This window comes from Triticum urartu, chromosome 7A, assembly GCF_056163025.1.
Source record: "Triticum urartu cultivar PI428250 chromosome 7A, HENAU_Tu73, whole genome shotgun sequence".
In the NCBI taxonomy this organism is placed as follows: Eukaryota; Viridiplantae; Streptophyta; class Magnoliopsida; order Poales; family Poaceae; genus Triticum; species Triticum urartu.
Window position 1 is genome coordinate 752,538,527 of NC_141879.1, and position 71,558 is coordinate 752,610,084.

Consider the following 71,558-nt stretch of genomic DNA (forward strand, 5'->3'; position numbering starts at 1 on the left):
GGTCCGGGGCCATGGTAAGGCGACACCCGTGGGACACCGTGCGTGAGGCCGCAAAGTGATATGAGGTGTTACCGGCTAGATCGATGTGACTTAGGATCGGGGTCCTGACAGCGTTGGCATCAGAGCCGGACTGCCTGTAGGTTCGTTGAGCCAAACTGGTCGATGTCGAGTCTAGAAATGCTTTAGTTATATGTAGGGGAATTGATTGTGGGAGGGAACGTAAGGTTCTTTTACTCCTTTACCTATGCCTCTGATCTGAGTCATTCTCTCCTCATTCAACGTGGGTTAAGGACTAGGCTCTCTTCCTCTATCAGGTTCACGTGTTACTAATCCGTAGTAGCTTATAGGATTGTTGTTACAAGTCCCAGTTCAGTCTCTACTATTCTTAGTATGTTGCTAATTGAATCAGAACCTTGATATGATGTTGTTGAGTGGTATTGTGAACTATTGTGGATGTCTCAAATCTTTTTCTGAACATTTACAGCCGTTATGCTGTCCAATTTTCCCTAGAAATTCTAATGCCTTTGCATTGTGGTTGTGCTGTCAGATGGCCAACCATGTTCAAAACCAAGTGGTTCGCCTGACCCGGTGCCTCGACGTGCCCGGTCATACTGCTATGCTAGTCCGGGTAATGATCGAGACGGGCTACCGTTGGTATCCCGAATACACCGTCGAAGAGCAGTTCTGCGACTTTAATCAAAGCCAATATCTCTGCACCGTCAGGATATTTCCTTCTTATCCTGGATCTACCGAGCCCCTTCACTGTTCCTATGGACTCGGGGTTACTATTGAGATGGCTGTGCAGGATGCTGCCTATTCCATGATGACCATCTTGCGAGTCCGGACTGGCCTGCTTCGGAACACCGACTTCCGTTACATGCCAGCTTCGGAACACCGTCCCAGGCCATGGTAAGGCGACACCCTTGGGACACCGTGCGTGAGGCCGCAAAGTGATATGAGGTGTTACCGGCTAGATCGATGTGACTTAGGATCGGGGTCCTGACACCGGATAAACCTATGGAGCAGAAGAATCTCCACGAGAGGCTCGTTGCAACTGCACGCAGCCTAAAAAAGCAGAAGCGGAAGCTAAAAACAGCGGAGGATGCACTCCGGATTAGATGGATCAAAGTAATCAATACCGCAGATAAATACGGCAATAGTCGCCGCACTAAAAGCTATCCGAAAAGAAAGCTGCTGCCTGAATTTGATGAAGAGGCCCTAGAGCCCTCGCATTCAAAAAATGAGAAAGCCGCACGGTCGGATGGACGACCCCATAAAGCGGCAAGCGGCGCCGCACCTAAATCAGCATGCAACCCACTTAAAGATTCACATCATGGCCCAGTCAGGTCAATTTATGGGCCAAGAAAGCAAGCTCTCGTAAGCAACGCTATGAAGCCATCATCAGAATCCGGCACACCCAAATACAGGGGCGCCGCACGCCCCCTATGTTTCACCGATGAGGTCCTGGACTATGAATTCCCAGAGGGATTCAAACCCGTAAACATAGAGGCATATGATGGAACAACAGACCCTGGAGTATGGATCGAGGATTATATCCTCCACATACACATGGCTAGAGGAGATGATCTCCACGCCATAAAATATCTACCCCTTAAGCTTAAAGGGCCAGCCCGGCATTGGCTTAAAAGCCTTCCCGGAAACACAATTGGAAGCTGGGAAGAGCTCGAGGATGCAGACGATCTTAGTCACATAACTCAACAACCCGGAGAATCAGCTCGGCAGTTCTGGAATAGATTCCTCACTAAAAAGAATCAGATAGTCGACTGTCCGGACGCCGAAACCTTAGCAGCTTTCAGGCATAATGTCCGAGACGAATGGCTCACCAGACACCTCGGCCAAGAAAAGCCAAGAACAATGGCCGCACTAACAATCCTCATGACCCGCTTTTGTGCAGGGGAGGACAGCTGGTTGGCAAGGTGCAGCCCCAGCGACCCAAGTACATCCGAAACTAGGGATGGAAACAGAAAACTGCGACGCAACAAGGACCGTCACTGGACTAAGGACAAAAGTTCGAAGAGCACGGCAGTCAATGCCGGATTCAAAGGCTCATGACAAAATCAGGAAAAATCGCCCCCCCAGGATAACAGGGACGATCCATCCAACCTAAATAAAATCCTGGACAGGATATGTCAGATACACAGTACTCCGGGGAAGCCTGCTAACCATACCCACAGAGACTGTTGGGTTTTCAAACAATCCGGCAGACTCAATGCCGAACACAAGGGGCTCGACACACCAAGCGAAGACGAGGACGAACCCCAAAAGCAGAGCACCAGGAAACAAAAGAACTTCCCACAAGAAGTAAAAAACAGTGAACTCACTTCACATAACAAAATGTGCGGCGCCCGTAAAGGTACGCACCACACGGCCCATCCCCAAAGGGTCCTGCCACTGGTTGGCAAAACCGATCATCTTCGATCAGCTAGATTATTCTAGGAATATCAAGAGTGTAGGCTGGACTGCCTTGATACTCGATCCAATAATTGGCGGACTCCAGTTTTCAAATGTCCTTATGGACGGCGGCAGTGGACTAAACCTGATATATCAGGATACAATCCAGCACATGGGGATAAACCCAGCAAGAATCTGCCGCAGCAAAACCTCCTTTCAAGGGGTAATACCTGGTCCGGACACCCATTGTATGGGTTTTCTCTGGCTCGAAGTCATATTCGGCTCTGCCGATAACCTCCACCGCGAAAAGCTGACCTTCCATATTGTCCCGTTCTCAAGTCGCTATCAAGCACTACTGGGACGCGAAGCTTTCGCTTGCTTTAACGCAATACCGCATTATGCATCTCTTACGCTTAAGATGCCCGGTCCACGAGGCATCATCTCTTTGAAGGGGAAGCACTAAAGTGCGCCTCCCCAAGCGGAGGACTGTGCGGCCACTTTGACAGCCCCATAGCAAAATGGCCTCACCGGCCAAAAAAACTTCGAAATAGGTCATTCAAGACCACGAACGCGGATAGACGAGTTCGGTGCAAAATCATCATTGATGCAGGCCTAGAAGCCATATACCCCCGCACTAGGGGCTCCACGCATATACAGTAAGAGACAATAAAGCTCAATCTTATATATTTCACTTTATACTTTGTTTATTTTAAACTTTTTCGGCATGACCCGTTTTCAACTCAGTTCCTCTCTTTTACAGATGAACGTCGTGTGGCGCCCGTCCAGAATACGGCACAACGGAGACACAGGCGCAGACGTGCAGTAGGGACCCGTCCTAAAGGATTCTTTTTTTCTGATATAACCAAGGAGGAGGCTGGCATCTTGGCATGTGGCCACGTCAGAATTTTTGCACATACCTGGACACTAGGGGCTTTCTTTTTTAATAAAGAGTGTTGTTTCGCCCGCACTCATAAAGACCGAACACCTTAGGGAGTGTTCGGCGTCGCGAGTTTTGGCATTATATGCATCAGCTCCGATTCATGTCTTTGGTCAAATGTTGGGTTGCCCGGCTCCTGAGTTCGGCTACCTTACGTTCCGCTCTATCGGCTAAGGTAGCACCAGGAGAACTACTGCGATTGTGCCCCGGTTCGGCCGGGCGAGCACCTCAGTAGAGGAAGCCGAAAACTAACTGTCATGATGTAGCGTGAGACTGGTCAGCCACTCGATGACCTATCGGGATCTATCGGATTCCTCCGTTTTAACGAAGGGCCGCTTCCCGGTCAGGCACATACGCGCCCCGAACTCGGACGAGCGTAGTTGCCACCAAGGGGCTACCTAAATAGTCTCACTGTCAAACTCCTATGGCTAAGTGAAAGTGTTAAAGCATTATAGTCCGGTTGCCTGGCCCGCTGCGCTATCACCTCCTTTGTAGGACCAAGACGTTGGGTTAAGTGTGAAAATGCGTCTTCTGCGAGCACCCCTGCACTATGTGCGTGGGGGCTGAAGCCAACGACTGCCATCTTTCAGATTTTGTATATATATATATATATATATATATATCTTAAAACGGCCGCACAGGAGGTGTTCCCAATACTTGGAGGCACAAGTATAAAAAAGGCCACTATAGTTTATCAAAATATTACTTTATAATTACATATGCTATCATAACATAGCATTTCGGGCACTGCGTCTCTATTACACGAGCACCTTCAAGAACTTCCTGAAAATAGTGCTCGGAGGGTACTCGGCTTTTGTCCGAATCTCGGGACGCAACAACGGTGGTCTCCATCTCTGCCCAGTATGTCTTAACATGGGCAAGAGCCATCCTAGCGCCCTCTATGCATGCTGACCTCTTCATTGCATTTATACGCGGCACCACATCAAGGAATTGCTGCACTAAGCTGAAATAACTCTTCGGCTCCGATCTCCCCGGCCACAGGTGACCCATGACGTACTTCATGGCGAGTCCAGACAACCTATTTAGTTCGGCCCATTGAGCCAAACGATCATCTACTGCCAGTGGACGCTCTGGATTGTGAAACTGCGACCAGAAAAGCTTTTCCACTTCGCGATCTTTCTGATCTCAAAAGTGTTCGGTCGCATCAGCAGCACTCGCTGCCAAGTCCAGATAGGTATCCTCCACACTCCACATCCGGTCCAACGGAGCAAACTTCGGATCGCAAAATTTCCTTTGCAGCATAAAGGGCTTTCCAGCCGCAATCTGTTCGGCCTGACGCAGCTCCTCCTTCACAGCTCTCATCGCAGAGCGCGAGTCCTTGGCATTGGCAACGGCCTTCTCTAAGTCCGTCTGTTTCACCTGGTCTTCTTTTTCAAGAAGTCTGCAACGGTCTGTCGCGCTTTTTAACTTTTCGGCCATCTCGGCCATCTCTTCCTTGCTTCGGCAATGAGCAGCCTGTTCGGCTCTCAACTCTTCAAGGGCTTTTCTGGTGGCCGCATCACTTTCGCTGGCTTGTTCTTTAGCTCGGGCAAGTTCTGCCCTAAGACTCTCCACGGCGGCCGCACCATCTACGTCAAGCACACACATCGTAAGACACAGGCATAAAACTTTTCTTACCTGATGCCGCCCGAGGAATTACATACCTTGAACCTCATCAAGCTGCTTATTGACAAGCGTGATGTCGGCATCTGCCACGTCTAGTTGCCGCTTTAGTTCGGCAAAATCGTCAGTACGGCTCGATTCCGGACACCTTGCCGCCTACATACAAAGGCGGCATCTTAGACCTGGGATTATGATCCTCCGCGTGCCGTCATTTCCTGACGACGCGCAGAGTCTCAGGGGCTACTATCTACACAGGGCGCATCTTATTCATGCGCAACTGACAAAAGTATACATTATCTAATGTACCTCGAAACCCGTCAGTAAACTTTTGACGGCCTCATACAATCCGCTCTCTGCGGATGAAATCCTTTCAATCACTGTGCCCATCAATGCGCGGTGCTCCTCTGAGATAGAAGCTCGCCCCAGCAGAATCTTTAGCTCCTCCGGCCGAGCACCAGACGGTGCCGGGCTCGTCCCATGACCTCTTTCGAAGGCCGGACACGGAGAACCTCGGGGGGCCGCATAGCTACCTTCCGCCCCTGCCGGATTCGGAGAAACCCTCCTTGACGACACCTCAGGGTCGCCCGCCTCGCTAGGCAGCACGGCAGGGGGAGGCGTCCCGCTCTCCATCATCTCCGGAAGGAGATCCCCTGAAGACGAGCTCTGCTGAGAAGGGCTGAGGTCCGAGCTACAAGGTAAAGGTTTGGTTAATCTTCTCAGATATAAATCAAGGATTTCCCTCATCCCTCAAAAGGAAAATCTTTTCTCCACTTACGGCTCGCTGGAGGGCTGATCCCCTTGAGGGCGTAGTCCGGCCAAGGAACTCCCCGGCGTCGGACCCTCTGACGAGGATTTTCTCCCCCGCTTCGAGGCCATGGTTTCCGGGTCGTCAGAGGCGGCTCTCTTCTTCCCCTTAGGAGAGGAATTGTCGGTTCCTCCCTTCGGAGCAGCCTCCTTCGAGGAGGCCATAGCTTCCTTGTCCTCCCCCTCCAAAGGCATTATCTCCAGCATCCTGACCAGCACGGGATCCGGCCTGGTTTCAGGAAGGGGAGCCGGACACCTGATCAGCTTTGCCTTCGCTATCCACTCCTGTTTAAAAGGACGGCTCTTTTAGGGGCAAGTTTATGGCAGTTATACGGATAGAAGGTCCGGGCACAAGGTTGCTTACTTGAGTATCCGGGCGATTGCAGCTTAGGCCTGCGTCCTCGGTTAAATCCGGACACATCTCTTGTGATCCGAAGAACAGTCTATACATCTCCGCGGGCGTTGCGCCCATAAAGTTCTGGAGAGCTCGCGGTCCCTCTGGATTAAACTCCCACAGGCAAAGGGGGCGACGTTTGCCGGGCAATATTCGACGAATCAGCATGACATGCGTCACCTTGACCAAGCTAAGGTCTCCTTCCAAGAGATCCTTAATTCGGCCCTGTAACAAGGGCACGTCTTTGGGCAAACCCCAATCTAACCCTCTGTTAACCCATGACGCTAGCCGTGGTGGAGGACCCGAGCGAAAGGCAGGAAGCGCCACCCACTGGGCGCTCCGGGGAGCGGTGATATAAAACCACTCTCGTTGCCACAAGCCCAGCTCCTCTTGAAAAGAGCCCTCGGGACATGGAGCATCAACATTTTTGCTTATAACAGCGCCTCCGCACTCTGCGTGCCGTCCCTTGATCATCTTTGGCTCCACTTTGAAAGTCTTGAGCCATAATCCGAAGTGAGGGGTAACTCGGAGGAACGCTTCACATACAACGATAAACGAGGAGATATGGAGGATGGACTCCGGAGCTAAGTCGTGGAATTCCAGCCCGTAATAAAATAGCAGTCCCCTCACAAAGGGATCCATCGGGAAGCCTAACCCCCGAAGGAACTGAGACACGAACACTACGCTCTCACCGGACTGGGGACTGGGGATAGCCTGCCTTTGAGCAGGCAACCTGTGCGGAATTTCGGCGGTCAGGAACTTAGCCTTTCTCAACTTTAGCACGTCCTCCTACGTGACGGAGGAGGGCATCCATCGGCCTTGAAGGTCGGAACCGGACATTGTCGAAGGTCTGAGGTGCCCGGAATCTGGAGCCTAGGGTGTTGGAACTCGAGGCTATGGGCGAACTTGTTTTGGGATTGGAGAAAAGGAGTAAGGCCCTGGTCTCTTTATAAGAGGTTGAATACCAGGAGCCCTCCTCGTAACCGTTTGGGACTCGCCTTTAATCGAAAACATGCTAACGGGCACGATTGGGTTACCCACGTCCGTATTGATGAGAATCCCGTAAAAGGGGGGCACACGATCTCTGCTTTGACAAGACGTGCCAAGGAAACTGCCTCGCAAAACATGCTGAGGTGGAAAAGTGAAAACGATTCGAGTGAAGGACTTGGCTGTAGTGTGATGACGCACTGCGGAATACATCAGCAGATTTGATTTGTGTTAGTATTATTCTCTCTATGGCAATATGTGGAAGCTTATTTTGCAGAGCCGGACACTACTCTTGGTGTTTACAATATTCTATGAAGGACTTGGAGGAGGAACCCGCCTTGCAATGCCGAAGACAATTTGCGCGCCGGACTCGTCGTCATTGAAGCCTGGTTCAGGGGCTACTGAGGGAGTCCTGGATTAGGGGGTGTTCGGGTAGCCAGACTATACCTTCAGCCAGACTCCTGGACTATGAAGATACAAGATTGAAGACTTCTTCCCGTGTCCGGATGGGACTTTCCTTAGCGTGGAAGGCAAGCTTGGCGATGCGGATATTCAAGATCTCCTACCATTGTAACTGACTCTGTGTAACCCTAACCCTATCCGGTGTCTATATAAACCGGAGGGTTGTAGTCCATTGGCAATCAACTCCATATACAACAATCATACCGTAGGCTAGCTTCTAGGGTTTAGCCTCCTTGATCTCGTGGTAGATCTACTCTTGTACTACCCATATCATCAATATTAATCAACCAGGACGTAGGGTTTTACCTCCATCAAGAGGGCCCGAACCTGGGTAAAACATCGTGTTCCCTGCCTCCTGTTACCATCCGGCCTAGACGCACAGTTCGGGACCCCCTACCCGAGATCCGCCGGTTTTGACACCGACAGCAGCCGTACCCTAGCCCCTGGCGCCTCCCTCTCCCTCCCGTGACACCTCTCCCTCTCGCTGAGCTTGGCGAAGCCTTGCCGAGATCGCCGTTGCTTCCACCACCACGCCGTCGTGCTGCTGGATCTCCATCAGCCTCTCCTTCCCCCTTGCTGGATCAAGAAGGAGGAGACGTCTTCCCAACCGTACGTGTGTTGAACGCGGAGGTGTCGTCTGTTCGGCGCTAGGTCATCGGTGATTTGGATCACGACGAGTACGACTCCATCAACCCCGTTCTCTTGGACGCTTCCGCTCGTGATCTACAAGGGTATGTAGATGCACTCCTTTCCTCTCGTTGCTAGAAGACTCCATAGATTGATCTTGGTGATGCGTAGAAAATTTTAAAATTCTGCTACATTCCCCAACAGTGGCATCATGAGCTAGGTCTATGCGTAGTTTCTATGCACGAGTAGAACACAAAGCAGTTGTGGGCATCGATATTGTCAATTTACTTGTCGTTACTAGTCTTATCTTGATTCGGCGGCATCGTGGGATGAAGCGGCCCAGACCGACCTTATACGTATGCTTACGTGAGACTGGTTCCACCGACTGACATGCACTAGTTGCATAAGGTGGCTAGCGGGTGTCTGTCTCTCCCACTTTAGTCGGATCGGATTCAATGAAAAGGGTCCTTATGAAGGGTAAATAGAAATTGGCATATCACGTTGTGGTTTTGGCGTAGGTAAGAAACGTTCTTGCTAGAAACCTATAGCAGCCACGTAAAAACTTGCAACAACAATTAGAGGACGTCTAACTTGTTTTTGCAGCATGTGCCGTGTGATGTGATATGGCCAAAAGGATGTGATGAATGATATATGTGATGTATGAGATTGATCATGTTCTTGTAATAGGAATCACGACTTGCATGTCGATGAGTATGACAACCGGCAGGAGCCATAGGAGTTGTCTTAATTTATTTATGACCTGCGTGTCAACATAAACGTCATGTAATTACTTTACTTTATTGCTAAAGTGTTAGCCATAGTAGTAGAAGTAATAGATGATGAGACAACTTCAAGAAGACACGATGATGGAGATCATGATGATGGAGATCATGGTGTCATGCCGGTGACAACGATGATCATGGAGCCCCGAAGATGGAGATCAAAAGGAGCAAATGATATTGGCCATATCATGTCACTATTTGATTGCATGTGATGTTTATCATGTTTTACATCTTATTTGCTTAGAACGACGGTAGCTTAAATAAGATGATCCCTCGTAATAATTTCAAGAAAGTGTTCCCCCTAACTGTGCACCGTTGTGAAGGTTCGTTGTTTCGAAGCACCACGTGATGATCGGGTGTGATAGATTCTAACGTTCGAATACAACGGGTGTAAGCCAGATTTACACACGCAATACACTTAGGTTGACTTGACGAGCCTAGCATGTACAGACATGGCCTCGGAACACGGAAGACCGAAAAGTCGAGCATGAGTCGTATAGAAGATACGATCAACATGAAGATGTTCACCGATGTTGACTAGTCCGTCTCACGTGATGATCGGACACGGCCTAGTTGACTCGGATCATGTTTCACTTAGATGACTAGAGGGATGTCTATCTGAGTGGGAGTTCATTGAATAATTTGATTAGATGAACTTAATTATCATGAACTTAGTCTAAAATCTTTACATTATGTCTTGTAGATCAAATGGCCCACGCTAATGTTGCCCTCAACTTCAATGCGTTCCTAGAGAAAACCAAGCTAAAAGATGATGGCAGCAACTATACGGACTAGGTCCGGAACCTGAGGATCATCCTCATAGCTGCCAAGAAAGATTATGTCCTAGAAGTACCGCTAGGTGACGCATCCATCCCAGAGAACCAAGACGTTATGAACGCTTGGCAGTCACGTGCTGATGATTACTCCCTCGTTCAGCGCGGCATGCTTTACAGCTTAGAACCGGGGCTCCAAAAGCGTTTTGAGCAAAACGGAGCATATGAGATGTTCGAAGAGCTGAAAATGGTTTTCCAAGCTCATGCCCGGGTCGAGAGATATGAAGTCTCCGACAAGTTCTTCAGTTGTAAGATGGAGAAAAATAGTTCTGTCAGTGAGCACATACTTAAAATGTCTGGGTTGCATAACCGCTTGACTCAGCTGGGAGTTAATCTCCCGGATGACGCGGTCATTGACAGAATCCTTCAGTCGCTTCCACCGAGTTACAAGAGCTTTGTGATGAACTTCAATATGCAGGGGATGGAAAAGACCATTCCTGAAGTATATTCAATGCTGAAATCAACGGAGGTGGAGATCAAAAAGGAACATCAAGTGTTGATGGTTAATAAAACCACTAAGTTTAAGAAAGGCAAGGGTAAGAAGAACTTCAGGAAGGACGGCAAGGGGGTTGCCGCGCCCGGTAAGCAAGCTGCCGGGAAGAAGCCAAAGAATGGACCCAAGCCCGAGACTGAGTGTTTTTATTGCAAGGGAAGTGGTCACTGGAAGCGGAACTGCCCCAAATACTTAGCGGACAAGAAGGCCGGCAACACTAAAGGTATATGTGATATACATGTAATTGATGTGTACCTTACCAGTACTCGTAGTAGCTCCTGGGTATTTGATACCAGTGCGGTTGCTCACATTTGTAACTCAAAGCAGGAGCTGCGGAATAAGCGGAGACTGGCGAAGGACGAGGTGACGATGCGCGTCGGGAATGGTTCCAAGGTCGATGTGATCGCCGTCGGCACGCTACCTCTACATTTACCTACGGGATTAGTTTTAAACCTCAATAATTGTTATTTAGTGCCAGCTTTGAGCATGAACATTGTATCAGGATCTCGTTTAATTCGAGATGGCTACTCATTTAAATCCGAGAATAATGGTTGTTCTATTTATATGAGGGATATGTTTTATGGTCATGCCCCGCAGGTGAATGGTTTATTCTTAATGAATCTCGAGCGTAATGTTACACATATTCATAGTATGAATACCAAAAGATGTAAGGTTGATAATGATAGTCCCACATACTTGTGGCACTGCCGCCTTGGTCACATAGGTGTCAAACGCATGAAGAAGCTCCATGCAGATGGACTTTTGGAGTCTCTTGATTACGAATCATTTGACACGTGCGAACCATGCCTCATGGGTAAAATGACCAAGACTCCGTTCTCAGGAACAATGGAGCGAGCAACCAACTTATTGGAAATCATACATACTGATGTGTGCGGTCCAATGAGTGTTGAGGCTCGCGGTGGCTATCGTTATGTTCTCACCCTCACTGATGACTTGAGTAGATATGGGTATGTCTACTTAATGAAACACAAGTCCGAGACCTTTGAAAAGTTCAAGGAATTTCAGAGTGAGGTTGAGAACAACGAGACAGAAAAATCAAGTTCTTGCGATCAGATCGTGGGGGAGAATACTTGAGTCACGAATTTGGCACACACTTAAGGAAATGTGGAATAGTTTCACAACTCATGCCGCCTGGAACACCTCAGCGTAATGGTGTGTCCGAACGTCGTAATCGCACTCTATTGGATATGGTGCGATCTATGATGTCTCTTACCGATATACCGCTGTCATTTTGGGGCTATGCTTTAGAGACTGTCGCATTCACTTTAAATAGGGCTCCGTCGAAATCCGTTGAGACGACACCGTATGAATTATGGTTTGGGAAGAAACCTAAGCTGTCGTTTCTAAAAGTTTGGGGATGCGATGCTTATGTTAAGAAACTTCAACCTAACAAGCACGAACCCAAATCGGAAAAATGCGTCTTCATAGGATACCCTAAAGAAACTATTGGGTATAGCTTCTACCTCAGATCCGAAGGCAAGATCTTTGTTGCCAAGAATGGATCCTTTCTAGAGAAAGAGTTTCTCTCAAAAGAAGTAAGTGGGAGGAAAGTAGAACTTGATGAAGTATTGCCTCTTGAACCGGAGAGTGGCGCGGCTCAGGGAATTGTTCCTGAGGTGCCTGCACCGACTAGAGAGGAAGTTAATGATGATGATCATGAAACTTCAGATCAAGTTGCTACTGAACTTCGTAGGTCCACAAGGACACGTTCCGCACCAGAGTGGTATGGCAACCCTGTCTTGGAAATCATGTTGTTAGACAACGGTGAACCTTCGAACTATGAAGAAGCGGTGGCGGGTCCAGATTCCGACAAATGGCTGGAAGTCATGAAATCCGAGATAGGATACATGTATGAAAATGAAGTATGGACTTTGAATGACTTGCCTGATGATCGGCGAGCCATAGAAAATAAATGGATCTTTAAGAAGAAGACAGACGCGGATGGTAATGTAACCATCTATAAAGCTCGGCTTGTCGCTAAGGGTTATCGACAAGTTCAAGGGGTTGACTACGATGAGACTTTGTCACCCGTAGCGAAGCTGAAGTCCGTCCGAATCATGTTAGAAATTGCCGCATTCTATGATTATGAGATATGGCAAATGGACGTCAAAACGGCATTCCTTAATGGTTTCCTTAAGGAAGAATTGTATATGATGCAGCCGAAAGGTTTTGTCGATCCTAAGAATGCTGACAAGGTGTGCAAGCTCCAACGCTCGATCTATGGGCTGGTGCAAGCATCTCGTTGTTGGAACATTCGTTTTGATGAAATGATCAAAGCGTTTGGGTTTACGCAGACTTATGGAGAAGCCTGCATTTACAAGAAAGTGAGTGGGAGCTCTGTAGCATTTCTCATATTGTATGTGGATGACATACTGTTGATGGGAAATGATATAGAATTCTTGGAAAGCATAAAGGCCTACTTGAACAAGTGTTTTTCAATGAAGGATCTTGGAGAAGCTGCTTACATATTAGGCATCAAGATCTATAGAGATAGATCGAGACGCCTCATTGGTCTTTCACAGAGTACGTACCTTGACAAGATATTGAAGAAGTTCAATATGGATCAGTCAAAGAAGGGGTTCTTGCCTGTATTGCAAGGTACGAGATTGAGCACGGCTCAATGCCCGACCACGGCAGAAGATAGAGAAAAGATGAGTGTCGTCCCCTATGCCTCGGCCATAGGGTCTATCATGTATGCTATGCTGTGTACCAGACCTGATGTAAACCTTGCCGTAAGTTTGGTAGGAAGGTACCAAAGTAGTCCCGGCATGGAAAACTAGACAGCGGTCAAGAATATCCTGAAGTACCTGAAGAGGACTAAGGATATGTTTCTCGTTTATGGAGGTGACGAAGAGCTCGTCGTAAAGGTTTACGTCGATGCTAGCTTCGACACAGATCTGGATGACTCTAAGTCACAAACCGGATACGTGTATATTTTGAATGGTGAGGCAGTAAGCTGGTGCAGTTGCAAGCAAAGCGTTGTGGCGGGATCTACATGTGAAGCGGAGTACATGGCAGCCTCAGAGGTAGCACAAGAAGCAATCTGGGTGAAGGAGTTCATTACCGACCTAGGAGTCATTCCCAATGCGTCGGGCCCGATGACTCTCTTCTATGACAACACTAGAGCTATTGCCCTTGCCAAGGAGCCCAGGTTTCACAGGAAGACCAGGCATATCAAACGTCGCTTCAACTCCATTCGTGAAAGTGTTCAAAATGGAGACATAGATATTTGTAAAGTACATACGGACCTGAATGTAGCAGATCCGTTGACTAAACCTCTCCCTAGAGCAAAACATGATCAACACCAGAACTCTATGGGTGTTCGATTCATCACAATGTAACTAGATTATTGACTCTAGTGCAAGTGGGAGACTGTTGGAAATATGCCCTAGAGGCAATAATAAAATGGTTATTATTATATTTCCTTGTTCATGATAATTGTCTATTGTTCATGCTATAATTGTGTTATCCGGAAATCATAATACATGTGTGAATACATAGACCACAACACGTCGCTAGTGATCCTCTAGTTGACTAGCTCGTTGATCAAAAGATAGTCATGGTTTCCTGACTATGGACATTGGATGTCATTGATAACGGGATCACATCATTAGGAGAATGATGTGATGGACAAGACCCAATCCTAAGCATAGCTTAAAGATCGTGTAGTTTGTTTGCTAGAGCTTTTGCAAATGTCAAGTATCATTTCCTTAGACCATGAGATTGTGCAACTCCCAGATACCGTAGGAGTGCTTTGGGTGTGCCAAATGTCACAACGTAACTGGGTGACTATAAAGGTGCACTACGGGTATCTCTGAAAGTGTCTGTTGGGTTGGCACGAATCGAGACTGGGATTTGTCACTCCGTATGACTGAGAGGTATCTCTGGGCCCACTCGGTAATGCATCATCATAATGAGCTCAAAGTGACCAAGTGGTTGATCACGGGATCATGCATTACGGTACGAGTAAAGTGACTTGCCGGTAACGAGATTGAACGAGGTATTGGGATACCGACGATCGAGTCTCGGGCGAGTAACGTACCGATTGACAAAGGGAATTGTATACGGGATTGATTGAAATCCTCGACATCGTGGTTCATCCGATGAGATCATCGAGGAGCATGTGGGAGCCAACATGGGTATCCAGATCTCGCTGTTGGTTATTGACCGGAGAGTCGTCTCGGTCATGTCTGCGTGTCTCCCGAACCCGTAGGGTCTACGCACTTAAGGTTCGGTGACGCTAGGGTTGTTGAGATATTAGTGTGCGGTAACCCAAAAGTTGTTCGGAGTCCCGGATGAGATCCCGGACGTCACGAGGAGTTCCGGAATGGTCCAGAGGTGAAGAATTATATATAGGAAGTCCAGTTTCGTGTTGGGGAACGTAGTAATTTCAAAAAAATTCCTACGCACACGCAAGATCATGGTGATGCATAGCAACGAGAGGGGAGAGTGTTGTCTACGTACCCTCGTAGACCGACAGCGGAAGCGTTATGACAACGCGGTTGATGTAGTCGTACGTCTTCACGGCCCGACCGATCAAGCACCGAAACTACGGCACCTCCGAGTTCTAGCACACGTTCAGCTTGATGACGATCCCCGGACTCCGATCCAGCAAAGTGTCGGGGAAGAGTTCCGTCAGCACGACGGCGTGGTGACGATCTTGATGTTCAACTGTCGCAGGGCTTCGCCTAAGCACCACTACAATATTATCGAGGACTATGGTGGAAGGGGGCACCGCACACGGTTAAGAGAACGATCTTAGAGATCAACTTGTGTGTCTAGAGGTGCCCCCCTGCTCCCGTATATAAAGGAGCAAGGGGGAGGAGGCCGGCCCTAGGAGGGGCGCGCCAGGGAGTAGGATTCCTACTCCTAGTTGGAGTAGGTTTCCTCCTTTCCTAGTCCAACTAGGAGAAGGGGGGGAAAGGGGGGAAGAGGGGAAGGAAGGGAGAGAGGGGCCGCGCCCCAAACCCCTTGTCCAATTTGGACTGGGCTTGGGAGGGGCGCGCGCCACCTCCTGGTCCTTCCCACTAAGGCCCATTAAGGCCCATTGCTTCTTCCTCGTATTCCCGTAACTCCCCGGTACCTCCGAAAATACCCGAATCACTTGGAACCTTTCCGATGTCCGAATATAGTCGTCCAATATATCGATCTTTACGTCTCGACCATTTCGAGACTCCTCGTCATGTCCCCGATCTCATCCGGGACTCTGAACTCCTTCGGTACATCAAAACTCATAAACTCATAATATAACTGTCATCGAAACCTTAAGCGTGCGGACCCTACGGGTTCGAGAACAATGTAGACATGACCGAGACACGTCTTCGGTCAATAACCAATAGCGGAACCTGTATGCTCATATTGGCTCCCACATATTCTACGAAGATCTTTATCGGTCAGACCGCATAACAGCATATGTTGTTTCCTTTGTCATCGGTATGTTACTTGCCTGAGATTCGATCGTCGGTATCTCAATACCTAGTTCAATCTCGTTACCGCAAGTCTCTTTACTCGTTCCGTAATACATCATCTCACAACTAACTCATTAGTTGCATTGCTTGCAAGGCTTAAGTGATGTGCATTACCGAGAGGGCCCAGAGATACCTCTCCGACAATCGGAGTGACAAATCCTAATCTCGAAATACGCCAACCCAACATGTACCTTTGGAGACACCTGTAGAGCTCCTTTATAATCACCCAGTTACGTTGTGACGTTTGGTAGCACACAAAGTGTTCCTCTGGCAAACGGGAGTTGCATAATCTCATAGTCATAGGAACATGTATAAGTCATGAAGAAAGCAATAGCAACATACTAAACGGTCGGATGCTAAGCTAATAGAATGGGTCATGTCAATCACATCATTCTCCTAATGATGTGATCCCGTTAATCAAATGACAACACATGTCTATGGTTAGGAAACATAACCATCTTTGATTAACGAGCTAGTCAAGTAGAGGCATACTAGTGACACTTTGTTTGTCTATGTACACACACATGTATTATGTTTCCGGTTAATACAATTCTAGCATGAATAATAAACATTTATCATGAAATAAGGAAATAAATAATAACTTTAGTATTGCCTCTAGGGCATATTTCCTTCATTTCAGCCATCGGGAAAGTTTCGGGGGTCACCGGTATTGTACCGGGACCACCGGAAGGGTCCCGGTGGTCCACCGGGTGGGGCCACCTATCCCGGAGGGGCCCATGGGATGAAGTGGGAGGGGAACCAGCCCCTGGTGGACTGGTGCGCCCCCCATGGGCCTCCCCCTGCGCCTAGGGTTGGAAACCCTAGGGGTGGGGGGCGCCCCACTTGGCTTGGGGGGCAAGCCACCCCACTTGGCCGCCGCCCCCCTTGGAGATCCCATCTCCTAGGGCCGGCGCCCCCCCCCCCTTAGGGGTCCTATATATAGTGGGGGGAGGGAGGGCAGCCGTACCCTAGCCCCTGGCGCCTCCCTCTCCCTCCCGTGACACCTCTCCCTCTCGCTGAGCTTGGCGAAGCCCTGCCGAGATCGTCGTTGCTTCCACCACCACGCCGTCGTGCTGCTGGATCTCCATCAACCTCTCCTTCCCCCTTGCTGGATCAAGAAGGAGGAGACGTCTTCCCAACTGTACGTGTGTTGAACGTGGAGGTGCTGTCCGTTCGGCGCTAGGTCATCGATGATTTGGATCACGACGAGTACGACTCCATCAACCCCGTTCTCTTGAACGCTTCCGCTCGCGATCTACAAGGGTATGTAGATGCACTCCTTTCCTCTCGTTGCTAGAAGACTCCATAGATTGATTTTGGTGATGCGTAGAAAATTTTAAAATTCTGCTACGTTCCCCAACAGTCTCCTGTGCAGAAATCTACTCCTGTTCAAGCACAACCGGCTCCAACCTCACGCGTGATGACTCGTCTGCAGAAAGGTATAAAAAATCCAAAAGTCTGAACTGATGGCACCATACCCTATGGCATGTTGTGTATTGCAGGAGAACCAACTTGCTTGAAAGATGCATTTGAAGACTCAAAGTGGAAAAATGCAATGGATGAAGAATACTCTGCACTCATGAAAAACAAGACGTGGCATCTTGTACCAGAAAAACATGGTAAGAACATTATTGACTGTAAATGGGTGTACAGAATCAAGAAAAAGGCAGATGATTCCATTGACAGGTATAAGGCACGTCTTGTTGCAAAAGGTTTTAAACAGTGTTATGGTTTAGATTATGAGGATACCTTCGGTCCAGTTGTTAAAGCTGCAACCATTAGGCTTGTGCTAGCTATTGCTGTTTCCAGGGGATGGAGCTTGAGACAGCTAGACGTTCAGAACGCGTTTTTGCATGGTGTTCTGGAAGAGGAGGTTTACATGAGGCAATCACCTGGGTATGCAGATAAAAGGACACCTCACTATGTGTGTAAACTTGACAAAGCTCTCTATGGTTTAAAACAGGCACCAAGGGCATGGTATTCAAGATTGAGCTCTCAGCTGAGGTGTTTTGGTTTTGTTGCATCCAAGGCTGACACATCACTCTTCATTTACAACAAGGCAAACACAATTATCTTTGTTTTGATTTATGTTGATGATATTATAGTTGCTAGCTCTTCACAAGATGCTACTAATGCTCTCCTACATGATTTGAGTTCAAAGTTTGCCTTGAAAGATCTTGGTGATCTACACTTCTTCCTAGGCATTGAGGTTAAGAAGATTTCAGATGGCATAGTGCTAAGTCAGAACAAATATGCTATTGAGCTTCTAACTCGTATGGGAATGAAGGACTGTAAGCCTTCACCTACACCTCTGTCATCTTCAGAAAAACTTTCAGCTTTTGAAGGGGAGCCACTCAAGGAAGAAGAAAGCACAAAATATAGGAGTGCTGTGGGAGCCTTACAGTACTTGACACTGGCAAGACCAGATATATCGTTTGCAGTCAACAAGGTTTGTCAGTATTTGCATGCACCTACCACTGTACATTGGACAGCTATTAAAAGAATTGTACGATATATAAAGCATACTATGAGCCTAGGACTTCAATTCAAACGTTCTAGCTCCACCCTTGTTAGTGCCTTTTCTGATGCTGACTGGGCAGGATGCAGTGATGACAGAAGGTCAACAGGGGGCTTTGCAATATTCTTTGGTTCTAATCTTATTTCTTGGAGTGCTAGGAAATAAGCTACAGTGTCAAGATCAAGCACTGAGGCTGAGTACAAATCACTAGCCAATGCAACTGCTGAGTTGGGTGTTAAACAAGACCGTACATCATGTTTGTGGTGTGACAATTTAGGGGCCACTTATCTCTCTGCTAATCCAATATTTCATGGCAGAACCAAGCATATTGAAATTGATTTTCATTTTGTAAGAGAAAGGGTTGCAGAGAAGAAACTGGATATCAGGTTCATTCCTTCTAAGGATCAGGTGGCAGATGGCTTCACTAAAGCACTACCAGTCAAACCATTTGAAGAGTTCAAGAGGAATCTTAATATGGGATAGTTGAGATTAAGGGAGGGTGTTGGAAATAGAGATAGATCTCTTTGTAACAACTTGTGTAATCTCAACAAACTCTATCTCCTCTCCCTCTCCACGCATCTATCCTCTCGATGTAACAAACCGAATCCTAGCGATCGGTTCTGATGTAAACGCCACGGTAGGGGCTTTTCATACCCAACATCAATATAAACCACGCGGCTCTCCTCAGGAGAGTAGGAACGCTTCCATCTAATAGGTACCACTGGAGAGTCCTCACCGTTGTAGCCTCGGAGATTCCGCCATATGAATAAACTGCAACTTTTCCCCGCTCAAACAAAAGCCCAAGTTATTCAAGGTGCTGGTGTAGCCAAGCCAGCTACTGCGCTGCTCGCTGCCCCCAAGTGCAAGCCTGGCGGCCTCTTCACCATCCGCCGCTCGCACAGACAGCAGGGTTATACGAATATTAGTAGCTCTGCCGTATTTCAAGACATAGAAAAAAGTTGGATTCAAATATTGGTATGGAATATCAAGCATACGAGGATATCACTGATTTTATTTGGAGGGCACTACGACTCTGCAGTTTACAAGTACATTTGATTTTGTTTCCTTCTTTTTCTCCATATGTATGTTGTGTGATGACTGATTTTATTCCGTATATTTTGTCACATAAACTTTCCCCCTGGTTTTGTACATACATTTTCCTGACAATAAGCAAAGAATTTTTGTTTTCTGGATGTAAATTGTACATGCAATACATTCCGGCATGGCAAAACAGTCCCATCTATCAGGTCTGTATGCCCAAAGCTAAACAGATCCGGAAAATCACCCAAATTCAAATGGACCAAGGGGCTCGTCTCCCCACAATCTCCTCCTCCTAAAACCTTGCAACATTTTGATCTCCATCTGCGCGTGAGGGATCCATGCAGAGCCCTGGAATTATCTTTGCTTCAAAAATCTAGGCACTTCGGGAGTTTTTCCTAGTACTATTTTACTTTTGACATATTCCATTTCACCACTTAAAATCCAGGCACAAGTTGTTATGGCAATATACGGGAATCATCTTCATTCTCTTATAGAATGTTGCATGAAGGAATCATCAGTAGACAAAAAGTTCATGTGGTTTACGGTCCGACGAATTAAACTGGGAAAAACTTGCTAAGAATCACAGGAGTATCTAGCAGGTAGCTAGTCTCCCGAGAAACCCCCTCCTCCGGACCAGGAGTCCCCTCCACCCGAGCTCGACGACGAGCTTCCCCAGTCCCAGAAGCCCCCTGACGATGGCGGGGACACGTCTGACTCTGCCGCCGCAGAGGAGGAGGAGGAGTCCTTAGTAGAGTCTGGTCCAGTGGAAGATCCTCGGGGAGGCTTGTCATCGTCCAAAAGCGCCGCCATCTCCCAATCAGAATCATCAAACTCATCAAGCAGGCTTGGGGAGATACCATGTCTGAGAGAGGCACGCGTGACCAAGTAAATTAATGAAACAAGATGCCGGCACGGTTTTTACTTGATTAACGAGCTTAGACATAGGAGCTTAATTGATAAGTTTGCTAACCCTTTTTGTTTGCGTCGCCTCCGTGCTTCAGGTGACTCGTCGCCATTCTTATCGGTACGACGCTTCTCGGACTGCATGTACAGATAGACACTAACAAATTAATTTTGATGCTGACAATATGTAGTTAATGAACCTGCAGAAGATTAGTCCCCGTAAAAGTAAAACGTGCATCTACTTATACCCCATAAAAATAAACATGAGAGGGCATATCAAAACTATCTCAACTACCTCCTTGATCCCACTACCTCGTTCGTAAGGCCAATGCGAAATCAATCGACAGCGCGACCATGCATGCATGCATGCAGCTAATAATTTGGGATGCATGTTACGTACCCGGCCGCCGGCGTCCTCACTCTTGCCGGAGGAGGCGGTGTTGCTGCTGAAGGATACAGCCGACGCAGGGCTGAAGGGGATGCGAGCCGGAAGCCTCAGACTTGCCGATTGCCGGAGCGCGAGGGCAGCAAAGGCAGATCGAAGCATGGACGTCGCCATGGCCGATCCCGATCGGATCGGATCTCTCCTCGATTTGTTTTGTTTGATGCAGCCGCCAGACCGTCCGACGCCTTCTATATGTGGAGACGAGTATATTTTTTATTCACCGGAAAGAAAAGAAAAAACTTAACATCATGTTTCAGGAAGGAAGGCTTATTGATCAAGAAAGAAACATGAACGACCGGGAGGGATGGAGATGTGTAAATAACGGCGACGCACAATCTGAAGCTGCACTGTCGATTCCTGAAGCAGGGAATGATTCGGCCCAAATCAGACGAGGAGGTTAAGTGTGAATCTTAAAGCTATATGCAGATGTGTAGATTGTGATTTTTTTTTTTTGAGAAACACCTGTAACTTTATTCAAACTCATAAAAGTTACAGCTGCACTGTTTTGGACCTAAGATCCAAGAAAAATATAAAGTAACTCATATGACAAAGAATTACAATGAAATCTTTTGTAAACACCTTCTTCGCGATATCAATCTCTGCTCCAAGAAATATTCCAAAGACTTTGGTAAACAGGCCGCAATTAGACTGGAGCAATGATACTGTCACTCTTTCACCCGCACAAACATTACCAATAATGGTTTTTAAAGCGTCTTCACTCGTCCATCTACAAAGATGGAACGCCTTGATCAATGAACGTATTTGGGCTGGGATGATCCCTAGAAATATTGGCTGTCGAATCACTGTATCTTCACCATGGTGTCGAAGAAAGATTTCACCTCCACAAAGAAACAAACCAACAAAAAAGCTTGACACAACAACATTAATTCATCATATCCGAATAATCGGGACTGCGAGGATAGAAAACTCTCTAACCTCATGGCACCGCCAAAAGAATGAGGGGAAATTTACTCTCACAAAACTACAATGCTCACTAGACGTTGACGAATATCATAAAGATCTTGAAGATCCAAGGTCCCCCACCTCTCAGCGCCAAGATAGTAGCTGGAGGCGAGGGGACCTAAATTTCTCATATGGCGGCGGCAACAGCGACAGAACTGCATGCAAAGTAGTTTTTTTTTTGAGAAATGCATGAGGAATAGATAAGATTAAAGCGTTAGGGTAAGTGTCCAATAGGTCAATAGTAAAAATGACTGCAAAGAGCTTTTTGGACCTTGAGCTCAAAGTCCTTTTGCGTTGAACACGTCTATTACTCAGGACATACCTCAAGTTTCGGAGGCAAAAAATGAGCAGTGTTTCAAATGGAACACGACAAGGCCTTGGGACCGGACGATTTTCTGGTGGATATTTTTATCAATGTTTTTTGTATATGATTAAAGCAGACTTGGTTCAGTTGTTTAACCAACTGCATACCGAAAAATCTTGATATTGCCCAATTAAATTTTGGGGAAATTATTCTTCTGCCCAAGACTAAAGATGGTAGTCGTATTCAACAATACATACTGATTTGCCTTCTAAATGCCGGCCTAAAAGTTAAGGCGGACTTGGAATTCAGGATCTTCAGATTAAAGACAGCTCTTCTAAATAAATGGCTCTAGAAAATACTCATTGAGAAGGGACTATGGCAGGAAATTATTCGTAACAAGTACGTGGATTCCAAAACCATTTCTCAAGTTCATTAGAAATCTGGTGATTCACATTTTTGGAGTGGCGTGATGAAGGCCAAGGAATTATTTTTCCAACCTTCGACTTTCTCGGTTAGGGATGGTTCTTAGGTGTGATTCTGGGAAACACCTGGCTAGGGTCCACCCCACTTATGGTGCAATACCCTAACTTGCACAGAATTGTCAGGCATAAATTTGCCACGGTTAAACAAGTTTCGTGACAAGTAAACCCTAATATTTCTTTCCGCAGGGACCTTTTAGGGCCTTGCCTGGCAGCACAGAGTGAACTACTCGTTCGTCTGGAGGACATTCAACTATGAAGCGAACTGGACAAGTTTCAAGGAACTACTCATTCGTCAGGAGAACAGCAGGTTTTTAGTCAAATCCTTGTACGATGCAAAGGTTCATAGTGATGTTCCGATTGATAAAAAAATTGTGGAAGCTCAAAATTCCTCTAAGAGTGAAGATGTTTCTCTGGTTTCTAAACAGAGGGGTCATCATAACTAGAGATAACCTGGCACGACACAACTGGCTAGGTAGCAAGACAAGTGTCTTTTGCCAGCATGACGAGTCCATTCAACACTTGTTTTTTGTGTGTAAGTTTGCTCGTGCAGCCTGGACCATAATTCAGATAGCTTTAAATCTATATCCCCATGTAGTGCATATAACATGTTCGGCAATTAGTTACGGGGTGTTGATAAACTATTTTCTGCACATCTCTTTATGGGGTCGGATGTCTTATGCTAGGCACTGTGGCTTAACAGAAATGATGTGGTTTTTAACAATAAATGTGTTTTATCTTCTGTGCGGGTTATTCATGCGTGTACCCGATGGCTCCGTACAGGGTCTATCCTGCGGAGTCTAAAGGATAGAAACATTTTTGTAATGACATCTACGCGGCTAGAGTATACGGCCACGTAGTGTAATCTCTACTTAGAATATCCCCTACCCTAGGCTAGACTCTGTAAAACGATGTTTATTTTTGGGTCTGTTGGAGTTGTTGGCTGTGTGCTTGGCAATGTGCAGAGGTCGGGCTGGGTGTATAAATTATCATCATTTCTACCAGCGTCCATGCCATGTCACTCGGATGCAAGATGGACAGCGTGAAAACGTGAAAACCGGTGTTGTCATAGATGACACACTGGGAACTCTTCATTTGTCGCGTCTTGTCATGGTATGATGGAATCAATGATTTGTCTCCTGTCCAAGAGGTACAAAACATAACAATTCAGTGTCGGTCCAAGCGGAAAGAAAAATGATCATTCCAAGTGAAAGGGAGGAAATTCACATATGTGCCATGAGCTCTTTCTTCTCCCTCGTCCATAGAAACAAAGATTTGTCGTCAGTCTGGTCAAAGAAAAAATGATTCAATGATAGTTCGAGTGACGGGGAAAACGATTTCACGTAAGTATACTGAAAAGTAAAGAAGTCCAAGTGAAGAAGATGGAAAATTCTTCGTGTCAGACCGATCAAATGTAATTTGACGGCATGGTCATAGATGAGCACTAGCACAATGCCCGTGCGTTGCAATGGAAGAAACATATTCATAGTTTCACAGCAGGAGAGGCAGTTGTCTTGCTGTAAACAGACACCTGCACAAACCCCTCCTATCAGCACCCACAGTCAACGACTTAATCCCCTCTGTCATCACAAAACTTTTTGAATCACAACATAGTAGTTAAGCTGTGTCACATGTTGTCGCGCCTCGTCCAAGTCCATCAACCATGTCGCCGCAAATTCACTTTGCTCTGGCCTGGCCTCCAGAGCAGTCAACCGGATCTAGTTAGGAAATTTCGTTGTTTTGAGGTTAAATTGTTTGATTTCTTTCGTAGTCTGCACATCATCATATAGTATTTAATGGAAATTTACATATTTGTGGAGAACAACTATCACTAGTAGAAAAAAGCCCAGTTGTCCCGGTTCCAGAGGCCCATTTATCCCGGTTCTGGAACTGGGACTAAAGGCTCAGGACTAAAGCCCAATACCTTTAGTCACGGTTCGCTTACGAATCGGGACAGATGGGGCTCCACGTGGCCACTGCGGCGAGCGCAGGTAGGAGGGCCTTTAGTCCCGGTTGGTAACACCAACCGGGACCAAAGAGCATCCACGCATCAGCAGCTCGGGAGCTGGGGGTTTTGTTTTTATTTTATTTTTTTGAAGGGGGGAAGGGGGGTTGGGGGTTTTGGAGGGTTAATTTGGGAGTTTCATATATTGTGTTAGCTAGCTAATAGCTAGAGAGAAGTGACCTCTCTTATCTCCGTGTTTGGTCGACGCTACATACTATACGTATAAAGAGGACTCGACACGCTAGCTAGTAAGAAAATGAAGGAAACCATTAAGTACAGAAGATCGTCATGAACATATACAGCGAGGCCCATTGGTCCCTGTTCGTGTCTGGAACCGGAACCAAAGGGTTCAGACGAACCGGGACCAATGCCCCACGAGGCTCGGCTGGCCCCTGGCCTCATGAACCGGGACCTATGCCCCCATGGGTCCCGGTTCGTGACTGAACCGGGACTAATGGGCTCGCCAGGCCTGGACCAAAGCCCTGTTTTCTACTAGTGTATACCGTAGGGAAAAATCAATTGTCTTGGAATTTTTAAATATCCTTTTCAAATAAAATAAAGTTCTAGGCTCCCTAGATCCATGGAGCCAAATTGCCTCACTTAGTGATTGACCTGGTATTACACATTTCAGGGTGTTTATCAGACCAAATATTTTCCCTTTGTTCAAGCAAAATAACTCCTATCTGACTATGCATGTACATCAAATATCTTTATCTCTGGTTAACGAAAAACATACTGAATATGACAGCATCAAATCTGTTAGTCTGATAATATTTTCATGAGAGAAATTATTAAGTCACTTCTCACATGTATTTCAATGAGTTTCTCGCTGGAAACAAAATACTACAATACTCGCAATTGGGTCAACTCTTAGAGAACAAAGCACCAGCTCTTTCATAAGAGTAGAGCGCAAACAAATCATCTATTATTTCAAACAATGAAACCAGTCATCTCCGTTAACAAAAAGGCAGATGATCTCACAAGAAGATTTTATTCTAAATAACAGATAGAGAAAAGGAAATAAAGCCTGGTTTCAAAGTCGAAGTAGCGCTTCACAAGACCAGCCTGAGTCTGGGCAAGATATGTTTAATTATGCATGACTCCATAGTCGTTATACATCACAATATCGATGAATGGAATAAACGGCGGCTGAAAAAACATAGGCCAAATGCCTGCTCAGGAAGCAAAAGATATGCTTCAGGAGAAAGGTAAATCACAAGAAATTTGCTCCATGCTAGTAGTAGGTGGAGGTAATGTTGATGAGGATGAGCAGCACGTAGCCGGGGGCAATGGAGGCATGGGCTATTGCAACAGGAAATGGAGGAGGCATGAGGGGATTTGTTGGGGCACGAACGTCGCTAGAGGCAAATTTGTGATGCATAGGTCGTCATCAGAGGAGTCGTGGGATGGGGCGGAGGGGGCGGTGAGGATGAGGGTGTGTCGTGTTGATGATGGGTGGTTGGACTACTACAACAGAGGAGAAGCAGCAGACGTGTCGGCCGACTGACAATGTCGGTATCGTACTTGTCGTGGTCGGGCGGAGGAAGGAAGGGAGCGGGGCAGGCAACGAGGAGGGGAAAGTCGTGGTAGTGGTGGGAGATAAGGTGGAGACATGGGTTGGATAGCGCCGACAACAGCCGCCGTGGTAGATCTGTTCTGACACTGTCGACTATTGCCTGTTTGTATGGAGTTTTTTTCTGAGATGTGGCTAGTCGGGAAAGACAGGGGGTATCTAAAAATATCGACCTCAATGCGGGCGCCTTTCTGCAAAATCGCCACAAATTGCCTCCTGTCCGTTAGATGCAGATCCGATGGTTGTAAAGCAAGAATGGCAGACACATCATCACCAATACCTCGAATTTTTATAAGAGTAGAGAGATGTGGCTAGTCAAAAGAGACATAAGGGTTATCTAAAAATATCTACATAAGTGTGGGCGCCTTTCTACAAAATCGCCACAAATTGCCTCCTATCCGTTAAATGCAGATTTGATGGTTGTAAATCTAGAATGCCAGACACATCATCACCACCAACTCGGATTTTTATAGGAGTAGAGATAAGTTTTGCGTCTCCCTTGTCCATTGCATCATCAATTTGTCGCTATCCGAAAGGTATGAAAAAGAATGATTCAACATCAATCTAAGCGGTAGGAAAAAAAACTATGTGACATCATTCAGAGTGAAAGGGAGAAAGATCATAGATGAACCATGAGCTTGTGCTCCTCCCTCGTCTAGCGTAGAAAGGATTCGCCATCGGTCCGGGTCCAGGAGAAAAGAAAAGGTGGCCACAGTCTGAGACGAAAGCCAGTAATAGCTGAGCAGTTGCAATAGGACAAAAAGAAAAGAAGAAAAAAGACTGCAACACTTTACAATTCTGGCCCCACACACCAAAACTGAGCTAATCAAGGCGACCTAGGGTGACAGGCCCATGGGTCTAGCCCGACCGTTTTGGCCCCCGACACAGCAAAACTCAGGTAAACAAGGCGACCTAGGTGATGGTCCCGTGGGTCTAACTCGGGCAGAATTGTGTCCTGGTGCTCATTTTTTAGACATTTCCTTAAAAAGAATCTAGAAAAATTAAGTTTTTGATCAAATAGCGACCAAAAATGTGTTATGTTGTATATTTTATTGTGTTTTTCAAAAATAATTCAAACTTTCCCAGAATTATGATCATGGTAGCCCTCATTTTTTAGAATTGTTTCAATTTTTTCTAGACACTTTTATTTTGTTGGTCAAATTTTGACCCAAAATGGTCCTGAATTTGTATGTTTGTTATATGTTTGGAAAAAGAAAAATGCAAACTAGGGTAGGACCAGGGTGTCAGTAGGCCAAATGGAGAAAAAGGAAAGAAAGGGCGGCTCGGGTATGGGCTGCTCATGTTCACTGGGCCGAAATGGAAAAGGAAGGGGAGCGGCTAGCTCTTGGGCCTGCTGATGTTACTCGCTACTATTTATCTTGCTATCAAAACTATCTTACAACACGTGTAGAGAAACCTTGCTGAAACTGCCTATCGATTCCTTCTGCTCCTCGTTGTGTTCGACATTCTTACTTATTGAAAGGACTAGGTTGATCCCCTATACTTGTGGGTCATCATTGTGGGCTAGGAGGTTTTTAGCCCAACAATAAATTTTATTTGCAAATGTTTAATTATTTTAACCGACTATTAGTGCCGCAATATTTGGACGTTCGGATAGCAAACAGACTCTGTTTCGTATGAAATTTGAAAGGTACCCTCACTAGCCAGTTCGATCGGAGACCGCACAAATCATATCAACCACACCAGAGACCTCCCAGGTTTGGCCCAAACTTGGTCCCTTTTAAATTGCTAAGTCCATGGGAACTCCATTACACCTACAAAGACAATAAAACAAAGGAAAACTAAAAAACTAATCAAGGCTAAAAGCTATGCAATGAACTCCGTAAAATGCGTACATATCAATAATCATGCATTGTGAATATGAAAAACTGCTAGGTGGAATGATATGAGGAATTTTTATACTAGCATAAAGAGTGATGCAAAAATCCACACATCACTTGTTTATTCATTTAAATGGATTTTTTGTAAAGAAATTATAAATATAATCCTAAAACCCTGTGGCTACCATAAAAATTTAGGTCTTCTAAAATTAGTTTGATCCCTCAAATAATTTAAGCAATAACTTTTATTTTTATTTTTACTAGAATTGTAGAGAGAGAGAGAGGGGAAGAACATGGACCGTCTCTTAAGTAACAAGAGCATCCATCTCGATCAATGAACAAAACACACATGAATAACCAACGAAGAAGCCCAAATCACATGGTGGAAATCAGTGAAACAATGATGGTAAGCAAGCAAAACATCCACTTGACAATAACGATTCATTTGACAAATGATAATTAATGACCACCATATTTTTTGTTTTTGCAAACATAACCACTAAGTTCAGCAACACCACCTTATGGACTCTTGGTTCATTACAACCCATTATGACATAAACGAGCACAATGAAATGTAGACATTGGTAATACTAAGCGTTCATTACTTCAGCGCGCCCTAGATGTTCCTCTACTCAAAGGCCCACTGGTTCTCCTTGCGGATCTCCTCCTCCTCCCCAGGTTTGAATTTGTCATTTATGTTGAAGATCTTGCGGATCTCCTCTGGTGTCTTTCCCGTCATCATGTCGGCGACGGTCTGGCAAGTCAGGTCTAGAAGCCCCTTGATGTTGAGGTGGTTTGCAGCCTGAGAGGGAGCAAAAGTGCAAAAGGAATAATGGTGTGTCAGAGGGAATCATTGGTTTACAAAAACATGGATAACTACATATACCACCTACATAGATGTTTCTGCGACAAACTAAAACACAAAACAAGGCATGCATTATTCAAAGAACATAACATGGGTTAACATAATTGGATCGATAGTCAAGAAAAGTTAACATAACTATAACAAAATAGAGTGATATCAAACACAGCTACATACATTCCTACATGATAAATGATAATTTTGTAAGTGCATAAGCTACATGGGCTCAGATGACAAGCACCACTTCTCAAAATGCATTGGCAATTGCATTCATCATCCGGGAATTTTGATATCAACATATATGGCTATAGTACACCACAATCATCAGTCAAGCAATGATACTCAGATGAACACATTCATAGTCAATGTGGATCAATAGTGGCATCTAAAAGATTAGCTCAGATGGTAAAGGCAGCGATAATAATAAAGTTAGAAACAATAGTTAGCTATCATACCAAAATCAAACCACAACACAAAACATGTGTTTAGGGGTTAGTAATATGTGAAATTGGAATATGTATTGCAAGTGAAGATGCCACATGTGAGATACAAATCTTATCTATGATAAACTAAGATAACAGAAATTCAAAGTAAATAGTGCTAAACTCTTGAAAACAAGATCAGGATTTTATAGTGGTCATGGGAAGTCATGCATGGTTTCACTTCAAACGATGGAAACCATCATCACTTCTCACATGGACATGCATAATGCATCATCTGGTGATTTAGCTACAAGGATGTAATGTTAATAGAACCTCAATCAATACTCAACCAATGCTAGATAGAAGAAGGCATTCGTAGACGGCATGGATCAGTAGTGGTATCTAAAAGATTAGTTGAAATAATAAATATTGGATACAAAGTCAGAAACATTAGCATGATCATGTGATTTAGCTATCACTATGTATACAGAAAAATAAATAGTAAATTGATGCTAGATAGAAGAAGAAGGCATTCATTGTTGACATATGGACCAGTAGTGGAATCTATAAGATTATATAAGATAATAAAGACATAGATAGCAAATTTAGAAACAAGAGTGTGATCTACAAAGCATAATTATAAATATCAAAGTAGTAACGTATGATATTGGATTTATGTATTATAACTAAGGATGACACATGTGACATACCACCCTATCTATGATAAACCAACATAACTATAACAAAACAAATTCAGAGCAGATACATACAAGATCATAATTTTACACTAGATATGGACATTCGTGCAAGGTTCAAATATAGAAACAACAATGACATATGTAGCATAATCACAAAGACCATATATTGCTCTATGTTGTATGATGTTTCCGCAAGTTATTCAAAGAGAAACCACTCACTCTTCATCCCATATATGTAATTTACAAGCACAATGATAGTGAATCTAATAATTTAAAATGTTTCTAGGTTATTCATATATAGTGAAGCATATTAGACCAGATGAACATGGAACTTTAAATTAATATAGCTCCCAAGATCATGCCCGAACCTAGCTCTTATAGGGTTAGTATGTATGGTCGGTGGCTCTCTATATCGCCAATAAAAACTCTTTATAAACTAAAACTAATCCATTGTGTACCTAACCTAATCCAATCGAGTCAAATCTACCTTGATGAAGGTACGAGGACAAATTCCAATCTATCTAAATCTCAATCAGACACAAGTAACAAGCCACAAAAAACAAAAAAAAACAATCTTGATTCCAACCATGGGGAATGGTAAAAAATAGATCTAGGGAAAGTCAAAGAACAAATCGAAGGACGGAAAGTAATCACACCAGCATGAGGTCGAATATGGTGGCCTTGTCGACCTTGACGAAATTGGCATCCCAGTTTTTGAGGTACTCCGCGGGTGCCGCAGGCACAGCCGACGTAGCATTTGACGCCCTGGCTCCTCCTCCAAATTCAGATGTGTTGACGGCCTTTGCTTGGACGTGTTTGTTGCAGTACTCAATGACCATGGAGAGGATCTTTGAGTCGACATTGCGGAGCGACAAGCCGTTGTCAGTATAGTCGTCCTCGATCATGTGCCGGATCATTTGCGACTCCATGGCCACCGCCTGCTCCACCTCAAACTCCTTGCCATCCGAACTCTTGAGCTTGATGATCTTCTTGCCCTCTGCGGCCGCCATCGGGTGGATCGGAGCTAGGGTTGGGGTGGGAAAATTGGGGATCGAGGAAACCCTAACTAGAAGAGGAAACTCTAGCGGCGGCAGACGAAAGGAGGAAAGATGGGGTGTTTTGTTGGAGGGTGGATTGGGCTTTTGGGGAATTTATTTTGGGCCGATTGAGCAATGTTTGGATGGGTAGATATGTAGCGTACAAGCCTTAGAAAGAAATGAAGCCAAATAATATAAAACCAGATGAAATCAAACCAAATTTGTTATGAGTTCAAAGGGGTCAAACTAGAAAATTCATATTTTCCGATTTGATGAGGACAACGGTGGTATCTTCGGTTGGAACTATTTTACCACCTTCCCAGGATGTGGGCTCACCTTATAAGTTGGCCCACATGATGAAGGTTTAATTTTTATTTATTTATTTACGAATCGACGGGATTAACACATGCTGAATGATTTTCTGTCAGACCAAAAACATGCAGAAAACAGTAACTGGCTCTAGGCATTGAATTTATAGTTTAGTTCAAAAAAATAATATAAATTGCTATAGATGGTGTTATAATAGTATGAATCAATCAAAAATTATAAGTTTGAGACGTATGAGTCACCGAGCAGAACATAGTACATACGCATATACGTTCACCCCTATGAACGATGCAAGATTCGTTGTGTACTCGACGACTTCCTTTCTGCCAGCTCACGGGGTACATATTTAATTTAACACATATATTGTTTTTGCGGCTGCTTCGAGCCGCGGGAAATTTGTGGATATTACATGTTGATATGTCGACCGAATTACTCTTATAAAGGATGCAATGCAACTACTCTTATAAAGGATTCTGGAGTACCGCCTCGGCACACCAACCTTCTGCCTTCCTCACAGCCACTCCACCGTCAAGCCATGTTGGGTCGTTCCTCACTATGAGCGTGGGGAGCACCTGGTCTGGCACCTTTTCTTCGCCACTGCGTGCCCATTTCTTGCAATGAGGGTGGTGCCTAAGACCAACTCTAATGTGCCGATACCTTCTGTCCGTGCACGTCCGTTTGGGTCGAGACGAACACAAATCGCGGCCTAATGTGCCGACGCAAATGGGGAGTATCCGCTTTTTGTCTGCCCGCGGCCCATTTCAAGCCCAGATTTAACCCGGGTTTGCATCAGCACGGACATAACGCGGACGCATGCGATGCCCGTCCTTGTCTTCCCCCTAGCCCACCAGTCGGTGGCACATTGGCAGTTACCCTCCTCTCCCGTCCAAACCTAAGACACTCGGGCACCCCGCCTTCGTAGTTGTTGCCCAGTTCCGGCCGGTTGGACGTTGCCCAGGCCACCGCCCGCACCCACAAACCTCCCCCGGCAACACGCTGCTGCCGGCAGCTACCCTTGGTGATGAGCCAGGCCTAGTTTTGCCGCCGTCGTAGCACCCACCCACCCACCCACCCACGACCATGCCACCACCCTCACCTCCGGCGCCGCCGGCAACGCTCCAATCCCAACTTCCTCGATCGGCGTTCGCCTCCACGGTCACCACCACGCCGATAGGCCTGCTGCCTTGTCTGGGAGAGGCGCGGGGATCTTCGCCGGCCGGCTTCTTCAACCATGCCCGCAAGGTGTTCGACGTTTCGCCTGCAAGGTACAAATGGATAGTGGAGACGAATACTTTTTCGACAACTTCATTTGCGATTCAAATGATTCATCCTTGGACGATGAGGAGTTTGTGGTTGCTAGTTTGGTCGTCAATGACCACATTGCTAGGCAGTGGCCGATGTTTAGGGGCTCGATCCCGGGCCATGCTCCGGCGTTGAATCGCAACAGAGAGAGCGGCCCTTGCCTACTCTGGGAAGACTACTTCAAGTCCTCTTCCCCACTCTTCAAACACAAGCCATTCTGGTGCCGCTTCCGGATGGCTAGACATGTGTTCTCGTATGTGTGAGGGGTTGTGGCATACGATGATTATTTCGTATGCAAGGAGGATGCCCCTGGGAGAGGTTGGCTTCTCCTCTTATCAGAAATGCATTGCAGCTATTCGGGTGCTTGCATACCAAATACCATGTGACCTGATTGATGAGTATGTCTGCGTGAGTGAGTCCACGTGCCTAGAATCCATGTACAGGTTCTGCAAGGTTGTGCTAGTAGTGTTTGGCCAGGAGTACTTGAGAGAGCCAACTGTTGCACCAGGTTGTTGGTGATCAATGCAGACAGGGGCTTTCCGGGGATGCTTGGTAGCACACATATTGTAAGCACTGCAGGTGGAAGAACTGTTCATCTGCTTGGCAGGAGTAGTATAGAGGTCATGTGAAAGTTTGCAATGTCATACTTGAGGCCGTGCTTCACAAGATCTTTGGATTTGGTACTCTTTCTTCGGCACGGCCGGCTCTCACAATGACACAACGTACTTCAGCGTTCTCCGGTGTTTGGAAGGCTTGCAAAAGGCAATTGCACAGAGGTCAATATTGACATCAACTGCCACCACTATAACAAAGGATACTACCTTGCTGATGGTATTTATCCTCAGTGCGTTACTCTTGTGAAAACAATCCCCAACCCGATAGGAGAGAAGAGGCAGTGATTTGCCCAAACACAAAAAAGTGCTAGAAAGAATGTGGAGCGTGCTTTTGGTGCTCTTCAATCTCGATGAGGCATCATACAATATCCTGCTAGAATTTAAGAGCACCAAAAAGTTGTGGGAAGCGATGAGTGCTAGTGTGATCATGCACAACATGATTATAGAGGATGAGCATGAGGATGAAATCTTCGACCATGGGTTTCAATATTAAGGTGAAAATGATGTGCCTGAGCATGAAGGAGCGGCAACTTCTGCATAGTTCACTCAATTTTATCATAAATGCATGATGGGCATCTGACATTATGTAAGAACCCAAATCACAACGGATATCAGTGAAGTTCCAACTTCTCCGCAAGCAACTCAGAGAGAAGAAAAAGAAAAAGAAGACAACGAGGAGGAAGAGAGAAACATAGTATAAGAAGGAAAAGAAAGAAGCAACGGGGATGCAAACACAAGAAAAGAAAGGAAAACAAAACTGTCAAAGTCTGCAACCAAGAAAGAGACTAGCTACAAGTTGCTCATTGCTGCTGCCTATAACTACATCATACCATACCATACCAGACCAGACCAGACCAGACAATCAACCAACAACCGAATCCACTATTTCTATCAACGATCCGCCAGGCCAGAGCCAACATCTTCGGTTAAATTGATCATACTCGACGACATTAATTATACTAACTAGACTTCTTTTTAAACTCACGCAGGAGAGACATGCAACCAACCAAACCAAACCCTAGAATCATCCATCCATCATCCACTAGCTAAGCTAGCCTAGGCTCAACTTCCGCCGTACCAAACTAAACAGTCTACATCATTCACTCCCGGATCGAGTTGATGTCGATGCCGCAGGACCGCGACTCCATCTGCCGCATCATGCCCGTCCACCCGCTCATCATCGCGTCCGACGGCAGCTCCTCCTCTCCGCGGGGCATCGGCATCAGCGGCGAAGGGCCCTCTTCCTCCGCCTCGCCTCCAACTCCGACTCTGTCTCCGCCACTGCCCCCATTGGCATCGCCGGTCTGTTCTTCCTCCGCTGCAGCAGACTCCTGCCCGGCCTTGCCCTTCCTGCTCTTCTTCGACCCCGCGTACATGAAGCTCCCCACAATCACCTGCACCAACACGCACAATCACCTGATCATTCATTTCTGGAACACAACAGACCAAGGATGAATTAATGAAATGCTGATGTTTCAGTGAAAAAAAAAAAAGAAGCGAGTGGTCACCTGAACTGTCCCGGCTGCTGTCAGGACTCCACCAACGCTTCCTCCAATCACCCTGTGATCAGCGCCACACAGCGCTATGCATAGCCCTCCGTTTCGTGTGCGTGTAACACCGTCATCTATCACCAGGTATGATCCAGAGAGGCACAGGATTTCGAATCGACCCTGTCAAAGGTAATAGTGGGCACGCAAAAATTGTTACGGTGTTGTCCGTGACTGGTGTTATAACTTATAAGTGTAGCATTTCTTGGCAAAATAGAATAAATATTAATGATTCCCTATTCATCAGCAATGCACCTAGGAACTGCAAACTTGAAGAAATACCTCCTGTCCTAGGTTGCTAACAACATATCATGACTTCATTTGACGACAAAGGACAGAAGTAGTCAGGTTTACTTCTACCAAGACAATAGATCAACAACGTATACATCAAAGATGCAGCTCCTAAATATGAAATAACCGAAAGGAGGGCATTAAGATGGCAAGTAATAGAGAAAAATACTGACATTACTGCCAGTTACCAGAAGGAGAGCACTAAGATGACAGCGCACACATCAAAAACTGCCAGTAACAAAGCATAATGGGCCATGCCACATATATGGTTAATAGGTTCGCAGGCATTACCAGGACCCAACCCAGCTGCCTTAAGGCTTTTATCCAGATTTCACAGGATGAATCTATGACATGACAAATAAAAACAAAGGCTGGTTCTTTGATGTAGGATGTTGTATACATGCTATCCTGCTCATGTTCGAAAATGAGAAGACATCTTGTATCAAATTTTACCAACAGAAAGATATAAGGCTTCTAGGAGAAGTCAAGATGTAATTGCAGTTCTTTTTGTAGCTTATTACTGGTTCCATTCTACCACAGCATATCACCTCATATGGTTAGGTTCTAAACCTGATGGGCTCTGATAAAAACATTCCAGTTCTAGCGTCCATTGTGAAACCAAATTCTGTAAGCAACTGGTAAAAGTTTGCAGGTAACAAAACAGATAACTTGGAATATCTTGAGCACAGCTTCTGTTAAACAAGAATAGAATACAAGGCACATAGATATCAGTCTCTGGGCCACTGGTACAAACAACCATGAGAACATACCTCATATTTAACTACACTGCCAGAACCTGCATCCTGATGAAGGGTTGCTGTGGAGACAGCCCCTGATGCTGACATGATGCAGACCGCCCTTGGGCCCTGTTGCGAGAAGGACATTATCCTGGCTGCGACATCCTGCACAAATAGGCACAGACACACTATAACTGTAAGTCATGCAACAGAATGTGCACAATGCATAGAAAACTAAATTATTTAACACTTTGCTATACTTCAGAAAGACGACCGAAGGGACATGAGTACATTTAAGTACATTTAAGCCAGCATGGACCATGTGGAACCAGATTCAAGGGTTACCATATATAATGGCTGAGGGACAATAGTTTCAATAGTTGCTGACATGAAACCAGGCCAGTCAGCGCCTGCTTCAACGGTAATAAAAAGAGCATTGCTGATCATTTGGTTAAGCTAAAACACCCATACATCTGGTGAGGCAACAAAAGCTTTAGAAACCCAACATAACATGCTTAGGCGTGGATCCCTGGAACCAGGCCCTAGCCCAAGTTATGGGTAGAGTTACTGCTTTCACACACCCTGTGGCGTGTGGTTTTGTAGCACAACATATCTTAAGTTCCTAACCGCATCCAATAGAAATAAAAGGCAAGGATCTTATTTATAGGAAGTGAAACATTTAGATAGGAACAGCTTGGAAAACAGAGCAAGAGATCATGTTAGTTTCCTTTCAGTTAAAGATTGTCACCATCAGTTCAACATCAGCATGTGGTGTTCCTTTTTCCTTTTTAATAATTCAGAACGTGCAGCACAGTGCTCGTAATACAACTGAAGATCAACTCCCTCAAGATTGCTTGAGTGACCAAACCCGAAAGCTGCGCTAGCTTAACATGTGCCGGCATCAAAAGCGGGCTTTTTTGTTGTGCAGAACAAGAAGGGGGAAAAGCAACACCCATTCTAAAGCACAGAAAGTAAACATTGTCACATCACAATAAATGATAAATCTGCCTTGTCAGCGCAAACAAAAAGGGCATCCTTCTCAGAAAGATCTGTATCTAATATTTATCGGTTTATTTCAGGCAGGAAACGGCAGCAACTTTAGAAACCCGTGTCTTTTTGATCCACGGGGTCCAAATCTAGCGAATTTTTGCTAGAAAGGCGACGCGCTTTTTGCAAAAGTGCAGAGCAACTTAATATAAGCACATAAAGAAGAAACTGCATTGAACTTTGGCAGGAAACTGGAATGTTCCATTGTTAAGAGGAGCAATCAATCAAATTATGTTGGCAACCAACCACATCGTCAGTACATATAAATGTGGGGGATAGATACGGACCTCTCCTGATGGGATGATGATGACATGGGGGGTGAACCCGGTGCCGACGGTGCCGAGGAAAGATTTCCCTGCGAAATAAGAAGACAACAAAACTGTCATCTTGAAACCAGGGGAATGCTCTGTTTTCGTTTCCATGTGAGTGGCAAAAGATTGATTGCTTACCGAGGGAGGCGAGCTGCTGCATCTTGCCGGAGCCGGGGGGCCGGCCGCGGCGCTTCTCGGAGGAGGGCCCGCCGCCGGAGCCGGGCGTGACGGGGACGATGGCGGTGCAGGGGGAGGGGGCCGCCGGCGAGGGGGACGGCGCGACGGGGCCGGAGCCGTCGGGCTTGTACTTGCGGGGGCGGCCGCGCTTCTTCCTGCCGAGGTCGTCGGCGGCGGCGGGCGGGGAGGGGCCCATGGGGGCGTGGGGAATGTGGGGGTCGGGGCCCATGGGGAAGGAGAAGACGTCAAGCGGGTGGTGGTGGCGGGGGTAGGCGTCAGGCGGCGGAGGGGAGGGAAAGGCGGGGGCTTGGGTGGCGGTGGAGGGGGAGGGGGAGGGGCGGTGGTGGACGTAGTAGGGGGGGGAGGAGGCGGCGCCGGAGGAGGCCGCCAGGGAGGAGGAGGAGTCGGTGGAGTCCATTCATCCGACGGCGGGCGGCGGCGGCGAGGGAGAGGAGTAGGAGGGCGGCGGCGGCGGCGAGGGAGAAACCCTATCTAGATTCGCCGGCGCGGCATGGACGGATGGATTCCGGCGAGAAGGGGGAGGGGAGACGAGTGTGGGTGAGTGGAGGCCCAAGGAAAAGCTGCTTGCTAAAACCCTAGAAAGAGATGAGAGAGTGGGGTTGGGGTTGGTTTTGGTTCCATTCCAAGTTTCCAACCAACAACACATGACTCACCACAACCTCAACACATGTTTGGTGTTTCACAACCCCTCCCCCTCACTCTCACACACATGTCATCTGTCCAAAAAATAAGATGCCCTCGGCATGGTTTTTACGGCTCTCCCGGTCTCATAATGCAAGACGTTTTTCAACTTTAATGCCAGACAACCTCCGAGCCGCCCTGCACCAGTGTGAACCCGCAGGAACGACCCTCTACGGCCATTGGATGCACCCATCAGGTGAATCAAGACCGTTAATCATGCTCTGGCCAAGAGCGTCGAAATGCATAATGTAGTGTCAAAAACTGTCTTACATTATGGGATGAGGGGGTAGTTTCTACTGGTATACAAAGTGGCATACCAGGCTTATTATGTGAGGTATATGTTAATACTATATTATTGTGTCGCACTAACATGTCCTGCTACATGGTTCACGGATGATCGGGAGGTGTGCTTATCTTAGGACGAATCCGGTTTCTCTCGCCTGAGCCCTCTGTGTTCATGATGAGGGTACTTACCTATGAAAAACACTTCTGCAAAAAATTACATACATGAATGCTCATGTTTACACGTACTTGTAAATTTTCGTATTAGGGGGGTTGGGTGGGGGAAGGTTGTTTGGTGCCAAGAGAGAACAATAAACTTCAGTGCTCCAAAAGAGCAAGAAATTAAAAAGTAAGTTCTACAAGCAAATGTGCATGCCTTAATTTTTTACATTTGGAAAGAAAATAAAAATGTGCTCTCGGGTGCGCCTTTGAATTTCCGTTGGATCTATGTTATGTTCCTTGTATACAAGCGATGCCGGTAAATGTACCCATCAAATATAAAGCAAGCATGTTGTATAAATTATAAATGCGCAGAGATACGGAGCAGAGGTCAGCATGCCTTCAATGGACACCAGAATGCTCTCTTGATTTACCAATAGAAAACAACCAAGTAACATCGTCTTTTTCATAATTTGTACAGAAAAGAACCAACTAAATAATATCTGTGGAGAAGTCATAAGTTACAGTGGACACTCATCTTGACTACAACATCACAACCTGCAATATAGACACCGAATGCAAATCGAACTTCATCTTTTATTAATAAAGAAACTTCTTTTCACAGGTAAAGAGTACACTTTGCTTTTACAGGAATGCTAACATCAAATGCACTACAGCTCGAACCTTTACACATCATATACAATGGATGTGCCGTCGAGCCCTAACAGGAATCATGTATTGGTTACTGGGGTAAAAAAAACCAGTGCGACGCTAGTCAGGCTACCACTAACCAGCACAGACTGTTTCTGGCAAGCTACAACCGATGGCAAGATCAAAACTGGTGGCGCAAACCCGCCATTTTCAGAAGTTGATCAGCCATAAGCATATGAAAGAATTGGAAAGGGAAAAAAAACTAGCCTGAAGAAGAATTTGTACATGCTACAAATTAGGGCCTTTAAAAGGGGAAGAAATGTCTTGGGAATGTCCCATGAAATCGCTACGTCTTCTGGCTGTTCTGTGGGGAATCCTTTTGCCGTCCCGCCAAGTGTTGTCTATTTCGCTATCTTGACGCAGAAGCTTTACCAAATCTACCCTAACCTGGGATTTCTCCCGGGTGTTGCTGCTACACTTATTATCCTCCACAGTTTCTGGTTCGTCACCAGATGCTGGAGGAGTGTGAGGTCCTGCTTCGGCGCTTGATCTGAGGCATGGGGAAAACGAGTTATATGAAAGAACATGCAATTAAATGCACAGGGTAAGCACGAGCAATTAAAACAACACTACCAGCGCCTTGACATGCTAATGGGCTGTTTTTATGGATCATTTCCAGAATAATCATAAATAAAAAGAATATTTGTCATATTGGCAGTCTTAATTCCACTAATCAATGACTCCCAACATCCTTGGTTCATGCTATCCTAGCACATAAAGTTATCAATGCATTACTCCAAGCAAGCACATCATGCAGTGCAAACATCTAGACCAAGCTTGACAGCTCCAAGGACATGGTTAAAATGAGTACATACCTATCCTCCTCCCTGGCTGACCGGGGAAGTGATATAAACCCTTCGCCATTATTAGGACTGCAAGCAGGACAATAGAATGTTTTTGGTGGGGGGCCACACAAGTTGATGCAATCAAAATGATACCACTCGTCACACTGATCACATGCTATCATGGCCCTGTTATCATATGGCTTGCGGCAAATGCAATAAAGAATGCTCCGATCTCTGAGTAACTGCAATGGAACTTGCTGGTGAGGATAGAACCAACAAACAGCTCAATGAATAATGAGATCTAGAGTTGGCATATCTACCTTTAGTTCCTTCTCAACATGTACAGATAGATTTTCCCCTTGAACAATAAGCTCATATACAAGATCAAGTGGAAGCTCGCCACAATCAAACGCAGCCTGCAGCACAGCATGCATGGTCTTAAGGTATGCAGGGTTTCATTCCCATCTTACAGAGCAAATAACAAAAGAAACTGGCATCTCACCTTTCCTGCTTTGGCTAGCCACTGCTGACTGGTTTCCTTTATTTCACAAATCTGTGACTTGAAGAAATCTTCACCAGATATCTCTAAATTTGAACCCTAATAGAATCAGTGCATTAAAGAATACATCAGGCCGGGTGAATTTAAAATTAGATTGCCATTGAAGAAAAATTAAAGATATAGAACTACATGATGCACTGCAAAGAGGCTCATTTAAATGAAGAGCATAACTGGAAACATTACCATGGACACACCACTGAATAGAAATTGTAACTATTGCCACAATACAAATGATAGTTGAGAAATAAATTCAAGTTATTATTATTTCATACAGCTAAACATCATTCAGAACTTCCATATTTGCTTTCAGTGACAAAGTCATCAAAGGAATAAGGAGATTATGTTCCATTAACAGAATCAGAACGGTCTAAGCTAAATGGTTCATCACATGACATCAGGTAAGGGGTGAATCTTGAACTCCATAACACAACTGTAATAGACCCCTCTTTCAAAACTATCATGCTATCCACATCTCAGTTTCCCACATTGGTATCTCTACTAAGTTAGCATCATTGCCTAAGCACCGAATGCTCTATCCATCACCGAGCACCGAATTAAATGATCTAACAGGAAAAGGTATAGTTTAAATCATATTACCTCTTTATCAAGGCGTATCACGTGTTGGATCGATGCCTTTTTTCCACCGTACAAGATTTTATGAATTCGTTTCTTCCATATATATCTGTTCAATACCAACTCAATGTTACGGTTGATCTGCTGATCATATAAGCCAGCAGCTGATGTTGCCTACAAAAATGACCAAAAAGGTAAATAGCAATGGCATACTTAATTATATCTTCTAACAGATCCATCACTTCAGAGTCAAGAGCATCTAACGTTCATAAAAAATTGTTAAAAATAAGGGATAAGATTGCCAAGAATCACCTTTAGAGCAACCAGAAGAGGTTTGCACATCACACTAAGATCATTCCCGTTGCAAGAATCCACGTCATGCAAAATTTGCACCAAAGAGGACTTAAAGTCACAACCCTTCTTGATAATTTCTTCCAACAAATGCAACTCCTCAATTCTATTAAAGGTCAGGTGAACCTTTGTAAGCCCAAATGAGGAATCTAAGTTTAAATTAAATAGTTATTTTTAAAATTACCCTGTGTAGAAACCCTTTGTAGAACTGAGGAGTTCACTAAGTGCACTAAGAGCAGGACGGTTCCCTTTAGAGATCTGTAACATTTGCATCGGTATCAGAATATAACATCAATCAGACTTAATCAGATTTATCAAACTGATAAGTACCTTCTCTTGTATTCCTTTCTCTAATGGATCCCCGCTTTCTAAACAGAAGCAAAATGGACAAATATATTCAGTGGTTGTTCGTTTAGAAGCAAGCAGTGGTTCGGCACAAAAGCTGTGGTACCTGCATAATAGATCATTCAGTCAACAGACTGAGAAAATGCAGAGAAAAATAAAACATGACAAACAGTATCGAGAAGGCATAGTTTGACCGAACTAGCTAGTTCCCTTCACTCAATGCTCGCAGAAAAAAATCATTTTTAATGCATTTACTTGAGCATAAAAATAGTGTGGCGACGTCGACAGGCTGAGCGCTCTCCCCAACAATTTCTCTTGGTTACCCCCCCCCCCCCCCCCGGGCGAAACCCTAGCCGCCACACCAACTCCCCCTCCCCTCGCCGCCGCGCGGGGCGTCGGGGGGACCTCCCATTTTTCCCTCACGCGAGATCAAGGCAGCGCGGGGGCAGGGTCACTCAGGCCTGGGGCGCGGCGCGGGCGGCAAGTCATGTACACTACTGATCTATGTGCATACAAACAAGCACAGCATTCTATAAGCATGATACGCAGAAGCATAATATTATTTGATTGACACCTCAGAGTTCGGACGGACATGAAAAACCAATCCAAGCACATGTAATTTACCAGTCTTGACATATTACACAGCTGGAGGCTACATCATCTCCCACGTCGCATGAACAGATGACACAGAACCCTTTCCTCTTACAATCCTCAGCATAAAACATAGAAGCATTGTCCAATGATCCTCTGATCTGAAAATAGGAAGTGAAAAGCTCAAAGCGTTCGCCAATAAATAAATAAAAGAACACAACAAACCATGCTCATTTCAAACAGAAACCAACCTTCAGAAGCATGGAGAGCACAGATCCATTATCAGTGACATCAGGAGAAAGAGTACAGCGGCACTGATTGAACCACCCATCAATCTTTTTAATATCGAGAACAACCCTATCCATTTCACAACAATCAAGTGCGACAGACCGACCACTGTCCTGTAAAGGTTCACATATCATGAATGTTAGCAGAAGATACTCAACACAACAGAATACAATCACTAAATATTTTTCATGAACACGTAATGAAGAGCGGTGAAGCAAGTTAAAAGCTCGCTATGGTGCATATCTTGTGAATCTAAATTTTAGCAAGAATTACACAAATAAACATTAAGACAAGAAATAGCTATACTGCAAAAATATTTACAATGTTCTCATAAAAATGTTACAAAATTAACAGAAACAAAATGAATTAAGAAATATAGCACCTAGATATTGATAATACGAATGACTTACTCTGAGCCTTAGTAGTTCAGTCCAAGATTGGTGATCGCGCGATGTAAAGAAGGCATTACATTGCTCTGTCCATGACCTGAGAGGAAGGAAGAATTGTTGAATGATAAAATGATGAGCCTCAAATGCAACTTGATGGCTTGAACTATTACTTGAGTGCAGTAAAGTAAAGTAAAAGGACTGGGAGCGCAACGCAGCTTTCAAAAAAAGTGCACAAGGCAGAAAAAGGAGATAGTCTGGTACAGTGGTACTCTAGAATGTTCTGTTAAATCACTTCAAAGATATCTGCACTAGTATATTCCAGCTTCAATACGGAAGCGAGATCTGGTTATTCATATCTACCAAATTGCTTCCTAGTGCAGCTGCACTATCTGGAGCGATCAAGCGCACCGTCCATCCACCCTCTGATGCGTTTTTTGGCATGATGCGCCGAGTAGAGTATGTAGTCCATAACAAGCGGTGGTCATCAACATTAATCACAGGTTGTGGGCCCTAAGAAAATAAATGCGTTCACACAAGGTTGTGGGCAAATTTATGTGTCTTCGCAAAATTTCAGAAGTTATATCTTTCAAAATTACGATCTGTTTTCACCGTCAGGTTCTTTGCGACGACCTCTTAGAAACTATTATGTAGATCCCATTTGCATATGTTCTATGATTTTTTTTTTCGAAAAAAGCAACTTTGGTATTAGATGAGGCAACTTTTAGTGCTACATTTGACAACTGCCTATTATGTACCTTACCGTAACTGCCAATTAGTCTGATGCTCTCCTAAGTTGGCTACTATAGTTTTTTTTTTTTGACAGGAAGACTGTAAAGGAGGCCCATACAATACAATTGGTGCAAAAAAGCCAAATTGCAAGTACCGTGCCTTGAACCTGGGTGGGTGGGAAGGCATCAGCCCCTTTCCACCACTAGGCTATGCCTTGTAGTCTGCTTGGCTACTATAGTTATCCTACGATGACGGCCAAATTGCTTATCACTGTCCCAAGTTACCTTCTGTGACAATCGAGCATCCTAACACTATCCTAAGTTGTCCTGCGAACTTTTCTGGTGTCGTATGCAAACTAGAAACCATGACAGGGAGAACCGTGGCTTAGCCCGGTGGTGAGCAAGTGCCGAAACCTGCCCACCCGCCCGAGTTCGAGTACCCCTACTCGCATTCTCGGTGTGTATTCACCTTTCACCTTAACGAAACATCATGGGCTGCCTAACCCATGATCTGAATTTTTTTTAGAAACCATGATAGGCAACTTTCATAGTACAACCATGGTTCCTAAGTTGTCTACATCACTACGAAGTTGCCTACGGGTGATGCTCAATTGCCTACAATACCATGGAAGTTGCCTATCATGGTTGCTAAGTTGCCTATGACGCCAGAATGTTTTTGTCGGGCAACTTGCAATAATGTTAGAATACTCGCCAATCATGGTAGACAATTTAGAGATGATGTTATGCACCTTGGCAAACATGGTACTATGGTAGTCAACTAAAGCGGGCATTGGGTTGATAGGCAGTTATGGTAGGAAACTTTAAAGGTGATATTAAACAACTTGATAGTCATGGTAGCCAACTTATAAGAGCTTGGGTAGATATGTAGTCATAGTATGCACCCTGCCTGGAAAGTTGCTTCCTGTAGCACCGAAGTTTCCCCAAGTAGTACCAAAATTGCTCATGAAAAAAAGTTTGTTGAAACATACACATAGGATCTGGTTTTGAAGAACTTGACACGAGAAACCCAACGGTAAAAACAGATCTTAATTCGGTTCAGAAGTTGTAGCTTCTTAAAAAACGGTAAAAACATTCCCTTTTACATGGTTGTCATGAGAAACACAACAGTAAAAACAGATCTTAATTTGGTTCAGAAGTTGTAGCTTTTTAAAAAACGTAAAAACATTCCCTTTTACATGGTTGTCACAATAAACACAACGGTAAGAACAGATCTTAATTCGGTTCAGAAGTTGTAGCTTTTTAAAAAACGGTAAAAACATTCCCTTTTACATGGTTGTCATGAGAAACACAACAGTAAAAACAGATCTTAATTTGGTTCAGAAGTTCTAGCTTTTTAAAAAACGGTAAAAACATTCCCTTTTACATGGTTGTCACGATAAACACAACGGTAAGAACAGATCTTAATTCGGTTCAGAAGTTGTAGCTTTTAAAAAAAACGGTAAAAACATTCCCTTTTACATGGTTGTCACGAGAAACCCAACGGTAAAAACAGATCTTAATTCGGTTCAGAAGTTTTAGCTTTAAAAAAAACGGTAAAAACATTCCCTTTTACATGGTTGTCACAATAAACACAACGGTAAGAACAGATCTTAATTCGGTTCAGAAGTTGTAGCTTTTTAAAAAATGGTAAAAACATTCCCTTTTACATGGGGTTTCCTAATGTGTGTTACAGTAAGGAATCGCACGGATGGGACCAAGGGTGGGGGACCAGGTGATTCCATATCTGGTGCTTTCCTTTTTGGAGGGTCTGCTCGTCCACACTAATCCCATGAACAACAATGAGATTCTAACATGTGACTTACTTATGTTTGTTTATAGCATCCTCAAGCTTGGCAGTCATCATAGAATAAGGAACAGCAATTTCCTGTGACAACCAAAAAGATAATGCAGCTGAAACCCAAGAACAGCTGAAGAAGTGAATGGAAAATGTGAAAAGTACGTCAGTTCTGAAAACTTGCCTGATGTTCTGCCAAAACATTTTCGACATCTTCCAGTCTATATTTTACAGAGTTTTCAGAACCAGGAAGCAAAACAAGTGCTTTCCTTAGCCAAGATAATCCGCTCATCAACAATGTAGCTAAAGGGCAGCTTGACAATGATGCAGGAAGGTGGACAGCTTCTTCAATTGCTCGATCAATAGCCTGCAAGGTTAAATTTACATGGCTCTAGCAACTTCAGCTACACAATTAAGACATATGTAGTGCAACGGATAACTATCTTTAGACAGTAACAAACAAGTTTCACTCTTCAGCTAAATAATACTCCCTCCGTCCCAAAATAAGTGTCTTAACTTTGTACTAACTTTAGTACAAAGTTGTACTAAACTTGAGACACTTATTTTGGGACGGAGGTAGTATGATTCAGTTTGGATCAGCAAGGACATGCATATCAAAAGACAACTAACTAACTAACTGTGGTGCACTGGTATACTATCAGTGGCAGTCCTAAAATGAAGATGACCCACACAAATCACACAGGTCCCTCGTGAGTCATGATAAGTTGGATGTCACACAACGTGCATGGGCTATATCAAGGATTTTTTTTTTTTGGAAATGGTGGCTGTGCACCATGGTGACCTGGGTACTGCAGCAATAAGGGTGGACCAGTGGCCTTAAGATGGACCATGATGGCCTCTACTATTGCCAGCACAACCCTACCTCAGACATGCTCTCTCTCATATAATGCAAGTGAATTTCAATGATCTTAAGAATTTGAGCTTTGGCAAGTTTGAGGGGTACAGTGTTTGGATCTAGAAGACTGAGAAAGACAGAGGTGAATGAGGAAAAGTGCACGTGGTGAGACCTGCAGTGGAGATACAATCGTCCTGCTACAAGAAAACGGATGGTGGACCTTTTTTTTGGTGCTGGACCTATGTGACTGTTACTGTGTTACTGTTCCATAGTATTCCGAAAACAAATAGCACACAACAATACTTGATAGTACTATAAGCATAATTACTTCATTCATTAATGGAACCAAAAATGCAGGTGAAAAATATGAGCTCAGAAATTGGATTTAGGAGTGTCACTAAAACAATAAAAGCAAATATCTAAGAGAGTATACTAAACAGCCTTGCTTTCTATACATGAACCAATCAAAATGACAGATGCAGCGAGTAACAGTTATGACAGTGAACATGTTACCTCTAACAAGGGAATCCTGCAGCAGAAAGATAGTGCTGTCAACATCCATCCAAGTGTCACCAAAGAATCTTTCAATTCATTAAGAACCTTTAACTCAAAACCAAGAGATAATCCACTTTCTATTTCTGCACTAATTTTACTTTGCAGCTCCTCCAAATCTCTTTCAAGTGGGTCAACTGTAGAGCCAATCACATTCAAATGCACTAGGGTTCTTAAACTGCTTAGCAGACTTTGTGAATTCTGTTCCCACTCTTCAATATTACTGAGAACAGAATTAAGTGCAGAAGTGTCGAGAATGACTTTCATAGTTGCAGGCTGACAGACTAAATCCTGTGATATGAAGAACCATGGTTATCAAAAATATTATAAATAAGTATACTTTCTGAAAATAATTATCATGAAAGCCATATTAAATGAACCTTCAAGTCATCAACTTTAAGACAAACTCCAAATCCAAGTCTATCACATCTAGGTCTCAGATAGGCCTGACATTTGTCCATCCACAACCTAGCAGCAATAATCTCTGTTTTCATAACTTGTTCAGATGGAAGTATAGCTTTTATATCCTCTGACCACCTGAAATAGGATAGTCAGTATAAAAAAATAGTCTGTAGCATAAGAAGAATATAGATCTCTATGATGACTAGTACCGGATATGATCCTCAAACTCAGAGAGAGAAGCTGACTGCTCAAGCATACGTTGAGCCTTCTCTTCCCAAGCAGTGGCATTTTTTAGCACCTCCGACAGACCAACGAATGGTTGCTCCTCTTCAATAGTTAATCTGGCAGACAGGTAATAATAGTGAGGCAGAGCAAAAGAATTATCCTATACAGGATTAGAAACTGGTGAATTGGTTACACTTACATGGAGGCTTGTATCAGAATTTCTTTAATAAACTGCAGGGACATTTGTGTTGCAAGAGCCTGTTACATACTTGAATGTTAATGTAATCAATCCACTTAAGCATTAATGAAATAATATCCACCTTAAACAATGGTGTCAACACTTAAAACTGCCATACAACGGTGTATGGAGGCAAAGTTAACTGCAAATTTCAACTAGACTCTGACTTGGAATAAGGGATGAATATAAAGATGTTCATGCTTTCTGTGGCAGGAATATAAAGATGTTATCGGAGACTCTGACTAGGATCCAGAGACAGATTTATGACAAAGTTAACAGTTACCAGCAATCACAAACAATGTTAAAAATAAGAAGAAATTAAAGGGATTCAAGTTTCAACTCAGGTAAAAAAGATATACGTTGGGTTCAATTATAATTTCATCATGAAGTTTTAATCAACATCTATTTTTCAGTTGCTAGAGTGGAAAAAATGTAGTGCCCACTCATTTTATCGGCAAGAGCTACATGATCCAAATTTTTTTAGGAGTCAATTGGTTTAATAGCGCAATAAGTAGGTGTCTGCCAAAGTGAAACTAGGAAACACATTCACACATGAGTTCTTACTCTCAGATACACGGTTTAGAAAAATACCTCGGATGCTTGCTTCCTGCAGGAGGACCTCTTTAATTCTTTTTCAACAAATGGCAGTTCGTCCACTGAGTAGAACAATATCTCTTGTGAGTTAGATAATTAAGCATTTCACATACAACAATCGCCATGGATAGAAGTATTAAAAATGTACCTTTTACTCTCAGTGATTTGCCGTCCTTTAGAATGGCTGTCAACTCCTCAACAATGTTGTGGTAGTCATTCCTTTCAAAAAGTTTTGTGAGGATGCTATTAACATGACTTGCCCAGGAGCAAGCACCTGAATAACGTTGCTTAAGAAGGTTCAGCTCTGGAATGTTGAACTTGGTACCATCCAATGGAAGGAGGAAACTCTCCAGTTCCTGGAGTATTTACAACAAAAGAGTAACAAATCTGCATTCCTTCAAATTTGAATAGTTGAGAAAAGGAATAGAGGAGTAGGATGATTGCTAACCTTTAGACCAGGTGAGTCTTGGAGATATGACTGACACTGCATTCTCAATGATTCAGCTTCTTTCCACAGTTTTGAAACAAGATCAACTTCTGGAACTAGAGCTCGAAGTTGTGTCATCTATCAAGGTTTAGACATTGTCAAATGCCTGACGATCCAGAATAATGCACAAACATATGAACAGCACATGAATCAGAATTAACTTTGAAGGAGAAGCTGACAGCCAAAAAATTTGGACACACCTCTAATTTCAGAGTATTCAGGCAATCTATGTCAATGACGCCCAGTTTATTCACTTCAAGTAAATCACGTGCTTTCTTCAACCAAGACTACAACACAAGTGAAATGCAAACATTCCAGAAGTTAAGAAACTCAATATGTTAAGAAACGAATGCATGGGAAAAGAAAATACCACTAGCATATCAAATTATCAAATTAACGCATTACACTAATAAAGCGCATACCTTTGCAGAAGAAATCTCACAAGACAACATTGATGTTTCAGTTAGCTCGACAGGGAATTCAGAAGCCCGAGAGCACAGCGCTTCCAAGTGGTCAACCTAAGAAAACATGACAATGAGAAAACATTGTCACCACAATCTATGAAACAGTAGGTGGAAGAATTCAAGGATGTAATGTGAATCTATTTTGTGTCCCACAAAAGTTGATTCATGATTACCGTTGAGCAGGATGATAATGCAATGTTTATTTCACTAATCAGCACTTTTCCTCTCTCTGCATAGTCCTGCAACAGGGGGAAATTATAACAGCTGAGTAAATCATAGGGACTTGTGATAAGAACTATACTACAGTACCTGATTTTACATACCTGCAGCTGTGCAAGACCAGGTTCACTAGATGCTTCACATCTCACAGCAATTAATTCTTTGATATCCACATACTTTACTTTCTCAGAACACTTGTCTTTACGAAGCAAACATTCATCGATTTTGGAAAGGCAATTTCTAACACTCAGACCCCATTTTTTAGCCTCGGTTAATTTTAGTGCCATGTTTCGAACCTAAGAAATCGATAGCATCACAGTAAATACAAGTCACTCAATTGTTGAAGAATTATACACAAACCATAGCATGTTCAGTAGAAAAAGACGTACAGAGTCCATGTCATGGTCACCCCACAGAAATTGTTCAGCAGCTTCCAAGGCAGTGGAATATGCAGTATCCAAGAATGGCATATGGAGAATATGATCAGATTTTGAAAGCCAGTCCTTAGCAAGTTGTGCATATGACACATGCTGATCTTTGCCCTGCAGACAGGTTGATAAGGACCCATCAGAAGTAAGAAAAGAAACGAAACAAACATAATCGAGGTGGTCTTCCATTGCACAAAATTATGGTACATGGTGCAGCATAATTTCTTATTCACTGTATCAGATGTCATGGAATCGTGAGAAGAGGAACCACTGAGAGATTGACAATAACATCGTAAAAAAGCAAGCAAATCACTCCATGCATACTCTTGTTTAATGGAATGCAAATATTCAACACAGAGAACTCAATTGACAGAATGGTGCATTGTAGTCCATATCAAACCTTTTTAGATGGCGTGGGGATGTCATTAAGCAACAAGGGGCTCTGCTTAACATTCTCCCCTGAGAGACTAGCCTTGACCTCGGAAGCTAAATCACCCAACTCTGCAAGGGTGTGGCGGTAAAGTAAGCGACGCTTCTCTGGACTGCATTCACAAAGGTGCTTCCAGTGCTGGGAAAGAAAGGAATTATTTTTAACAAACTTGTTAAATCTTTTTTTACGAAAGCGCTATTCAGTGCCACTGCATAAGATGAACATCCTCATCAAAAGATCTTTTGCTACCATAGAGCAGCTAAATTATGATGTTCATACCCATGTTTGGCAATAAATGGAACAAGACATAAAGATGACATGGAGTTAACAACTGACTAAGCAGAATAATGCCATAACAAAGACGAACCTCAAGGCAAACATGAGAAGTCCTACAGCTACAGGAAACCGCTGATAGATACAGGTACTGTTGGCATATGATGCACTTCTTATCCTGCATAGTGAAATTTCGAAATGGTTATAATAGCACATTATACAGAGAGAAAATTGCCATGACAGGGGATGAAGGTATATTGATAGAACTACCTCTTCATTTCCAATAAAATTTGGGTTACTCCTTGGCTGCATTGGACTGGATTTGATAATCCCATTAATCCATAGCTCCTCTCGACATTTTTTCTCTTTAACAAATACCCTCTCAACTTCTTCTTTTAAGTAGGAAAGTGATTTATTGTCCACACCATTCTGCAAATAAAAGGATTAGCGAATGTAAATATTTGCCAGCATGGTGCACAGATTATAGTTTTACTACAATATACCATCTGTTTCTACAGGTTACGTTTTAGGGCAAGCATAAACAAGAAAATAAAATTGCATTAAAATAAATGTATGTGAGATTGTTAATATTTGTCACTTACGACAACAAAATACTGAACTCTCAAAGCTAACTAGTAGACAAACAAAAAAACTGATGATGAAATTCAATAAGCAAACCAGTATAACAGCAGATAAATTTACAAAAAAGGAGGTTTGCTGACCACAACTTAAAGAGCTAAGCTAGCATAACAATGACTCAAAATTAATACAGAAGGTAAGCAGCAAATAACCAATAGTTATTCTCTAACCTTTGCGACCACATACAAAAGCTCTTCATGGGACAAAACAGGTGCCTTTCGGTACATACGGTACAGTTCAGCTCCAATTCCACCATGAGGCAACCAGTCAGCAGGAGCAAAATTAACAGCCTCGGCACAATTTAATCCTGAATTGAATGGTGCGTCTCAAATTTTGAAATAACATCATAGCTGAAAGAAAAATGACTATGGAGTATGGCATGTATTACCTAAATTGAAACCACCATGGTAAGACCTTGGAAAAGTAATCACGAAGTTGCCAGGCTCCTAGAGAAAGATAGCAACAAACAAGTTTTATCTACTAGATGTTGTAAAGAACATCAGTACATATGGTAGAATCCTTGTCTGTTTGCAGAAGAAGTCTGTACTAACCTGCATGACACTGTAAACAGGAACACCATTTGCTTGTAAAACTGACGGATTCAGCATTGTGACGAGGTGAAATAGTAGGTCAGGTTGTGCATCAAATAGATCAGGTAAAGCCTTGCGCATAACCTGTAGGAGTTTAAATTGTTAAACGCTTAAGTTACACATAAAAGGCAATTATGTTACCAAACCAGAATAGCACTGCTAAACAGAAATTGTTGCTAAGGAGCATTTTGCTTTGTTTTCTAGACACATAAAAGGCTCAAATGTTTTCTAGACAGTTGCTACAGATAAGAGAATAACAAATACAAAAAGACCTATTGTAATTCCGCTGTAGCTCAAAAAGTACAACAACAGTTGCTACAGGTAGTAGTAATAAGAGAATAACTTTACTTTCCAGTTCCCAGTACAGAAGAGAAAATGTTTATCGAGGTTTAAAGAAAAGAAGCCAATGTGTTAATACAAGTGCAATCAGTATTTGCACACTACTCAATATCACATTTGTACGAACTGGAGATACTAATATCATATTATTTTGTTTAGAAAAACATAACATACCCGCTCAAAAGCATTTGCCTCCGCTCCAGGTACCCCATACCAACATTTTGGCTCGCCCCTGAAACACGTCAGATAACCACAATTTACTTCGGGATGAACAACTCTAAGCCGAAAACTTAACAAAAAAAATGAATGCAGAACGTAACAAAATTGCTAGCATCCCTCACATAACAACAAAAGAAAATTCTCGACCCACTAATCAACAATCAATAAAACAAAAGTAAGAAAAACAATGTGGGATAGCAAAGATAAAAAGATAACATGTACAACATGCTATTCAGGCAGGATTTGCTTACCAATGTAAATAATTAATTGAATAAAAGCAATGGTCCTCAACATGCCAACAAAATGATGAAAACAGCATCCCCATGTAGAGCCACGGGACCATTACACCAGGAATTTTATCCTTGACGGTCCGAAGAACTGAACCTGGCAGGTTGGGAAAATTGTTGAGATTCCAAGGGCTGGAGCAGTACTTGTGCCACACCTCTGGATCCACTGATGCTGGCACCGGATCGCCAAGGCGAGGAAACCCACTTCCGTAATCCGAAGTGTCAATGTCACTCCCATACATAACCTCCAGCTCCCCTGCCTTGCCCTCCACAATCTCCCAAAACAGCTTCTCGACCTGAACACGGCTAGGAGGCCTTGGCCCAAACCACTTCCTTCTCACCTTGTCATCAAATCGCTTGAAAGCATCAAGCTGACAGGTGTTCCTCCTTTCGACGAATCCGAAACAATCACTGTCAGGGTTCTTGCAGTCCGAGCAGTACCAGTTCCCCGGAGGCACACTCTCGAGCGGAGGTGATAAACAGTACATATGCCACCCTTTATCACAGCGGTCGCACAGCAGCATGGAGTCTCCATGCAACCCACTGTCACACCGCTCGCAGACCTGATCGTCTTGGCTGACCTCTGCATCAAGCTTTATCTTCTTCGGCTTGCGAGCCCCGGCAGACCCTGCATTCTTCCCGGGAGTGCCGCTGCTGTTACCATGGCGCTCATTAGAAGCCAGTCCGGCGGCCGTTTGATTTCTCCTCTTCCGGCCGCTGCTGCTGACGCCGGAAGCCTCCTCCTCATCCATCTCTCCTCCAGAACCAGAAACCGACGGCTGGTTGTCAAGCTCGAGCTTTGCATCTGCCTGCTTCGCGGATCTGCCGTTGGTGAACTTCTCGTAGTCGTAGAGATGCTCGTAGTAGAGCTGCGCGAGGACGTGCTTGGCGCACTCGGGCACGTGCCGGGGCGGCGCCTTGTCGTCGACGAGGCGGACGACGTCGTCCCAGCGGCGGCCCTCGCAGGCGCCGTCGTAGCCGCCGAAGCGCTTAACGGCGTGGAAGAGGCGGCAGAGGTCGAGCGGGCGGCCGTCGGAGAGGGCGGGCGGCCTGGGGGGCGCGGTCCTCTTGCGGCCCCGGCGCGGCGGCCCGGCGTCGGCCCGGGCGCGGAGGAACCGGGTGTAGTCGAGGAGGAAGGTGTCCCGGTCGGCCGGGGCCGGGCGCGCGAGGAGGCGGTGGATGGGCTGCCGCTTGGCGGGGAAGTTGAGGGCGGAGGCGTCGAGCGCCCTGGGCGGCGACCAGGACGGCGGCGGCACGATGCGGCAGACCCCGTAGGACTCGGCGGCGGGGCGGATGCGCGCGATGTACGCTAGCGGGTCCGCGAACTCCTCCTCCGTCGGGCGGAAGACGGGGGCCTCGGGCACGGAGGCGTATGCCTCCGGGGCGGAGGCGCAGCCGGCGGCGGAGGTGGTGGTGGCCGGGAGGGGGCGGCCCTTCCCCATCGGCGGCGAGGTGGACGGAGCTAGGGTTTCGGCGAGATGGGACGGGGCGGGGGTGGGGAATTGCGGTGCGGGGTGGGGTGTGTGTTTTTTTAATTTTTTTCCTCAAGAAGTTGGGATGCGATGCTGGGCCTGATGAAAGAAGGCCCCTTCCGTCCTCTGAAACTTTGGAACCATTCTTCCCTTAAAAAAGAATATCGAAAAACCTCTCAAGAAAAAAGAATATCGAAACTGTTTAAGTTTTTTCTTTGGCGTCGGATGATTTTACGAATGGTCTTCGTTGGCATTGCATCAAACGAAGCGGGCTCTGCAAATGTATAAGGCGTGCGTTCGGTCATCTGGCCTCCCCCATCGTGACGCCCTGTGAGGAAAGACCACTCCGACATTGTCGAGCCCGTAGGAGTTGAGCGTCAGAGGGGTAGAGATGTTTGCGGTACGTGACGGGGTGAATACTTTGAGAGCAGAGGAGTAGGAAGAGGGCAGATGTAGGTGAGGCTCCTCCTAGATGTTATCCATGTCGATAATTAGAGGTTTCAACCAAGGCACCAAAAGCAAAACAATGTTAAAATATCATGGGTCGGGTTCAAAAGTTTCGGATCAAGTTGGTCTTCAAATATTTTCCCTTTTTTAAAGCAAAAAAGTGGAGTTGATTGTTGTACATCACTGAGGTCCTCTCCTCCCTCGTACGTCCTGCCTCTCATGCAATCCCTGCAACGGTAAAAGTGGACTTGATTGTCTTTTTTCTTTTCGAACGGTAAAAGTGGAGTTGATTGTCTTTTTTCTTTTCGAAATGGTCCACGCATAAGTTGGGATACGGCGAGAGGGCCACTTCTGTTTTGTGAACTTCGGCTCAGGTCCAAATTTGTGGTCCTAAAAATTTGAAATAATTCATTCTAAAAAACCTCAAAAACATTGAAACCATTCTTTCCTTAAAAAGGAATATCGAAACTGTTTATGTTTTTGGTCCTGGCCATCGGATGATTTTTCAAATGGTTTTCATTGGCGTTGCATCAGATGAAGTGGATTTTGCACATGAATAAGGCACGGCTATGTGGCCTCCCCCATCGTGACTCCGTATGAGGTCCGGCCGGCATTGTCGACCCGTAGGAGCTGACCGTCAAAGGGTTCGAGATGTTTGGGGTACGTGATGGGGTAAATACTTGGAGAGCGGAAGGAGTTGGAAAAGGCCAGATGTAGGTGAGGCTCCTCCTAGGTGTTATACATGTCGATATTTAGAGGTTTCAACCAAGGCACTGAAAGCAAAACAATGTTAAAATATCATGGTTCGGTGTTGAACCAATTAAAAGTTTTGAGATCAAATTGGTCTTCAAATATTTTTCTTTCTTTTTTACAGCAAAAAGTGGATTTGATTGTTGTACATCACTTAGGTCCTCCCCTCACTCGTACATCATGCCTCTCATGTAATCCCCGCCACGGTAAGAGAACTGGCTCCCTCTCGTGCAACCCCCACCATGGTAAAAGAATAGCGGCACAAAAAACGTGGCCAACGAGGTCCTACTCATCATTCATTGTGTAGCCTGATGAACTTCTTGGAATTCTGCCATTAGCGGATCGAAAAAGCGCAGCTGCACGAGGATATGGCCCCCGCCATTGAGGTCTCGTTGGTGAGCATGAACAAGAGCCAGCGTGAGACGAACAACCCAAGCCGAGGTAGTAGATGTCATGCTAGAGGGGTGAGGCCGAGAATAGTGCCCATAAGGCGTCCAGTCTAGACTAAACAGATGCCTTAGTGGCACCGTCAGGGCTAGCGACGCCCACGCGATGCGGAGTGCCTTCACGTCGTCCTACGGGATTCTAAGTACTTGCGGGGACTTAGAATGAGAAAGATACAAGAGACAAATTTGTGGCGAAAACACATATGAATAACGTTCAGTTATGTAAAGCCAATACCAATGATCATATGCACAAGTACATTGGGCTGCAAAGCTATGCCTCGGCCCATAGCCCGAGGGGATTCCTCATACATCGCAATTAGATCAAAGATGAAAACATTATAGGTGGAGGATTAATAAAGGTCTTACAATGTCATCATATGCGATGTGTCCATTACAAGTATGACAAACTATGAGGAGAATAGTTATGACGATGGCGATGGCTAGGTTTTTGTCCTTTAAATGGCCTCCTAGTGGCTCTTAGCCGCTGTGGGAATTTCTGACTTCTACTGACCTCTCTATTGTGAATGAAACCTTGGTCCTTCTATAAAGTGTACTTGTGCTAATATCACTGCTACTTGTGCGCTGCGTTGGGATTTCCTCGAAGAGGAGGGATGATGCAGTACATTAGAGATAAGTATTTCCCTCGGTTATGAAACTAAAGTTATCAATCCAGTAGGAGAACTAAGCAACACTATGTAAATTTAGATATATTAGAACTGAGCGCTTTTCCAGCCCTCTCAGGTCATTAGCATTTTTAGCCGTTGGATGGTCACTTTTAGGCTTCCTTGCCGTCCGATCTACTCTTAATTGGATCCAAATCGCGCGTACAGGCTTCATGACAAGCGCTAACCTTCTCGGGCCGCTGCTCCGGTGGTTTTTTTGGCATCCGACATTAATTTGGGCCTACTGGGCCTGTACAAGGATCCTGCCCAGCGCAAAAGTGGTGAACCCTAAAACTGGACACCCGTGACCCTGGTCTCTTTCTCTCCCAGCCTGCTTTCGTTGGTCGCAGCCTCCGACTTGGGTGCCAACCGATGCGGGGGCTTGGACTGCCATGGCAACTGCGATGGGTTTCCACCAACGCGACGGATATCGCCTACTCGGTACGTTCGGTTGCACGGACGCGACGGACAGCGGCTCATCGATCCATTCGGTTCCACAACACGACGGGATGGTGTGCAACGATGAACAGCCATGAAGTTCAATTGCCAAGGATGATTGATTGTTAGTTTTATCGGCCATTAATGCCAGTCTTGGCTCAGGGCAGGTCAGTCTCCATTGGCGATTCATATTTTTCATTCAATTCATGCAACCCATATAATCTCAACCTTGCCGCTACTCCTTTCCCACTATGCTCACTCGAAAACCATTGTCTAGGACATAAGCGATGGGTAATGCTTAGGTCTCCAGTTGTTGCAATTGTCCCTCATACTATTATTTGTATCAAAGAAACGCAGGTCGGCCTGCTTCAACTGGGTTAAAGGTGATGCGCTGGTTCCAATTCTCAATTGTTGTCTACATATACAGATGTGTTCTCTGTGTAATTCAAAACTTCAAATGATTGCAGGTTCTCTACAAGGACGAATTCAAGCTAAGTACCGATTGGTTTCTTTCCTTTTTCCAGTGGAATCTGCCGGTATCCAATGGCTAACAGGCAGGTCAGATCGGTATAGTTGAAGGAAGTATGCCCTAGAGGCAATAATAAAGTTATTATTTATTTCCTTATTTCATGATAAATGTTTATTATTCATGCTAGAATTGTATTAACTGGAAACATAATACATGTGTGAATACATAGACAAACAGAGTGTCACTAGTATGCCTCTACTTGACTAGCTCGTTAATCAAAGATGGTTATGTTTCCTAACCATAGACAAAGGGTTGTTATTTGATTAACGGGATCACATCATTAGGAGAATGATGTGATTGACTTGACCCATTCCGTTAGCTTAGCACTCGATCGTTTAGTATGTTGCTATTGCTTTCTTCATGACTTATACATGTTCCTATGACTATGAGATTATGCAACTCCCGTTTACCGGAGGAACACTTTGTGTGCTACCAAACGTCACAACGTAACTGGGTGATTATAAAGGAGCTCTACAGGTGTCTCCAAAGGTACATGTTGGGTTGGCGTATTTCGAGATTAGGATTTGTCACTCCGATTGTCGGAGAGGTATCTCTGGGCCCTCTCGGTGATGCACATCACATAAGCCTTGCAAGCATTACAACTAATGAGTTAGTTGCAAGATGATGTATTACGAAACGAGTAAAGAGACTTGCCGGTAACGAGATTGAACTAGGTATTGAGATACCGACGATCGAATCTCGGGCAAGTAACATACCGATGACAAAGGGAACAACGTATGTTGTTATGCGGTCTGACCGATAAAGATCTTCGTAGAATATGTAGGAGCCAATATGAGCATCCAGGTTCCGCTATTGGTTATTGACCGGAGACGTGTCTCGGTCATGTCTACATTGTTCTCGAACCCGTAGGGTCCGCACGCTTAAGGTTTCGATGACAGTTATATTATGAGTTTATGCATTTTGATGTAACGAAGTTTGTTCGGAGTCCCGGATGTGATCACGAACATGACGAGGAGTCTCGAAATGGTCGAGACATAAAGATTGATATATTGGAAGCCTATATTTGGATATCGGAAGTGTTCCGGGTGAAATCGGGATTTTACCGGAGTACCGGGAGGTTACCGGAACCCCCCGGGAGGTATATGGGCCTTAGTGGGCTTTAGTGGAAGAGTGGAGAGGTGGCCAGGGCTGGGCCGCGCGCCCCTCCCCCCTAGTCCGAATAGGACAAGGAGAGGGGGCGGCGCCCCCCCCCCCTTCCTTCTTTCTCTCCTCTTTCCCCCTCCCGAATCCTATTCCAACTAGGAAAGGGGGGGAATCCTACTCCCGGTGGGAGTAGGACTCCTCCTGGCGCGCCCTCCTCCTGGCCGGCCGCACCCCCCCTTGATCCTTTATATACGGGGGCAGGGGGCACCCCTAGACACACAAGTTGATCCACGTGATCATATTCTTAGCCGTGTGCGGTGCCCCCTTTCACCATAAACCTCGATAATATTGTAGCAGTGCTTAGGCGAAGCCCTACGACGGTAGTACATCAAGATCGTCACCACGCCATCGTGCTGACGGAACTCTTCCCCGACACTTTGCTGGATCGGAGTCCGGGGATCGTCATCGAGCTGAACGTGTGCTAGAACTCGGAGGTGTCGTAGTTTCGGTGCTTGATCGGTCGGGCCGTGAAGACGTACGACTACATCAACCGCGTTGTGCTAACGCTTCCGCTGTCGGTCTACAATGGTACGTAGATCACACTCTTCCCTCGTTGATATGCATCATCATGATCTTGCGTGTGCGTAGGAATTTTTTTTTGAAATTACTACGTTCCCCAACAGTAGCATCCGAGCCTAGGTTTTATGTGTTGATGTTATATGCACGAGTAGAACACAAGTGAGTTGTGGGCGATATAAGTCATACTGCTTACCAGCATGTCATACTTAGGTTCGGCGGTATTGTTGGACGAAGCGGCCCGGACCAACATTACGCGTACGCTTACGCGAGACCGGTTCTCCCGACGTGCTTTGCACAAAGGTGGCTAGCGGGTGACAGTTTCTCCAACTTTAGTTGAACCGAGTGTGGCTACGCCCGGTCCTTGCGAAGGTTAAAACAGCACCAACTTGACAAACTATCGTTGTGGTTTTGATGCGTAGGTAAGATTGGTTCTTGCTTAAGCCCGTAGCAGCCACGTAAAACTTGCAGCAACAAAGTAGAGGACGTCTAACTTGTTTTTGCAGGGCATGTTGTGATGTGATATGGTCAAGACATGATGCTAAATTTTATTGTATGAGATGATCATGTTTTGTAACCAAGTTATCGGCAACTGGCAGGAGCCATATGGTTGTCGCTTTATTGTATGCAATGCAATCGCACTGTAATGTTTTACTTTATCACTAAGCGGTAGCGATAGTCGTGGAAGCATAAGATTGGCGAGACGACAACGATGCTACGATGGAGATTAAGGTGTCGCGCCGGTGATGATGGTGATCACGACGGTGCTTCGAAGATGGAGATCACAAGCACAAGATGATGATGGCCATATCATATCACTTATATTGATTGCATGTGATGTTTATCTTTTTATGCATCTTATCTTGCTTTGATTGACGGTAGCATTATAAGATGATCTCTCACTAATTATCAAGAAGTGTTCTCCCTGAGTATGCACCGTTGCGAAAGTTCTTCGTGCTGAGACATCACGTGATGATCGGGTGTGATAGGCTCTACGTTCAAATACAACGGGTGCAAAACAGTTGCACACGCGGAATACTCAGGTTAAACTTGACGAGCCAAGCATATACAGATATGGCCTCGGAACACGGAGACCGAAAGGTCGAGCGTGAATCATATAGTAGATATGATCAACATAGTGATGTTCACCAATGAAACTGCTCCATCTCACGTGATGATCGGACATGGTTTAGTTGATTTGGATCACGTGATCACTTAGAGGATTAGAGGGATGTCTATCTAAGTGGGAGTTCTTAAGTAATATGATTAATTGAACTTAAATTTATCATGAACTTAGTCCTGGTAGTATTTTGCAAATTATGTTGTAGATCAATAGCTCGCGTTGTTGCTTCCCTGTGTTTATTTTGATATGTTCCTAGAGAAAATTGTGTTGAAAGATGTTAGTAGCAATGATGCGGATTGGATCCGTGATCTGAGGTTTATCCTCATTGCTGCACAGAAGAATTATGTCCTTGATGCACCGCTAGGTGACAGACCTATTGCAGGAGCAGATGCAGACGTTATGAACGTTTGGCTAGCTCAATATGATGACTACTTGATAGTTTAGTGCACCATGCTTAATGGCTTAGAATCGGGACTTCAAAGACGTTTTGAACGTCATGGACCATATGAGATGTTCCAGGAGTTGAAGTTAATATTTCAAGCAAAAACCCGAGTTGAGAGATATGAAGTCTCCAACAAGTTCTATAGCTAAAATATGGAGGAGAATCGCTCAAGCAGTGAGCATGTGCTCAGATTGTCTGGGTACTACAATCGCTTGAATCAAGTGGGAGTTAATCTTCCAGATAAAATAGTGATTGACAGAATTCTCTAGTCACCATCACCAAGTTAGTAGAACTTCGTGATGAACTATAATATGCAAGGGATAACGGAAACAATTCCCAAGCTCTTCATATTGCTGAAATTGACGAAGGTAGAAATCGAGAAAAACATCAAGTGTTGATGGTAGACAAGACCACTAGTTTCAAGAAAAGGGCAGAGGGAAGAAGGGGAACTTCAAGAAGAACAGCAAGCAAGTTGCTGCTCAAGAGAAGAAGCCCAAGTCTGGTCCTAAACCTGAGACTAAGTGCTTCTACTGCAAAGGGACTGGTCACTGGAAGCGGAACTACCCCAAGTGATTGGCGGATAAGATGGATGGCAAAGTGAACATAAGTATATTTGATATACATGTTATTGATGTGTACTTTACTAGTGTTTATAGCAACCCCTCAGTATTTGATACTAGTTCAGTTGCTAAGATTAGTAACTCGAAACGGGAGTTGCAGAATAAATAGAGACTAGTTAAGGGTGAAGTGCCGATGTGTGTTGGAAGTGGTTCCAAGATTGATATGATCATCATCGCACACTCCCTATAATTTCGGGATTAGTGTTGAACCTAAATAAGTGTTATTTGGTGTTTGCATTGAGCATGAATATGATTTGATCATGTTTATTGTAATACGGTTATTCATTTAAGTAAGAGAATAGATTGTTGTTCTGTTTACATGAATAAAACCTTATATGGTTACACACCCAATGAAAATAGTTTGTTGGATCTCGATCGTAGTGATACACATAATCATAATATTGAAACCAAAAGATGCAAAGTTAATAATGATAGTGCAACTTATTTGTGGCACTGCCGTTTAGGTCATATTGGTGTAAAGCGCATGAAGAAACTCCATGCTGATGGGATTTTGGAATCACTTGATTATGAATCACTTGGTGCTTGCGAACCATGCCTTATGGGCAAGATGACTAAAGACTCGAGCGAGCAACAGATTTGTTGGAAATCATACATACTGATGTATATGGTCCAATGAATATTAAAGCTCACGACAAGTATCATTATTTTCTGACCTTCACAGATGATTTAAGCAGATATGAGTATATCTACTTGATGAAACATAAGTCTGAAAAGTTCAAAGTATTTCAGAGTGAAGTGGAAAATCATTGTGACAAGAAAATAAAGTTTCTACGATCTGATCGCAGAGACGAATATTTGAGTTACGACTTTGGTCTTCAATTAAAACAATGTGGAATAGTTTCACAAACTCATGCCACCTGGAACACCACAACATAATGGTGTGTCCGAACGTCATAACCATACTTTATTGGATATAGTACAATCTATGATGTTTCTTACCGATTTACCAATATCGTTTTGGGATCATGCATTAGAGACAGCTGCATTCACGTTAAAAAGGGGGCACCATCTAAGTCCGTTGAGACGACACAATCTGAAATGTGGTTTGGCAAGAAACCAAAGTTGTCGTTTCTTAAAGTTTTTGGTTGTGATGCTTATGTGAAAAAGTTTCATCCTGATAAGCTCAAACCCAAATCGGAGAAATATGTCTTCATAGGATACCCAAAGGAGACTGTTGGGTACACCTTCTATCACAGATCCGAAGGCAAGACATTCGTTGCTAAGAATGGATCCTTTCTAGAGAAGGAGTTTCTCTCGAAAGAAGTGAGTGGGAGGAAAGTAGAAAACTTGGTAAGGTAATTGTACCTTCTCCCTTATTGGAAAGTAGTTCATCACAGAAATCTGTTCTTGTGACTACTACACTAATTAGTGAGGAAGCTATTGATGATGATCATGTAACTTCAGATCAAGTTACTACCGAATCTCGTAGGTAAACCAGAGTGAGATCCGCACCAGAGTGGTACGGTAATCCTGTTCTGGAAGTCATGTTACTAGACCATGACGAACTTGCGAACTATGAGGAAGCGATGATGAGCCCAGATTCCGCGAAATGGTTTGAGGCCATGAAATCTGAGATATGATCCATGTATGAGAACAAAGTATGGACTTTGATGGATTTGTCCGATGATCGGCAAGCCATAGAAAATAAATGGATCTTCAAGAGGAAGACGGACGCTGATAGTAGTGTTACTATCTATAAAGCTAGACTTGTCGAAAAAGGTTTTTGACAAAGTTCAAGGTGTTGACTACGATGAAATTTTCTCACTCGTAGCGATGCTTAAGTCTGTCCAAATCATGTTAGCAATTGCCGCATTTTTATGAAATCTGGCAAATGGATAAACAAAACTACATTCCTCAATGGATTTAAAGAAGAGTTGTATATGATGCAACTAGAAGGTTTTGTCAATCTTAAAGGTGCTAACAAAATATGCAAGCTCCAGCGATCCATCTATGGACTGGTGCAAACATCTCGGAGTTGGAATATACGCTTTGATAAGTTGATCAAAGCATACAGTTTTATACAGACTTGCGGTGAAGCCTGTATTTACAAGAAAGTGAGTGGGAGCACTACAACATTTTTGATAAGTATATGTGTATGACATATTGTTGATCGAAAATAATGTAGAATTATTCTGCAAAGCATAAAGGAGTGTTTGAAAGGATTTTTTTCAAAGAAAACCTCGGTGAAGCTGCTTACATATTGAGCATCAAGACCTATAGAGATAGATCAAGACGCTTGATAAGGTTTTTTTTCAATGAGTACATACCTTGACAAGATTTTGAAGTAGTTCAAAATGGAACAGTCAAAGAAAGAATTCTTGCCTGTGTTACAAGGTGTGAAATTGAGTAAGACTCAAAGCCCGACCACGGCAGAAAATAGAATGAGAATGAAAGTCATTCCCTATGCCTTGGCCATAGGTTCTATAAAGTATGCCATGCTGTATACCAGACCTATTGTATACCCTACACTAATTTTGGCAAGGGAGTACAATAGTGATCTAGGAGTAGATCACTGGACAACGGTCAAAATTATCCTTAGTGGAATAAGGATATGTTTCTCGATTATGGAGGTGACAAAAGGTTCGTCGTAAAAGGGTTACGTCGATACAAGTTTTGGCACTAATCCGGATGACTCTTAGTCTTCATCTGGATACATATTGAAAGTGGGAGCAGTTAGCTAAAGTAGCTCCGTGCAGAGCATTGTAGACATAGAAAATTGCAAAATACTTACGGATCTGAATATGGCAGACCCGTTGACTAAACTTCTCTCATAGGCAAAACATGATCACACCTTAGTACTCTTTGGATGTTAATCACATAGCAATGTGAACTAGATTACTGACTCTAGTAAACCCTTTGGGTGTTGGTCACATATCGATGTGAACTATGGGTGTTAACCACATAAAGATGTGAACTATTGATGTTAGATCACATGGCGATGTGAACTAGATTATTGACTCTAGTGCAAGTGGGAGACTGAAGGAAATATGCCCTAGAGGCAATAATAAAGTTATTATTTATTTCCTTATTTCATGATAAATGTTTATTATTCATGCTAGAATTGTATTAACCGGAAACATAATACATGTGTGAATACATAGACAAACAGAGTGTCACTAGTATGCCTCTACTTGACTAGCTCGTTAATCAAAGATGGTTATGTTTCCTAAACATAGACAAAGAGTTGTTATTTGATTAACGGGATCACATCATTAGGAGAATGATGTGATTGACTTGACCCATTCCGTTAGCTTAGCACTCGATCGTTTAGTATGTTGCTATTGCTTTCTTCATGACTTATACATGTTCCTATGACTATGAGATTATGCAACTCCCGTTTACCGGAGGAACACTTTGTGTGCTACCAAACGTCACAACGTAACTGGGTGATTATAAAGGAGCTCTACAGGTGTCTCCAAAGGTACATGTTGGGTTGGCGTATTTCGAGATTAGGATTTGTCACTCCGATTGTCGGAGAGGTATCTCTGGGCCCTCTCGGTGATGCACATCACATAAGCCTTGCAAGCATTACAACTAATGAGTTAGTTGCAAGATGATGTATTACGAAACGAGTAAAGAGACTTGCCGGTAACGAGATTGAACTAGGTATTGAGATACCGACGATTGAATCTCGGGCAAGTAACATACCGATGACAAAGGGAACAACGTATGTTGTTATGCGGTCTGACCGATAAAGATCTTCATAGAATATGTAGGAGCCAATATGAGCATCCAGGTTCCGCTATTGGTTATTGACCGGAGACGTGTCTCGGTCATGTCTACATTGTTCTCGAACCCGTAGGGTCCGCACGCTTAAGGTTTCGATGGCAGTTATATTATGAGTTTATGCATTTTGATGTATCGAAGTTTGTTCGGAGTCCCGGATGTGATCACGGACATGACGAGGAGTCTCGAAATGGTCGAGACATAAAGATTGATATATTGGAAGCCTATATTTGGATATCGGAAGTGTTCCGGGTGAAATCGGGATTTTACCGGAGTACCGGGAGGTTACCGGAACCCCCCGGGAGGTATATGGGCCTTAGTGGGCTTTAGTGGAAGAGAGAAGAGGTGGCCAGGGTTGGGCCGCGCGCCCCTCCCCCCCTAGTCCGAATAGGACAAGGAGAGGGGGGCGGCGCCCCCCCTTCCTTCTTTCTCTCCTCTTTCCCCCTCCCGAATCCTATTCCAACTAGGAAAGGGGGGGAATCCTACTCCCGGTGGGAGTAGGACTCCTCCTGGCGCGCCCTCCTCCTGGCCGGCCGCACCCCCCCTTGATCCTTTATATACGGGGGTAGGGGGCACCCCTAGACACACAAGTTGATCCACGTGATCATATTCTTAGCCGTGTGCGGTGCCCCCTTCCACCATAAACCTCGATAATATTGTAGCGGTGCTTAGGCGAAGCCCTGCGACGGTAGTACATCAAGATCGTCATCATGCCGTCGTGCTGACGGAACTCTTCCCCGACACTTTGCTGGATCGGAGTCCGGGGATCGTCATCGAGCTGAACGTGTGCTAGAACTCGGAGGTGTCGTAGTTTCGGTGCTTGATCGGTCGGGCCGTGAAGACGTACGACTACATCAACCGCGTTGTGCTAACGCTTCCGATGTCGGTCTACAATGGTACGTAGATCACACTCTTCCCTCGTTGCTATGCATCATCATGATCTTGCGTGTGCGTAGGAATTTTTTTTGAAATTACTACGTTCCCCAACAATAGTGTGCTCTTGTGCCCCCTTTAATCATGTCTCATATCAATATCTATCTGTTGTACTATGTACCTTTTATTCATATGGTATGATTTCAGTCCTATAATTGTTTGAAATAATCAAAATACACAAATAATTGAATGTCAGTTACCATGTCGACCCTTGCTCTTCATTTACTCCACGCACGTTGTTGGCTTGTTGCTGTTGATCTGTGTTCTTCAATTAGTTCTTCTATGTTCTTCCCTCAATTCTTCCTCCATCAAGTATATAATTTTTATTATTGATGATGTTTTTCCACTCCCAACTCAAGACATGTGCTCTGAATTGACGAGTTCGAACTTTTTGCTGGGTTGGGTTCTCCATTGCATCTCCAATGGTTAAAGTTCAGGTTAGTATCCGTCATAGTTCTTATAGCGATGGCATATGGAATCACTCCTTCTGTTTATGATGCTATTAAACAACAAACTGACATATACTTCCAAAGCCTCTAACTGTTGATTTTCATTTATATGACATGCATAGTGAATTTCAGCCATGCTTACTGAATTTGAAGAAATTTTGAAGCAGGTATTTGTGCAAGTGCGTTTATGAAGTCGCTGTCAAGAGGCGTATATGACGTAGCAACGTCAAAGCAAGTCGAGTACAATATGGTCTATATCAATACCCATCCCGACCATGAACCAATATTCTCTCAAATGCTTGGTAATTAGGTTGAATGGCAGAGTACTTGAAAAACAAACACTGATTTGGTTCAAGATTTTTATTTGACCATGCATTGTTGTGACAATAGGGATTTCCTTTCCTCTAAACATTTGTGGTGCATCAAGACAGTCTTAAAATACAGGGGTTGTATATGTACACATAGCACTTAGCATTTTAAGATGATTGTGAAGCTTAAGGAAGATAAACATCTCGATACCATATCTAAGCACTTTGTGCTCTTCACAAGGGTAAAATTTCACCTCGGGCAACTTCTTGGGATAAAAAAAGTTGCCTGAAGCCATGTACAACAGTACCAAAAACGTGGTGTTTTTCAACCAGTTTTGCAAACAGTATGGATTTCTCCCTACTGCAGTACTGCATGGCCTAAGACATGGTCTACTGCAAGCACTCTCGTTAGGATGTACTCCCTCTGTTCCTAAATATAAGTATTTGTAGGGATTCCACTATGGACCACATACGGATGTATATAGATGCATTTTAGAGTGTAGATTCACTCATTTTGCTCCGTATGTGATCTATAATGGAATCTCTTTAAAGACTTATATTTAGGAACGGAGGGAGTACTGCACAACGTCCTTCAGCATGATGCTCGGGAAGATTTCTCTATATTTCATTTCAGTTGTATGATTCATTCTTGCACCAAGCAATTACATTGTCCTTGTATCCTCTCATTCCAAAAAATGTACATACAGGTGATGTCCGTGCTGGCGGTGGTCGATTGGTATCTTGGAGCTTGGTATGGGATTTTTTAGATCGGCAGCTCACCGCTGCTCTCCCCTTTGTGCCCATGACTCCCTGTGATGTGTTGCCTATGTCCATCCGTCCCAGAACTCCTAATCAACCTGATTTCATCTAATGGACATCTAAGTTGAAACTTGGAGAGCATCTAATATCCTCATGTTCACTTCTTTCTCCTTTTCGTTTTGTCTCACTCTGTCATTTAAGTACAGGTTCAGTTTCGATGTCTCAAGACAGATCCAAGTTCACGGTGTTTCATTTTTCTCAAGTGCGCACGACAAAACCGACAATAATTTGGTGGAGGGTGCCAACATCTAGCTCAATATAGATGCCTCTTTATATGAAGATCATTGATGCGGTTCTAATGGAGGAATCATCCAAGACAGTAAATGTTTTTCTATAGGTATCTTCAAGTATGAAACTGTATTATGTCCGGGATGCTCATATGGCAGAATCTCATGATTTAAGACATGGCCTACTGCAAGTACTCCCGTTGAGATGTAACCGCCTTGCTGTTGAACTTGACATGGAGGTAGTCATGACTATGGAGGAGGATTAGAAACATGGCTCGGCAGCGGTGGCGGTGTATCTCGACCACTGTCCCCGTGAAGATAACGCAGTTACTATGAGCTTGCTGAATTGGCGACGAGCATATGTGTGCCTTGCATTGTATCTCTTCTAGCTGAAAATGTAGCTGTTATATCTGCTTAGTAAAGATAATTTGCTATTAAAATAATCCTAATTCATTCCCATTGAGTTCGTATTTCTTATTTGTGGTACTAATCTATGGAAGAATAAGTAGTCCCGAATGGATTCTACGCGTTTCATTCATCACTTTACACATATGGTAATAGATTCTGAGTGTTCCAAGAAGGGACAATTAGTTGACTTTAGTTAAGTACCTAGGATTGGTGAGCGATGCAAATTTAGAAAATTGTACAATGCATGGTTTACAACTTTTGCTAACTGTGCATCTGCAGTCTTAGTCAGAGATCATGAACGCTTGCTGAATTAAGGAAATGCTCTTGTAGATTTAATTTTTTTTGTTTTGAATCATATTTCAAGTATCAAGATACATATAACCTTGACAGTGATCATGGAGCCCCAAAAGGAGATTATTTAACAATCGAAACATTACAGGTCATGTAATTGGGTTATACTTTTAAGTCTCGATCTTTAAAAATTGGAAAATTAGTGAGGACATTACGTGGTAAAGCAGCTGAAATGGCCATATTTGCCCTGCTAGGTGTTTCCTCTATTACTCTTTGAAGAACTAATTACTGGTGCTATGTTTTGTTAATCCGGTAAGTTTCAGTTTATTATTGTGTTTAAAATTAGAAAATCTTAGTTTGTGTTTAATTTTCATATCTTATACAACTATATACAACAACAACAACAAAGCCTTTAGTCCCAAACAAGTTGGGGTAGGCTAGAGGTGAAACCCATAAGATCTCGCAACCAACTCATGGCTCTGGCACATGGATAGCAAGCTTCCACGCACCCCTGTCCATAGCTAGCTCTTTGGTGATACTCCAATCCTTCAGGTCTCTCTTAACGGACTTCTCCCATGTCAAATTCGATCTATCCCGCCCTTTCTTGACATTCTCCGCACGCTTTAGCCGTCCGCTATGCACTGGAGCTTCTGGAGGCCTGCGCTGAATATGCCCAAACCATCTCAGACGATGTTGGACACGCTTCTCCTCAATTGGTGCTACCCCAACTCTATCTCGTATATCATCATTCCGGACTCGATCCTTCCTCGTGTGGCCACACATCCATCTCAACATACGCATCTCCGCCACACCTAACTGTTTAAACTCCGCCTATGTTGTCTCAACATAGCCGGTCCCAAGCCCTGGTAAAGGAGGAGGGTTGTGATAGGCTTGGCGAGCCAACGTAAAAAATCAGCCACTCTTATGGAGATGAAACCCAAAAGATCTTATACAACTATATATTTTACAAAAATCTAATGTTTAGAGAGATCACAAACGTGCACTGTTTAGGTTATTTGTGTTTGTACTTGTCGGATCTTCAGTTTTGGCCCATGTCGGCCGTCAGATTACCTCTGAATCCCATGTCCTCGCTTCCTTTACTACGACCGAGCACTATCCATGATGGGCCGCTGCTTCGGTGACAATTTCGAAATCCTGTTGTGAAATTGGCCTAATGGGGTACAAGCCTACAACCCAGCCAAAAAAAAACAGTGGTGCCTACGTGACCGTCCTTTCCTTGATAATGTTAATGCTCGCAACATCGCTAGAGTTAGCATCAAGACGTCATGTCTGGCTTTTGGAGCCCGGGCAATGTGAAACTCTATTATGGCTGATGCATGGGGCCCCTCGCCGGGCGACCAGATGGCGCCATGGCCGGTGACACCACGAGGCGGGGGCTTGGGTGGCGAACAACCGATTTTCGATTGAAATTCACTCACCATCGATTCATTGAGGTGTTAATGTAATGGCAATGAATGAACCAGGTAAACAGGGGATTATTTCGGGTCAGTTATGCGGATGTCGATTCATGTATGCAACTGCAAACAAGCTTGCTTTAACCAAATTGTGCATAGTCATCCAATTCTTTTACCGTGTATAGATTTCTTATGTCACTGCCAACATTTATATGTAAGCTTATGTTCACCTGGAATTGCAATGCTTCCCCAAGTGAAGGTGAGTTACATACTACTAAGAGCTTAGTAGCAATCGGATTCCACTCTTTAGTTATGTATACTACCATTATCTTGAATAAATAAAGAAAATTACAAGCTATAGGAAAGCATAATATTTCAAAATAATGCAAGCAAATGCATACAAAGTGTGTTATATCTCTAAAACCTAAGAGCCAAAATAGACAGGCGCAGCAACGCGCGTCATCAATGTTCTAGTAACACCTACACACAAACAACAAAAACTTGCAACCCAACGCATAGAGGGGTTGTCAATCCCTCGATGGTTACGAGCAAGATTAAATTGTATAGGATTTGATAGATAGATCTGATAAAAATATAAAAGAAAATTGCAACAAGGTATTTTTAGGATTTTTATATGATAAAAGATAGACCCGGGGGCCATAGTTTTCACTAGAGGTTTCTCTCAAGAAAATAGCATATGATGGGTAAACAAATTACTATCGAGCAATTGATAGAAAAACAAATAATTATGGGGAGGGTCGTTTTGGCTCTTGGGAGCATATGCTCCCTAATGAATAGTAAATTCAAAATAAATAGAAAATAAAATTTAAAAATTCTGAATTTTTTCATACATGTGCATGTTAGTGTAACAAGAGTGCTTGCCAATTTTCATGCGAAGCGGGATGACAGTGATTTGTCGGTGAAAAAACAAAAATAAGTGTAACATTTGGAGGTAACATTTGTCGTTCGACTTGTTTTTTTTGTACAGATCAAAATATTTAAGCTTTCCTTCTAAAAATTTGCAGGTAGCGTTTTGGTGTGACAATGATCACATCTTTTTCTTTTCAAATTTTTTTGACATTTGAAAAAAAACAGTTTTCATGGGCAGGAGCATATGCTCCCAAGAGCCGAATTGGATTTCCAATAATTATGACGATAAAGGCAGTGATCAAACATATAGTCATCACGTCCAAGATTAGTAGTCCGAAACGATTCTATATCTACTACTATTACTCCACACATCGACAACTATCCAACATGCATCTAGTGTATTAAGTTTATGGAAAAACAGAGTAATGCATTAGGCAAGATGATATGATGTAGACAAGATAAACTCATGTATGAATAAACCCCATTTTTTATCCTTAATAGCAACGATACATACGTGTCATGTCCCTTTCTGTCACTGCGATTGAGCACCGCAAGATCGAACCCATTACAAAGCACCTCTTCCCATGGCAAGATAAATCAATCTAGTTGGCCAAACCAAACCAATAAATCAAAGAAGAAATACGAGGCTATATTAACCATGCATAAAAGAGTTCAGAGAAAACTCAAATAATATT

At 44.2% G+C, this 71,558-nt stretch overlaps 4 protein-coding genes across 5 annotated transcripts; all 4 read right to left on the bottom strand.

The window, feature by feature from the left end:
* Positions 1–20,005: 20,005 nt before the first annotated feature.
* LOC147962835 (uncharacterized) lies at positions 20,006–20,864 on the bottom strand. The gene is made up of 3 exons (XM_087533556.1): positions 20,706–20,864; positions 20,373–20,443; positions 20,006–20,264 (listed from the first exon to the last, which is right to left on the bottom strand). The coding sequence occupies exons 1-3, from the start codon at positions 20,862–20,864 to the stop codon at positions 20,006–20,008; spliced, it is 489 nt and encodes a 162-aa protein (XP_087389682.1).
* A 7,458-nt stretch (positions 20,865–28,322) lies between these two features.
* LOC125522536 (SKP1-like protein 1) lies at positions 28,323–31,012 on the bottom strand. Its single transcript, XM_048687584.2, has 2 exons — positions 30,554–31,012; positions 28,323–28,717 (listed from the first exon to the last, which is right to left on the bottom strand). Exons 1-2 carry the CDS (start codon positions 30,905–30,907, stop codon positions 28,544–28,546), a joined length of 528 nt encoding a protein of 175 aa, XP_048543541.1. The 5' UTR covers positions 30,908–31,012; the 3' UTR covers positions 28,323–28,543.
* Positions 31,013–34,039: 3,027 nt separating this feature from the next.
* Positions 34,040–37,943, bottom strand: LOC125522535 (AT-hook motif nuclear-localized protein 10). The gene is made up of 5 exons (XM_048687583.2): positions 37,249–37,943; positions 37,087–37,154; positions 35,786–35,917; positions 34,686–34,847; positions 34,040–34,571 (listed from the first exon to the last, which is right to left on the bottom strand). The coding sequence occupies exons 1-5, from the start codon at positions 37,703–37,705 to the stop codon at positions 34,278–34,280; spliced, it is 1,113 nt and encodes a 370-aa protein (XP_048543540.2). The 5' UTR covers positions 37,706–37,943; the 3' UTR covers positions 34,040–34,277.
* Positions 37,944–39,007: 1,064 nt separating this feature from the next.
* LOC125519403 (transcription factor jumonji (jmjC) domain-containing protein) lies at positions 39,008–54,302 on the bottom strand. Of its 2 annotated transcripts, XM_048684222.2 has the most exons (33): positions 52,752–54,301; positions 52,456–52,513; positions 51,904–52,026; positions 51,741–51,798; positions 51,523–51,659; positions 50,984–51,142; positions 50,808–50,891; positions 50,411–50,578; positions 49,972–50,124; positions 49,687–49,878; positions 49,537–49,602; positions 49,322–49,417; positions 49,100–49,186; positions 48,861–48,977; positions 48,561–48,768; positions 48,410–48,474; positions 47,780–47,838; positions 47,565–47,696; positions 47,334–47,490; positions 46,915–47,244; positions 45,730–45,912; positions 45,574–45,635; positions 43,044–43,119; positions 42,597–42,746; positions 42,379–42,506; positions 41,740–41,860; positions 41,594–41,667; positions 41,371–41,515; positions 41,083–41,232; positions 40,429–40,524; positions 40,247–40,342; positions 39,957–40,168; positions 39,008–39,631 (listed from the first exon to the last, which is right to left on the bottom strand). In XM_048684222.2, exons 1-33 carry the CDS (start codon positions 54,227–54,229, stop codon positions 39,370–39,372), a joined length of 5,682 nt encoding a protein of 1,893 aa, XP_048540179.1. In that variant the 5' UTR covers positions 54,230–54,301; the 3' UTR covers positions 39,008–39,369. The 2 variants fall into 2 exon arrangements, 1 of the variants encoding a protein (XP_048540179.1); XR_007288226.2 differs by lacking the exons at positions 39,008–39,631; positions 39,957–40,168 and having other exon boundaries at positions 40,241–40,342; positions 41,083–41,167; positions 52,752–54,302.
* Between the last annotated feature and the right edge of the window lie 17,256 nt (positions 54,303–71,558).

Bases quoted from the DNA above. Each gene is read 5' to 3' on its own strand.
- LOC147962835 (XM_087533556.1), bottom strand. From the start codon at position 20,864: ATGGCGACGTCCATGCTTCGATCTGCCTTTGCTGCCCTCGCGCTCCGG. The intron at 20,444-20,705 runs GTACGTAACATG...CTGTACATGCAG, and splicing joins GTGAGGACGCCGGCGGCCGG to TCCGAGAAGCGTCGTACCGA. The intron at 20,265-20,372 runs GTTAGCAAACTT...TGCCTCTCTCAG, and splicing joins AGGCGACGCAAACAAAAAGG to ACATGGTATCTCCCCAAGCC.
- LOC125522536 (XM_048687584.2), bottom strand. From the start codon at position 30,907: ATGGCGGCCGCAGAGGGCAAGAAGATCATCAAGCTCAAGAGTTCGGAT. The intron at 28,718-30,553 runs GTGTGATTACTT...GCTCCCTCTCAG, and splicing joins CCATATTCGACCTCATGCTG to GCTGCAAACCACCTCAACAT.
- LOC125522535 (XM_048687583.2), bottom strand. From the start codon at position 37,705: ATGGACTCCACCGACTCCTCCTCCTCCCTGGCGGCCTCCTCCGGCGCC. The intron at 34,848-35,785 runs GTATGTTCTCAT...TACCTTTGACAG, and splicing joins GCAGTGTAGTTAAATATGAG to GGTCGATTCGAAATCCTGTG. The intron at 34,572-34,685 runs GTGACCACTCGC...GTGTTGGTGCAG, and splicing joins CAGCAGCCGGGACAGTTCAG to GTGATTGTGGGGAGCTTCAT.
- LOC125519403 (XM_048684222.2), bottom strand. From the start codon at position 54,229: ATGGGGAAGGGCCGCCCCCTCCCGGCCACCACCACCTCCGCCGCCGGC. The intron at 51,799-51,903 runs GTTAGTACAGAC...ATCTTTCTCTAG, and splicing joins CTGTTTACAGTGTCATGCAG to GAGCCTGGCAACTTCGTGAT. The intron at 50,125-50,410 runs GTTTGATATGGA...ACCTGTCTGCAG, and splicing joins TCCCCACGCCATCTAAAAAG to GGCAAAGATCAGCATGTGTC.